General features: G+C 54.6%; 1 protein-coding gene across 1 annotated transcript; it reads right to left on the reverse strand.

Annotated features, from left to right (window-relative positions):
- Nucleotides 1–25,671: 25,671 nt before the first annotated feature.
- EPPK1 (epiplakin 1) lies at nucleotides 25,672–58,881 on the reverse strand. Its single transcript, XM_038393164.2, has 2 exons — nucleotides 58,830–58,881; nucleotides 25,672–39,559 (listed from the first exon to the last, which is right to left on the reverse strand). The coding sequence occupies exon 2, from the start codon at nucleotides 39,478–39,480 to the stop codon at nucleotides 25,696–25,698; it is 13,785 nt and encodes a 4,594-aa protein (XP_038249092.1). The 5' UTR covers nucleotides 39,481–39,559; nucleotides 58,830–58,881; the 3' UTR covers nucleotides 25,672–25,695.
- Nucleotides 58,882–70,183: the final 11,302 nt, after the last annotated feature.

The following is a 70,183-nucleotide window of genomic DNA, read 5'->3' on the forward strand; positions in this document are numbered from 1 at the left end:
CTGCTCCCAGAGAGGAGACTCCCCCAGAGTCCTGACTGGCTTCATGGGGAGCAGTTCCAGAGCATCGCCCGCGGACTCTGTGACAACTGGTGGCAGAGGTGGGATGTACTGCACCCCGTGGATGGCGCTTCCTGCAGTAAGTGACTGGGGAGCAGTAAAATGAAGGGGGATGACGAGGACCAGGCGTGCTGAAGGCTCAGAGAGGAGCGGTTTCAGGGGGCGGTTAACCCCTGGGAGTGTGTGACCACCGAGAAGCACTGTGCAGTAATGGGGTCCCCGGGGTACTACGGGGAGCAGTCTCAGGGGCAGAGGAGCCTGCGGCTTGGCCCTGGGAGAGAGACTTTTGCAGTAACAGGGTTCCCCTGGGGATTGCAGCGAGCGGTCCAAGGGGCGGAAGAGTCTGCAGCTCGACCCTAGCAAAGAGATGGGGACCTCGAGAAGGGCTGGCACACTAGGGGTTCTGCTTGAAAACCGTGGGGAGCTGAGAGCACACCGGCCTGTGAGTCCACAACAACTTGGGAACAGCAGAGTGAGGGCCTGTCACCATCTCCTTAAGAAGGACATTGTAACCCTGTGCAAAAAGAGAGGGTTGCGCATTGGGAAGTTCACCAGAGCACAGTTAATCCTGCAGCTGGAGGAGGATGATCATTCTAAGGAGCAGATTCCCGACCCCAAATGGGGCTACAGCAGGATCTGGGAGCAGCTGGAGCGGTAGGCAGGCATCCCCAAGACTCCTGTCCCCGACCAGACAAGGGTCTTCATCATCGGGTTCCCCATCCGGAGATCGGAGATGGACGGGATTGGAGTGAGTCCGAGAGAGCAAGAGGACTGGGAGAGACAGCGAGAGCCTGAGAAAGAGCTGCAGGAGAAGCAGCAGCATGAACTGGTGATGGTGGAGCGGAGAGGCAGAGGGGACCTCCCAGGGGTGAGCCGGGATAGACCCCAGGGTGCCAGTTCCGCAGGGAACCTCAATACTATATTGCTGCCCCAGTTAAGGAAGGGGGGGGATGTGGATGCCCCCTCACTGCCTTTAAGCAGGCTGGCGATTTGAACCAGGGGGACCCGGCGGAACAGCCCCGGTGTCTAGCTCCCTTCCTGGGTCCCAAGGCCATAGACTCCGTCAGCCAGATGGGTGGGGAGGTGGACAGGCTCCCACTCCTGGTCCCAACCTATATGTCTGTGTGGAGTCTCCTGGGGTCAGACCCCTTGGACCTCCAGTGGGAGCGGAAGGTGATGGTCAATGGGGAGACATTCCTGGGGTGGTGAGATCCTGGGACAGAGAGAACTGTTGTCAGGCCCTGGGTAGTGCAGCCTCAGATGATGAGGGGCGGTATGAAAGTCCCAGGGATGAAGCCCCTCGCCCTGCCTATGGCCCAGATCCCTGTGCAGACACAGGAGGGGTGGGGGTGGCTGGTCATTGGGGTTCTCCAGGATACCAGCTGTGAGACCTTGTTGGGGTGACTGTGTCTCTTTGGGACAGGATCCAGGCCCGGCTCCTGTAACGGCCGAGGGTTTGAATTTGAATCCAGGGAATCAATCGGTGGAGAGGGAAATGGTCATTGAAAATGCAGCTGACCTGGCTGGCAGCAGGGAGGAGCTGCTAGGCTCAGGATACCTGCCTGCCTGTAACCAGAGCCCTGGGGCTGGGTGGGACAGAGAGATGCTCCCTGCCCCCTTGCACACCGGAGAGGGGGCTCACACTGGCTCTGATGCAGTGAGGAAAGCAGCGAGCTCACTGCCTACCCCCACTGGGACAGCAAGGGCAGCGCTGAGCACAGTGGGAGCTGAGACCCCAGCTGAGGAGGTTGGGAGGGGGAGACACAGGCAGGGCCAGGGATCTGTGGGGAGTGGCAAGGTGCTTGATAAGGAAAGTTTGGATGAGCCTAGGCAGCCTTGTGAGCTGATGGCTTTGTCTAGTCAGCAGGGTGGGAAGGCCAGGAGAGTGGAAGACGAGTGTCCCGGTACCTTACCTGTTAGCTGGGTGGAAAATTGGGACAGGGAAGGAAACGTGCCTGTGTCTGTCGGGGTATTGACTTGCCTGTGGAGGGAGCTACCTCGGTCTCCAAGCAGTTGTCTGTGAACAGCCCTTGTGCTGGGACCAGGGGAATGATCCCGAGCTGTGTGTCTGGGAAAGGAGAAAGTGTCTCCGGCTCTTCTTTGTCTGTGGAGCAGACAGAAGGGGCCTTTCAGCCTGTGATGGTTGAGGGTAGCGAAGTTATCTCAGAGTTGGTTCTGGATTCAGCTAAAGCCCAGGAAGGGAATGGCCCTAAGTTTGTGTCTGCTCGGGAGAATGGCCCTGTCACTAGCTCGCATCCAGTTAGTGTCTATGTAAAATCCCAGAGACCAGACAATTCTGGTGCTTGTATTTTGCCTATTGCTAGTGTGTGGCTAGGAAAGGGTGAAGCAACTCTGTCTAATCAGGGTGAGATCCTAGCCAGGGCACAAGGAGAGCAGAAAGGTGATTTGATCGTGTTACCTACTGAGGGTGTGGAAACCTGTAGCAAGAAGGAAAAGATTCCTGAACTTGTGTGTGGCAAAGGGAAGGAGAAGGCTTCTAACCTTTTATCTAAAAAAGAAAAGGAGTGCTTGTGGCACCTTAGAGACTAACAAATTTATTAGAGCATAAGCTTTCGTGAGCTACAGCTCACTTCAAAGCTTATGCTCTAATAAATTTGTTAGTCTCTAAGGTGCCACAAGCACTCCTTTTCTTTTTGCGAATACAGACTAACACGGCTGCTACTCTGAAACCTTTTATCTAGGGAGTCTGTGAGTTTGCCAGAAAGGGAATTGTGTAGGAATCTGCCTGATGGGCCAGAGGTGATTCTGGATGTAAGTGAGACCCAGAAAGAGTCTGTTGTTGCTCAGGAAAGTGTTTCTCTAGAGCAAGCCCTAGGTGAAGAGGGTAAGGGCAGAATTTCTGTGAAGGGTGAATTGTTGCATAGAAAAGCTCCTAGGGAAAGGAATCCTCATGGAGTCTTTGCAAGCAGTTTACCGCAACTGAAGGGTGTGAAAGTGATTTAATCAAGAGAGTTTCAGTTCCTAAAAGCCAGAAATTTTCGGTTGTGAATGAAGCCACTGACTTTCCTGTTGAAGGATCCAGTGTGGATGGCTTTGAGAAGATCTCAGATGGAGTGAAAGCTGTTAAGAAAGTTAAACAGTCCTATAACCAAGTGGCTTTGTTTGGGCAGCTAGTTGCGGAGACAAGGTTGTTGAGAAAGGGATGTCTCCATGCTAGTTCTGTAAGTGAACAATATGTGGCCCAGGTCAAGATGGGGGCTCTTAACCAAGAGAGCCCAAATTGCAGCCCTCCAGACTGGAGCGCTGGGAGAAGACCCGATCCCAGTTTGACCCTCGGGGGTTTTGGGATCTCAAAAGGGCACCGGCCACATAAACCTTCCCACCTGTGGCATGCGAGTGCTATCGACCACCCCTCGACCTAAGGGAGGGCGTGAAACTCGAAGGGCCTGGTGTAACTCCTACCAAGGAATGGGAGAGATGCTGGGGCATTCATGGGAACGTTGGTGGCTTCAAACTTCCCCAGGTCACCGGTTAAACTGACCTCACTCAGTTCGGTCTTGAAGGGGGGACAGATGTGACGAAGTGGGACTGTTCTTAATGTTTCCTCTGAATACTGTAGGGGTGCCTCAGTTTCCCCTAGGCAGTTCTTAAGTATCTAGGGGGTGGAATAAGGTTGTATGATCCTTGCAGAGCCCTAGAAGGCAGGTGTGTGCAGGGGTCTGGACACAGAGAATGGCCGACACCCTGTTTCCTGGCCACTGATGGCCTGGGCCCTTCCCCGCTGCAAGGTGAGAGCTAAAGGGTTGGAGAACAAAGGAATTCGGTGCCCTCCTGTCCCAGGAAAGGGACAAAGCCCAGAGGAGGGGGGGGCTGGAGAGAGTTTCAGTTTGGGGCTGGCTGGGGACGAGGAGTGAAGTGCAGATGTGGTTGTCTGGCTCACTGACCCCCAAAATGGACCCAGCTGAGGGGTCCTGTTCTCTGCACCTACAAGCTCAGTTTTAGACCATGTTCCTGTCGTCTAATAAACCTTCTGTTTTACTGGCTGGCTGAGAATCCCGTCTGACTGCGGAGTTGGGGGGCAGGACCCTCTGGCTTCCCCAGGACCCCACCTGGGTGGACTCGCTGTGGGAAGCGCACGGAGGGGCAGAGGATGCTGGATGCTCCGAGGTCAGACCAGGAAGGGGGAAGCCGGGTGAGCTGTGGGTCCTGCAGACAGGCTGCTCCCAGACAGGAGACTTCTCCAGAGTCCTGATTGGCTTCGTAGGGAGCAGGTCCAGAGCATCGCCCGGGGACTCCGTGACACCCCCCTGCTCTCCTGCTGGTAATAGCTCACCTTAAGTGATCACTCTGGTTACAGTGTGTATGGTAACACCCATTGTTTCATGTTCTCTATGTATATAAATCTCCCCATTGAATTTTCCACTGAATGCAGCCGATGAAGTGAGCTGTAGCTCACGAAAGCTTATGCTCAAATAAATGTGTTAGTCTCTAAGGTGCCACAAGTACTCCTTTTCTTTTTGCGAATACAGACTAACACAGCTGCTACTCTGAAACCTGAAAATCTAAGTACACTATATCCACTGGATGCTCTTGGTCCACATGCTTGTTGACCCCCTCCATCATTGAAGCCTTCTTTTGCTCAGTGCTTGATGGGGGTCTCAATCTAGAACCACATCCCTGATCAACCTCCTGGTTGCTGTTTGCAGTGTTGTAGCCTTGTTGGTCCCAGATATTAGAGAGACCAGGTGGGTGAGAGAATATCTTTTATTGGACCCATTTGTGTTGGTGAGAGAGACAAGCTTTTAAGCTACACAGAGTTCTTCTTGAGGCCAGTGTGTCACCAGTAAATACAAGGGGCAACAGATTGTTTAGCATAAACTGGTAGACCCTGTGTTAACTGTGTATGCTAAACAATCCATCCCCTTGTATTTAGTGGTGACACACTGGGCACCTTTCCCAGCCCTGAAGGAGAATTCTGTGTTGCTCGAAAGCTTGAATACTTGTAACTGACACTGGCTTCTCCAGGGCAGGTGTTGGCACTTGGGTGCTGTGCAGACACTGCCCTATAACACAGAACACAGAGAGACTAGGCAGAGTGTAGCCATGTCAAGTGAACCACGTGAGCACGTGGCAGTTCTCTGCAGAGGCTTGTTGTATGGGAGCAGCTAGTCCAATGGCCTTGTCTGTTGTCAGCTGCAGCCCATGGGGGGTGCTGGGGCTAGTGCTTTGGCTCTCCTGTGTGGTTGCAGGATTGGGGGGCCCTGTGCTCTGTACTTAGCTGTTCTGGAGGCAAGTTTGCTCTCAGAGGTCACGTTCAAGTAGAGAAAGTTAAAGCGGGTTGAAGCTCAAGGATGCGGTAGGTTTAACATTGCAGTGAAAGGAGGATATGAGGAGGTGGGGGAGTGCCTGCGGCTGGTGCACGGGTGCTCCGGGAGCATGGCCGAAGTGCACTTTACATCTCAATATGATGTAGCCGGACTCTGCCTTGTAGGCACGTTCATCCAGACCAGGCCTCTTCACCGTGCTCGGTAAATCTCCCATGTCAGCTGCTGGCTCCCTTTCAAGGCCTCAGCAAGCAGGATAGGGGCAGCCTGTTTGCAGCATGTATGCAGTGGGATGGGTGAGTCACACGGGACAGGAGGTGCTGCTGAGAATGCCCCAGGCTTCAGGAGCCTGGAACAACATGAGAGAGAACTGTGCAGAGACTCTGGTTTCTCAAGCGCTCTGTGGCATGGGGCTGTCTTGGGTGTGCCCTTCTTGGGTATTTGAGTTGGGAAAACCTCCTTCCCTAGAGCTGAGGTCATAGAATCATAGAATATCAGGGTTGGAAGGGACCTCAGGAGGTATCTAGTCCAAACCCCTGCTCAAAGCAGGACTAACACTGACTAAATCATCCCAGCCAAGGTTTTATCAAGCCGGGCCTTGAAAACTTTCTAAGGATGGAGATTCCACCACCTCCCTAGATAACCCATTCCAGTGCTTCACCACCCTCCTAGTGATATATGCCATCATGTGCCAGCAATGCCCCTCTGCCATGTACATTGGTCAAACTGGACAGTCTCTACGTAAAAGAATAAATGGACACAAATCAGATGTCAAGAATTATAACATTCAAAAACCAGTCGGAGAACACTTCAATCTCTCTGGTCACTTGATTACAGACCTGAGAGTGACTATCCTTCAAAAAAAAAATTCAAAAACAGACTCCAAGAAGAGACTGCTGAATTGGAATTAATTTGCAAACTGGATACAATTAACTTAGGCTTGAATAGAGCCTGGGAGTGGATGGGTCATTACACAAAGTAAAATTATTTCCCCATGTTTCAGAGTAGCAGTCGTGTTAGTCTGTATTCGCAAAAAAGAAAAGGAGTACTTGTGGCACCTTAGAGACTAACAAATTTATTTGAGCATAAGCTTTCGTGAGCTACAGCTCACTTCGCACGCATCTTTAAGAACACAGGTCTATTCAGAAAGCTGCAAGCACGGACCTTCTTTCCAGAACACCAGATAACCATTTCTGACATTTCCCTTCATGCAGAAGCTGCAGTACTGTTTTATATTTGTTTTCACTACTGCGACTGAAGCAAGAATATTCAGGTAGCCAGCTCTTCACCTCTGCTAAGCCTTTTCCACAAATGGACCGTTCCACCTGTGCTGCAGAAGAGGTGGATTTTGTTCACCATTATCTTATGCTGCAGTGTCAAGGCAATGTAAGAAGATATAATCTACTAGCTATTTGTAAACTGTCTGGAAATTTAGAGACTAACAAATTTATTTGAGCATAAGCTTTCAAGAGCTGCAGCTCACTTCATCTGATGAAGTGAGCTGTAGCTCATGAAAGCTTATGCTCAAATAAATTTGTTAGTCTCTAAGGTGCCACAAGTGCCTCTCAGGTGCTCTTTTTCTTTTTGCGAATACAGACTAACATGGCTGCTACTCTGAAACCTAGTGAAATAGTGTTTCCTAATATCCAACCTACACTTCCCCCCCTGCAACTTGTGACCATTGCTCCTTGTTTTGTCATCTGCTACCACTGAGAACAGCCAAGCTTCCTCCTCTTTGGAACCCCCCTTTAGGTAGTTGAAGGCTGCTATCAAATCCCCCCTCATTCTTCTCTTCTGTAGACTAAATAACCCCAGTTCCCTCAGCCTCTCCTCATAAGTCATGTGCCCCAGCCCCCCTAATAATTTTAGTTGTCTTTCACTGGACTCTCTCTAATTTGTCCGCATCCCTTCTGTAGCGGGGGGCCCAAAACTGGACACAGTGCTCCAGATGTGGCCTCACCAGTGCCGAACAGAGGGGAATAATCACTTCTCTCGATCTGCTGGCAATGCTCCTACTAATGCAGCCCAAAATGCCGTTGGCCTTCTTGGCAACAAGGACACACTGTTGACTCATATCCAGCTTCTCGTCCACTGTAACCCCTCAGTCCTTTTCTGCAGAACTGCCGCTTAGCCAGTCGGTCCCCAGCCTGTAGCAGTCCATGGGATTCTTCCGTCCTAAGTGCAGGACTCTGCACTTGTCCTTGTTGAACCTCATCAGATTTCTTTTGGCCCAATCCTCCAATTTCTCTAGGTTACTCTGGACCCTATCCCGACCCTCAAGCTTTATCTACCTCTCCCCCCAGCTTAGTGTCATCTGCAAACTTGCTGAGGGTGCAGTCCATCAAGGGGTGAGATGGTGACATACGTCCTTTATCTCTGTGCCTCTCTGGGCACCTGGTGCAGCTTCCTTGCCAGTAGGCAAAGCCCCGTGCATTGGGCAGCTGTATCAGACTGGGCAGGCCAGCCATGTTTGCCGAGTGTGAAACCTTCAATAACTATCTGTCTCACTGCAAGGGTGCTGAGAAAGGAGCGGAAAGTAGAATCCATGCCAGAGCTGCCAGGAAGCCCCCAGGGCAGGCGCAAAACAGGAGGCTGATGAGAGCAATGGAAAGCCTGCCTTCTGAGCAGAGACTGGGCGAGTGCGGTTTGTGTCATGGACTCACAGGACTTGTGCTCTCTCTCGGCTCTGTATGGTCCCTGGGAGGAACCCTCTTCCGTAGGACAGCCCTTCTTGGAGGTCCACGCTCTCTCAGGGTTAAGCCGTAGGCCCCTCCACCTTCTGGAACCGCACCTCTCCGAGCCTCCAGCATGCCCGTCTCTGCCATGGGCCCCCTTGTAGGGGAAAAACATCAGTGCTTAACATCATAGGTGCCCCATATTGGAATGCCCTTCTTCCCCCTCCTCAGCTGTAGTTTCCTGCCCTTTCTGCTGAAAGGCAGGACCATGAGACCTGTGATCTGCCAGTAACAGCCGGGCCTATAAGGGCTAGCACAGCAGAGGGAAGGGGCAGAGTCTGGAGGTGCTGCGGCTCCTGCGGCCATTGGCGAGCACAGCAGACACCTCAGCACCCTAGGTGGCCTCAGAGGAGTATGCTGAGCACTGCGCTCGTTCGCCCGGGTGCGGGAGGGTGAGTCTCACTTGTGCGCAGGGAGTGTCACCAGCTGCCACTCGTTCACCGAGGACAAACACCCCCCACGACGGTGCAGGGGGAGCACAAGCTGAGTCATTGCTGGGGCAGAGCCGTCAGCGCCTGACCCTGAGGTCCCTCCTCACCTGGGGGTTCCACCTTCCTGGCCGAGGCCGGAGCTGTCCTGGCATCACAAGGGGCCTTGGAGCTGCAGGACAGGGGCATGGTCCATTGATCCTCCATCCTCTTACCTGGGTCCTGTCCTAGGGGAGGGAACTTACCCTTAGTCACAGCACACTGCCGGGCCTTTACTTACCGTATAGCACCTGTTGTGCGGGTCCTCGCTTCGCCTGTGTTCCTAGTCGTTTGGTTCACCTCAGCTTCACCTTATTTGGAACTGTTGATGGTCTAATAAATACCTTGGTTTTTTACACCCACACATCCTAGTTGATTTACTTGTTTTTTTAGGGGCTGACAGCAAACCCCTATGATCGATGCGGTCGGAGGACGTTCCTTTAGACTGGTTCTCTGTTGGCCTTACTAGCTAGTCAACACCCTCAGGGAGTCCACTCGCTCTAGGCCCTTGGGGCCTCCACCCCCAGAGGGAGCAACGCAACCTGGTTTCTAGACCGGAGCAACCCTCAGCCAGCGTAAAACAGGAGAGTTTATTGAACGTCTGAACCCAGCATAGGAGGTTATCAGGACCCCTGGGCCTAGAATCCCTCAGCACAGGACATCTAGGTCTCTCCTGCATCCAGATGGGCTTCAGCTGCTATCTCTCCCCATTCCAGATGCCCCCTCCTTCCAGCCAATCACCCTATATCACCTTTCCCCAAGCCCCTCCTCTGTCCTTTGTCTTCTGTCCCATGTAAACAGGCTGCTGGGGCCATCTCTCTTCCGCCCTTTGTTCCCTCACTGGCAGGAACCAGCTGACTTCCAAGCTGGGCTGGGCCTCTTAGTCACCAGGTCTCTGGTCACTAGGGTCCCCTGTCTCCAGGCCGTTGCCTGGGGTCCCAACTGCTAGGCGAGGTCACCGCTGGTCCCCTGCAACAACAGACTCCCTCTCGCACCGCCTCATTACACAAGCAACACACAAGGAGACCAAGCCCACATACTCTGCATGCAAAGCACTGAAAAAAACAAGACACCCCTCCAGCCCCACTTAGTCACAGCTTGTTTAGCCTCAAATGCAGGGGCCTGGGGATTGGATTGCTCCCTATAACTACATTGGGGGTGGGCGTAAACAGTCGGGAGGGGGGGAGCCACTGAAGTGAAAGGATGAGGCTGGCACAAGAACAAAGGGGCCAGGAGGAGGCTGGAAATTAGCATCTCTAACCATTGGAGGAGTGAGGTGCCGGAGCAGCCTCCCCTTCGGAGTCCCAGCAAACAACTCAACTGGCTTTGAGCTGGAGCTTGATGAGTGTACAAAGGGGATGATCTGGTGGGGCTGCCTGGGAGGGCTGCCCCACGAGGTCCCTATCAGCCCTATATTCTTCTGACTCAGAAACTGGATGACAGACACGAACTCTCCATTTATTAATATTTAAAACCTCTTCAATGTTAAGCCAATTTAATGAATTTTGGGGCCAGACTCAGAGTTCTTGAATGCTTGGGGTGACGCTTAACGCATTTCCATTATGTGGTGTTTAAAAACCTGTTAATTCCTGGACCTAGATTTGCCAAGGTGCTCAGAGCCAGGTGGCTGGACAGATGTTCAGCATCCCCTCTCCCCCCCTTGGGACATGCCTGGCCAGATGATCAGCGCCCTCCCCATTGGGACATGTCTGGGCAGATGTTCACTCCCCTCACCCCCACCCCCGCTGTTGGGATGTGCCTGGCCAGATGTTCAGGAGAGTTCAGTGCCGCGCGTGCTGATGCTTTAGGAAGTCAGGTCTCTTGTGCAGCAGGGGGTTGACACAGTTAGGCTTTGTCTACACTATGCAGTTTTTAGCGACACAGCTGCACAGCTTCAGCCGTGCTGCTAAAAGGGGCGCAGTGTAGCTGCTGCTTGTCGGCCAGAGAAAGCTTCTCGCCGACAAAAAACTGCCCCCCATGAGTGGCAGCAGCGACAAAGTGCTATTCACACGGCTGCTGCTCTGAAACCTACTCACACCACTACTCACATCTCCGCTCTTTGTCGGTAAAACATTTGTCGTTTGGGGGTGGGGGTGGGGGTGTTTTCTTAACACCTCTGAACGACAAAAGCGTTGCGATGAAGCTCCTGTGTAGACAAAGCCTTAGAAAGGTGAACTGGTGGCAGGCAGCTTTAGCAGGTAAAGCTGTTAAAGCCTGTGTGTACTTGCTGCTTTCTGGTTTGAACCCCACTTAATTAAGTGCAATCACATGCTTCCCCCCACAAAAACAACCCATCCCCTTTTTCCTCCTCCAGCAGGGTCTAGGGCTCAGTTCAGGGGCTTGGGAGAGGCGTGGGCAGACAGAGAACAAACTCCTGTCACTCCCTGGCTCCAGGAAACAAGATTGCACAACTCTGAACACTCAGGGAAACAGAACACCCTACCCCCTGCATGGGATTCCTGAGAACTGGGGCCCGGCTGCCTCTCTCACGCATCCATCTGGGCAGTGCAGGCCTGGGAGGGGAGGGACCCAACCAACTGTCCTGATCCTGTTCTGCAGGGACTCCAGCACCCTGCCCAGCCAGTAGCTGCTCCATTTAACCCTTTCCAGGCTGTTCAGCAAATGCTCTGAATTTGCTTTCCCAGGTTCCCGGCAGGATACTGTTCCCCTTTGCAGCTCCCCAGACCCGAGCCAACAGCAGCCGCGGCCACGGAACTGCGCAGACAAAGACACTAGGTATTGGTAAAATAGCCTCTGCCTCTCATACAGGTGGGTGGGTTCCCAGCACGGCAGGGCCTGTCCTGACTAGCTGCACACAGGGACTGCAGACAATAAGCAATCATAGGGACACTAGGGTCCCTTCCATTGCTGACGGGGTTGGCCGCCACCCCCGGTCCTTTCTGTGTCCCTGTCACTCCCGCCAGGCCTGCTTCTCACGGCTAGTTACAGAGTCCAGCTGCCCCTCTCGCAAATTCAGATGCAAACATGTCCCCTCATTTCCAGGCAGTGCGGCCTGCGCCTCATGCAGTTAATCATGGGTGGAAAGCTCATGAGTGACCAGGACAAATTCCAGCTCCAAGGGCAATTTTTGCAGCCTCAGAGCTGGCACACCCAGCCCATGGGCATGGCGGGCCCTCCCGTCCCAAGGCTCAGATGCCAGATGTCAGAGCACACCTTTCAGGGGAACGATATGTGGATCAGCACAGTGGGGATCCAGCATGTGATAACCCCAATCCCAGCTTTCCCTGCGCCAGCCCCGCCTCGCGCACCGATCCCAGCGTTCCCTGCGCCAGCCCCGCCCTGCGCACCGATTCCAGCGTTCCCTGAGCCAGCCCTGCCCCGCACCCCAATCCCAGCGTTTCCTGTGCCGGTCCCACCCTGCGCACCTGTGACGAAGCGGGACTGTTCCTAATGTTTCCTCTGAATATTGTGGGGTGCCTCAGTTTCCCCTATGCAGTTCTTAAGTATCTAGGTGGTGGGATAGGGGGTGTATGATCATTGCAGAGCCCTAGAGGGCAGGTGTGTGCAGGGGTCTGGACACACAGAGTGGCCGACACCCTGTTTCTGGGCAACTGATGGCCTGGGTCCTTCCCCCCTGCAAGGTGAGAGCTAAAGGGTTGGAGAACAAAGGAATCTGGTGACCTCCTGGCCCGGGAAAGGGACAAGGGCCAGAGGAGAAGGGGCTGGAGAGAGCTTCAGTTTGGGGTTGGCTGGGAACATGGAGTGAAGTGCAGACGGGGTTGTCTGGCTCACTGCCCCCCAAATGGACCCAGCTGAGGGGTCCTGTTCTCTGCGCCTATAAGCTCGGTTTTAGACCATGTTCCTGTTGTCTAATAAACCTTCTGTTTTACTGGCTGGCTGAGAGTCACGTCTGACTGTGGAGTTGGGGGGCAGGACCCTTTGGCTTCCCCAGGACCCGCCTGGGCGGACTCGCTGTGGGAAGCTCACGAAGGGGCAGAGGATGCTGAATGCTCCGAGGTCAGACCCAGGAAGGGGGGAGCCGGGTGAGCTGTGTGTCCTGCAGACAGGCTGCTCCCAGAGAGGAGACTTCCCCAGAGTCCTGCCTGGCTTCATGGGGAGCAGTTCCAGAGCATCGTCCGGGGACTCCGTGACAACTGGTGGGAGCGGTGGGATGAACTGCACCGCGCGGATGGCGCTTCCTGCAGTAAGTGACTGGAGAGCAGTAAAACGAAGGGGGATTTACCAGGTGTGCTGAAGGCTCAGAGAGGAGCGGTTTCAGGGGGCAGTTAACCCCTGGGAGTGTGTGACCACCGAGAAGGACTGTGCAGTAATGGGGTCCCCCTGGGTACTGCGGGGAGCAGTCTCAGGGGTGGAGGAGCCTGCGGCTTGGCCCTGGGAGAGAGAAGGACTTTTGCAATAACAAGGTTCCCCTGGGGATTGCAGCGAGCGGTCCCAGGGGCAGAGGAGTCTGCAGCTCGACCCTGGCAAAGAGGTGGTGACCTCGAGAAGGGCTGGCACACTAGGGGTTCTCCCTGGAAACAGTGGGGAGCTGAGAGCAAACAGGCCTGTGAGTCCACAACAACTTGGGGACAGCGGAGTAATGGCCTGTCAGCATCTTACTGAGGCCCTGAGGTAAGTGGGAAAGCGGGATACCGGGAGGAAGCACAGGCAGGAATGTCTGAGAGGGGAGGGCTCCTGCCTCATACTGGGAATGAGGGGCGATCAACAGGTTATCTCAAGTGCTTATATACAAATGCACAAAGCCTTGGAAACAAGCAGGGAGAACTGGAGGTCCTGGTGATGTCAAGGAATTATGACGTGATTGGAATAACAGAGACTTGGTGGGATAACTCACATGACTGGAGTACAGTCATGGATGGTTATAAACTGTTCAGGAAGGACAGGCAGGGCAGAAAAGGTGGGGGAGTAGCACTATATGTAAGGGAGCAGTATGACTGCTCAGAGCTCCGGTACGAAACTGTGGAAAAACCTGAGTGTCTCTGGATTAAGTTTAGAAGTGTGTGCAACAAGAGTGATGTCATGGTGGGAGTCTGCTATAGACCACCGGACCAGGGGGATGAGGTGGATGAGGCTTTCTTCCGGCAACTCACGGAAGCTACTAGATCGCATGCCCTGATTCTCATGGGTGACTTTAATTTTCCTGATATCTGCTGGGAGAGCAATACAGCGGTGCATAGACAATCCAGGAAGTTTTTGGAAAGCGTAGGGGACAATTTCCTGGTGCAAGTGCTAGGGGAGCCAACTAGGGGGAGCGCTTTTCTTGACCTGCTGCTCACAAACCGGGTAGAATTAGTGGGGGAAGCAAAAGTGGATGGGAATCTGGGAGGCAGTGACCATGAGTTGGTTGAGTTCAGGATCCTGACGCAGGGAAGAAAGGTAAGCAGCAGGATACGGACCCCGGACTTCAGGAAAGCAGACTTTGACTCCCTCAGGGAACAGATGGCCAGGATCCCCTGGGGGACTAACATGAAAGGGAAGGGAGTCCAGGAGTGCTGGCTGTATTTCAAGGAATCCCTGTTGAGGTTACAGGGACAAACCATCCCGATGAGTCGAAAGAATAGTAAATATGGCAGGCGACCAGCTTGGCTTAATGGTGAAATCCTAGCGGATCTTAAACATAAAAAAGAAGCTTACAAGAAGTGGAAGGTTGGACATATGACCAGGGAAGAGTATAAAAATATTGCTCGGGCATGTAGGAAAGATATCAGGAGGGCCAAATCGCACCTGGAGCTGCAGCTAGCAAGAGATGTCAAGAGTAACAAGAAGGGTTTCTTCAGGTATGTTGGCAACAAGAAGAAAGCCAAGGAAAGTGTGGGCCCCTTACTGAATGAGGGAGGCAAGCTAGTGACAGAGGATGTGGAAAAAGCTAATGTACTCAATGCTTTTTTTGCTTCTGTTTTCACTAACAAGGTCAGCTCCCAGACTGCTGTGCTGGGCAACACAAAATGGGGAAGAGATGGCCAGCCCTCTGTAGAGATAGAGGTGGTTAGGGACTATTTAGAAAAGCTGGACGTGCACAAGTCCATGGGGCCGGACGAATTGCATCCGAGAGTGCTGAAGGAATTGGCGGCTGTGATTGCAGAGCCCTTGGCCATTATCTTTGAAAACTCGTGGCGAACGGGGGAAGTCCCGGATGACTGGAAAAAGGCTAATATAGTGCCCATCTTTAAAAAAGGGAAGAAGGAGGATCCTGGGAACTACAGGCCGGTCAGCCTCACCTCAGTCCCTGGAAAAATCATGGAGCAGGTCCTCAAAGAATCAATCCTGAAGCACTTAGAGGAGAGGAAAGTGATCAGGAACAGTCAGCATGGATTCACCAAGGGAAGGTCATGCCTGACTAATCTAATCGCCTTTTATGATGAGATTACTGGTTCTGTGGATGAAGGGAAAGCAGTGGATGTATTGTTTCTTGACTTTAGCAAAGCTTTTGACACGGTCTCCCACAGCATTCTTGTCAGCAAGTTAAGGAAGTATGGGCTGGATGAATGCACTATAAGGTGGGTAGAAAGCTGGCTAGATTGTCGGGCTCAACGGGTAGTGATCAATGGCTCCATGTCTAGTTGGCAGCCGGTGTCAAGTGGAGTGCCCCAGGGGTCGGTCCTGGGGCCCGTTTTGTTCAATATCTTCATAAATGATCTGGAGGATGGTGTGGATTGCACTCTCAGCAAATTTGCGGATGATACTAAACTGGGAGGAGTGGTAGATACGCTGGAGGGGAGGGATAGGATACAGAAGGACCTAGACAAATTGGAGGATTGGGCCGAAAGAAATCTAATGAGGTTCAATAAGGATAAGTGCAGGGTCCTGCACTTAGGATGGAAGAATCCAATGCACCGCTACAGACTAGGGACCGAATGGCTCGGCAGCAGTTCTGCAGAAAAGGACCTAGGGGTGACAGTGGACGAGAAGCTGGATATGAGTCAGCAGTGTGCCCTTGTTGCCAAGAAGGCCAATGGCATTTTGGGATGTATAAGTAGGGGCATAGCGAGCAGATCGAGGGACGTGATCGTTCCCCTCTATTCGACACTGGTGAGGCCTCATCTGGAGTACTGTGTCCAGTTTTGGGCCCCACACTACAGGAAGGATGTGGATAAATTGGAAAGAGTACAACGAAGGGCAACGAAAATGATTAGGGGTCTAGAGCACATGACTTATGAGGAGAGGCTGAGGGAGCTGGGATTGTTTAGTCTGCAGAAGAGAAGAATGAGGGGGGATTTGATAGCTGCTTTCAACTACCTGAAAGGGGGTTTCAAAGAGGATGGCTCTAGACTGTTCTCAATGGTAGCAGATGACAGAACGAGGAGTAATGGTCTCAAGTTGCAATGGGGGAGGTTTAGATTGGATATTAGGAAAAACTTTTTCACTAAGAGGGTGGTGAAACACTGGAATGCGTTACCTAGGGAGGTGGTAGAATCTCCTTCCTTAGAGGTTTTTAAGGTCAGGCTTGACAAAGCCCTGGCTGGGATGATTTAACTGGGACTTGGTCCTGCTTTGAGCAGGGGGTTGGACTAGATGACCTTCTGGGGTCCCTTCCAACCCTGATATTCTATGATTCTATGATTCTATGATCTCCTTAAGAAGGACATTGTAACCCTGTGAAAAAAAGAGAGGGTTATGCATTGGGAAGTTCACCAAAGCACAGTTAATCCTGCAGCTGGAGGAGGATGATCACACTAAGGAGCAGATTCCTGACCCCAGATGGGGCTACAGCAGGATCTGGGAGCAGCTGGAGTGGTAGCCAGGCATCCCCAAGACTCCTGTCCCCGACCAGACAAGGGTCTTCACCATCGGGTTCCCCATCGGGGGATCGAAGATGGACGGGATTGGACCCGAGTCTGAAAGAGCAAGAGGACCGGGAGAGACAGCGAGAGCCGGAGAAGGAGCTGCAGGAGCAGCAGCAGCATGAACTGGCGACGGTGGAGCGGAGAGGCAGAGGGGACCTCCCAGGGGTGAGCGGGGATAGACCCCGGGGTGCCAGTTCTGCAGGGAACCTCAAGACTAAATTGCTGCCCCTGGTTAAGGGGGGGGAATTTGGATGCCCCCTCACTGCCTTTGAGCAGGCAGGTGATTTGAACCAGGGGAACCCTGCGGAAAAGCCCCAGGGTCTAGCTCCCTTGCTGGGTCCCAAAGCCATAGACTCCGTCAGCCAGATGGGTGGGGAGGTGGACAGGCTCCCACTCCTGACCCCAACCTATATGTCTGTGTGGAGTCTCCTGGGGTCAGGCCCCTTGGACCTCCAGTGGGAGTGGAAGGTGATGGTCAATGGGGAGACATTCCTGGGGTGGCGAGATCCTGGGACAGAGAGAACGGTTGTCAGGCCCCTGGTGGTGCAGCCTCAGAGGCTGAGGGGCTGTGTGAGCTGGGTGAGGATCCCAGGGATGAAGCCCCTCACCCTGCCTATGGCCCAGATCCCTGTGCAGACCCAGGAGGGGTGGGGGTGGCTGGTCGTTGGGGTTCTCCAGGATACCAGCTGCGAGACCCTGTTGGGGGAGTGGCTGTGTCTCTTTGGGACAGGATCCAGGCCCTGCTCCTGTAACGGCCAAGGGTTTGAATTTGAATCCAGGGAACCAATTGGCGGAGAGGGAAATGGTCAGTAAAAATGCAGCTGACCTGGCTGGCAGCAGGGAGGAGCTGCTAGGCTCAGGATACCTGCCTGCCTGTAACCAGAGCCCTGGGGCTGGGTGGGACAGAGAGATGCTCCCTGCCCCCTTGCAGACCTGAGAGTGGGCTCACGCTGGCTCTGATGCAGTGAGGAAAGCAACGAGCTCGCTGCCTACCCCCACGGGGACAGGAAGGGCAGCGCTGAGCAGAGTGGGAGCTGAGACCCCAACTGAGGGGGGGAGACACCGGCAGGGCAGGGGAACTGTTGGGAGTGGCAAGGAGCTTGGTAAGGGAAGTTTGGATGAGCCTAGGCAGCCTTGTGAGCTGATGGCTTTGTCTAGTCAGCAGGCTGAGACCAGGAGAATGAGATCCTGAGCTGGGTGTCTGGGAAAGGAGAAAGTGTCTCCGGCTCTTCTTTGTCTGTGGAGGAGACAGAAGGGGCCTTTCAGCCTGTGATGGTTGAGAATAGTGTGTTGCACCCCCACAATATTCAGAGGAAACATTAAGAACAGTCCTGCTTCATCACAGCTGGCGAAGAGGAGGGAGCCCCAAGCCCCTGTCTCTGAGGCCCCACCCCACTCACTCCATTCTCCCTCGCTTGCTCTCCCCCATCCTTCCTCACTTTCACCCAGCTGGGGCAGAGGGTGGGGGTGAGGGCTCTGGGCTGGGGCCAAGGGGTTCGGAGTGTGGGAGGGGGCTCCAGGCTGAGTCTGGGGCAGAGGGCTGGGTTGCAGGAAGGGATGCAGAGTGCAAGCTCTGGGAGGGAGGTTGTGTGCAGGAGAGGGCTCCAGGCTAGGGCAGGGGGTAGGGGTGCAGGAGGGGCTGTGGGCTCTGGGAGGGAGTTTGGATGCATGAAGGGGCTCCAGGCTGGGGCAGTGCTTACCTCAGGCGGTGGAGTGCAGGAGGGAGTGCAGGCTCTGGCCAGGCAGTGCTTATCTCGGGCGGTGTCCGGGTGGTGGCACAGTGGAGCTAAGGCAGGCTCCCTGCCTGCCCTGGCCCCACACCACTCCTGGAAGCGGCCGCTATGTCCCTGTGGGGGGTGGGGGGCGCGGAGGGGTCTCTGTGTGCTGCCTGAGCCTGCAAGTGCCACCCCCGCAGCCCCATTGGCTGCAGTTCCCAGCCAATGGGAGCTGCGGAGTGGGTGCTCAGGGTGTGGGCAGCGTGCAGAGACACGTGCTCCCCACCCTTCAGGGGTCGCAGGGACATGCTAACCACTTCCGGGAGTGCCGCAGAGCCAGAGCAGGTAAGGAGCCTGCCCAATTCTGGGAGACTCCCAGCGAAATCAGGAGGGTTGGCAACCCAACCAGAGCCCCCTGTTAAAGCCATTTCATGGCATGTTGTGACGGTCCCAAGTCCAGCCCTGTCACTCCCACGGGCCAGTGCTCTGGGGACGCAGCGGTGCGTGGGAGAATTTCACAAGTGTGGCAGTGCCCCTAGGAGCCCCAGGGATGGCTCGAGGTCTCCGCACACAGCCTGTTCCATGGGAACAGGGCAAAGAATAGGCCAGCCTGCCCGTGCTGCTCACCGTGGGCTGTGCTTTCGAGGCCCCCAGAAGCCAGCCAAAAGAGCAGTGTATGTAGCCAGGTGCAGTGTCTTTGCGGATCACCAGTAAGCCACCGACGTGTCCCCAGCCGGGCTCTGGGGTTTCAGAAAGAAAGACACAAGAGTAGTGACAGTGGTAATGAACCCACTGAGCAGGAGCCTATAAGTCCCATCAGCCCCCTCCTCACAGCACAGCCCCTCTCCCCGGCCCAGGGCTTGTCCAGGTGCTTCTGGCCAGGGCCCTACGGTGCCCAGCAGCCTCCTCCCTAGGGCACTTTCCATTGCCCTGGCCCGGCAGGAGGAAAGACCTTGAGCCAGGCAGTGGCAGGGCCTGTGGGAAGCAGCAGCCACACCCCGGCTGGCCAGGAGCTGCAGAGGGGCCCCTGGGACTGCACAGAGTCATGCCTGGGATGGGCTGGGAGCGCCGGCCATTGCGGCTGGGGCAGGTCTGCCTGTCGGGCTCCCACATTTCTGGTCGGGGGGTGGGTGCAGGTGGGGGAGCTGGAGGGTGCCGGTGGCGGGGGGTAGTGTTGCTCTCTCCCACGGCGGCAGGGCAGCTGGTACAAGCCCAGGATGCAATGACAATGCCTCCCCTCGGCAGAGACCCTCGCCAGGGCTGGGAGCTGGGGCTTGGGAGGGCAGATCCAGCAGCTGGGGCTTGCAGAGGAATGGGCCCATCAGCTGCGGATGCAGGCCAATCGGGGCTCTTTCTGAGCTGCAGCTTGTCTGGTCTGCCTGTTGTTTGAAAACTCTGCCCGGACAGAGGGCGGAGGCTCAAACACGAGGCTGGTCCAGGAAAGCCCAGCCGTAACCCTCGGTGCATGGGACCTATGGGGGAGCAGCTGGGCAGGGCAGCAGCTGGGCAGGGAGCAGTACAGAGGCCCCCCATGAGAGACATGAACTGAGCCTGGCCTGGAAACTGCCAGCTCCTGCTAGCCTGGACAGACACAGGCCTGGAAAGGGCAGCCCAGACGCTAGACCTGAGAAGCCCTGACTCTCAGTTGGACCGGCCCCAAACAGGTCCCACCGCCGCTCACCATGAACTGTAGCTGTCTAAGCTTCTGCAGGATTTCCCCTGTCCTGCCAGCCCTAGTACAAACCTTTCCCTGAGCCTTGGCTTTGAGTGGATATTGGCACCCACCAGGGCTAGGATCTACAAGCCCAAGCTGCTGAAGTGCCTGCAGTGCTGGCCTCAGTCATAGATTCATAGATTCATAGATACTAAGGTCAGAAGGGACCACTCTGATCATCTAGTCCGACCTCCTGCACAGCGCAGGCCACAGAATGTCACCCACCCACTCCTATGAAAAACCTCACCCATGTCTGAGCTATTGAAGTCCTCAAATCATGGTTCAAAACTTCAAGGAGCAGAGAAGCCTCCCTCCAGTCAACCATGCCCCATGCTACAGAGGAAGGCAAAAAAACCTCCAGGGCCTCTCCAATCTGCCCTGGAGGAAAACTCCCTCCCGACCCCAAACATGGCAATCAGCCAAACCCTGAGCACATGGGCAAGATTCACCAGCCAGATACCCAGGAAAGAGTTTTCTATAGTAAATCAGATCCCATCCATCTAATATCCCATCTCAGGGGATTTGGCCTATTTACCCTGAATATTTAAAGATCAATTACTTACCAAAATCCCATTATCCCATCATACCATCTCCTCCATAAACTTATCGAGTAGAATCTTAAAACCAGATAGATCTTTTGCCCCCACTGCTTCCCTTGGAAGGTTATTCCAAAACTTCACTCCTCTGATGGTTAAAAACCTTCGTCTGATTTCAAGTCTAAACTTCCTGGTGGCCAGTTTATACCCATTTGTTCTTGTGTCCACATTGGTGCTGAGCTGAAATAATTCCTCTCCCTCTCCTATATTTATCCCTCTGATATATTTATAGAGAGCAATCATATCTCCCCTCAACCTTCTTTTAGTTAGGCTAAACAAGCCCAGCTCCTTAAGTCTCCTTTCATAAGACAAGTTTTCCATTCCTCGGATCATCCTAGTAGCCCTTCTCTGTACCTGCTCCAGCTTGAATTCATCCTTTTTAAACATGGGAGACCAGAACTGCACACAGTATTCTAGGTGAGGTCTCACCAGTGCCTTGTATAACGGTACTAAAACCTCCTTATCCCTACTGGAAATGCCTCTCCTGATGCATCCCAAAACCGCATTAGCTTTTTTCACAGCCATATCACATTGGCAGCTCATAGTCATCCTATGATCAACCAATACTCCAAGGTCCTTCTCCTCTTCCGTTACTTCTAATTGATGCGTCCCCAACTTATAGCTAAAATTCTTGTTATTAATCCCTAAATGCATAACCTTACACTTCTCACTATTAAATTTCATCCTATTACTATTACTCCAGTTTACAAGGTCATCCAGATCCTCCTGTATAATATCCCGATCCTTCTCCGAATTGGCAATACCTCCCAGCTTTGTATCATCTGCAAACTTTATTAGCACACTCCCACTTTTTGTGCCAAGGTCAGTAACAAAAAGATTAAATAAGATTGGTCCCAAAACCGATCCCTGAGGAACTCCACTGGTAACCTCCCTCCAACCTGACAGTTCGCCTTTCAGTAGGACCCGTTGCAGTCTCCCCTTTAACCAATTCCTTATCCACCTTCTGATGTTCATATTGATCCCCATCTTCTCCAATTTAAGTAATAATTCCCCATGTGGCACGGTATCAAATGCCTTACTGAAATCTAGGTAAATTAGATCCACTGCATTTCCTTTATCTAAAAAATCTGTTACTTTTTCAAAAAAGGAGATTAGATTGGTTTGGCACGATCTACCTTTTGTAAAACCATGTTGTATTTTGTCCCATTTACCATTGACTTCAATGTCCTTAACTAATTTCTCCTTCAAAATTTTTTCCAGGACCTTGCATACTACAGATGTCAAACTAACTGGCCTGTAGTTACCCGGATCACTTTTTTTTCCTTTCTTAAAAATAGGAACTATATTAGCAATTCTCCAATCATTCGGTACTACTCCTGAGTTTACAGATTCATTAAAAATTCTTGCTAATGGGCTTGCAATTTCAGGTGCCAATTCCTTTAATATTCTTGGATGAAGATTATCTGGGCCCCCCGATTTAGTCCCATTAAGCTGTTTCAGTTTCGCTTCTACCTCTGATATGGTAATATCTACCTCTATATCCTCCTTCCCATTTGTCATGCTACCATTATCCCCAAGATCCTCTTTAGCCTTATTAAAGACTGAGGCAAAGTATTTGTTTAGATATTGGGCCATGCCTAGATTATCTTTAACCTCCACTCCATCCTCAGTGTTAAGCGGCCCCACTTCTTCCTTCTTAGTTTTCTTCTTATTTATATGGCTATAGAACCTTTTACTATTGGTTTTAATTCCCTTTGCAAGGTCCAACTCTACTCGACTTTTAGCCTCTCTCACTTTATCCCTACATCTTCTGACCTCAATTAGGTAGCTTTCCTTGCTGATCCCTCCCATCTTCCACTCCCTGTATGCTTTCTGCTTCTTCATAATCACCTCTCTAAGATGCTTGCTCATCCAGCTTGGTCTACAACTCCTTCCTATGAATTTTTTCCCCTTTCTTGGGATACAGGCTTCCGATAGCTTCTGCAGTTTTGATTTAAAGTAATCCCAGGCCTCCTCTACCTTTAGATCCATAAGTTCTTCAGTCCAATCCACTTCCCTAACTAATTTCCTTAATTTTTGAAAGTCAGCCCTTTTGAAATCAAAAACCCTAGTTGCAGATTTATTTTTGTTAATCCTTCCATTTAGTTTGAACTGAATTAGCTCATGATCACTTGAGCCAAGATTGTCCCCTATAACCATTTCTTCTATGAGGTCCTCGCTACTCACCAAAATTAAATCTAAAATGGCATCCCCTCTAGTCGGTTCAGTAACTACTTGATGAAGGAATCTATCAGCTATCGCATCTAGGAAAATCTGAGCCCCATTATTATTACTAGCACTGGTCCTCCAGTCTATATCTGGGAAGTTAAAGTCTCCCATGATCACGCAGTTTCCATTAGTATTTACTTGATTAAAGACATTAAAAAGGGCTCTATCCATATCCAAATTAGATCCCGGAGGTCTATAGCACACCCCGAGCACTATCGTAGGAGAGGCTTTACTAGTTTTCTTCCCCAATGTAATTTTTGCCCAGACAGACTCTGTCTTATCCATTGCATCGCTTCTTATTTCTTTACATTCTAACTCATCATTGATATACAATGCTACTCCACCCCCTTTACCTTTGTTTCTGTCTTTCCTAAACAGCACATACCCTTCAATACCTGTAGTCCAGTCATGACTACTATTCCACCATGTTTCTGTTATCCCTATAATATCTGGTTTCACTTCCTGCACCAGTAGCTCTAGTTCCTCCATTTTGTTACCTAGACTCCTCGCATTGGTGTACAAACATCTTAATTTTTGCTGTTTGGCCTCGCTCACATTTTGTACCCTATTAGGCACAGTCATTCTACAGCCAGTATAACCTATTAGACTAGTATCCACACCGCCCTCGCTCCTTATATACATTCTCCTACCCATGGCTGTATCCTTTCTTACTTCATCTTCTTCCCTCTCAATGCTAAAATCTGGCGTGGAGATTTTCTGGACATCTCCCATCCATCTCCCCCCAATTCCTAGTTTAAAGCTCTCTTTATCAGTTGTGCCAGCCTCGATCCTAGAAGTATATTTCCTTCCCTACTCAGATGAAGTCCATCCCGAGAGAACTGACCTCTGTCTGTGAATGCCTCCCAGTGGCCATACATCCCAAAGCCCTCCTTATAGCACCACTGCCTAAGCCATCTGTTGACAGTCATAATCTTGTCAGACCTTTGTTGCCCTTCTCTAGGAACAGGAAGGATCCCGCTAAAGATCACCTGAGCCTCAATTTCCTTAAGTGTCTTCCCCAGCCTAGCATAGTCTCCCTTGATACTTTCCAGCGAGAATCTGGCTGTATCATTTGTTCCCACAAATGTCCGGGTGCACCTGGCATGCTGCTGGCACCTTGGGGTTTGGTGTGCTCCAGCCCTGAGCAGCTGCAATAATTTCACGTGTGGGCTCACTCCCGAGGAAAGCTCGGTAACCTCTTGCAGCTTAGAGGCTCTCAGGCTCTCAGCACAGGCTGTAAGGGCATCTTCCAGGTTATCTCCATCCCCAGGGACGGGAGGAGCGCAGAGTTCACAGCAATCTGGAGGGATGGTTTCAAAGCTGTCAGTTTGCACGAGCTCAGGAATTACAGCTTCCTGCAGATGGCACTGCACGGCCACAGACTAGAGCTGCGAAGACTGGCCAGCCCTAATCCCAGCACAGACAGGTGTGGTTTAGCCTCGTGGGCGCTAGGGACCCCCAGGTACCAGTCGATTTTTACACTGAAGCTGTGGGCAAGTCACCTCCCCTCTGCCTCCATGTCCTTTTCCCCAGAATGGGGATGGAGGGACAGGGATTGACCAGCCTCCTGTGGAGGGAGGACCCAGGGACTAATCAGGTAGTTAACCCGTAAAGTGCCTTCCATACCGATAGTGCTGCATCCTGCTGCTGTCACTGTAATAGGGCAACTCTGGGCCTGTTTCCTGCTCCCCAAATCTCTCTGGGTTTGTCCATGGCCAATGCACAGCATTGGCTTCTGAGGGTCCCAGGGTCTGTAATAGGGAGACACAGTTTTCCCACTGGAAAAAAGCTGCTTTCCCTTCAGCTAAGATCTCTGCTCTCTTCCTGGCTCTGGGCTTGATCTGGATCTGAGCACTGAAGCGCTGCCCTTTATCCGGTGGCAGCTTTAGAAGTCCTGGGGTTCAATCCATTTTCCATCATACAGCTGCAGTGGCCGCTTTGGCTGAGTTAATTAAGACAAAGATCCATTCTGCTCATGTCATCCTCTGCAGGTTTTAGAGATTCCCTTTATTGAGTCAGGAGAGCTAGTCAGCGCCTGGGCAGCCCCTAGGCTTCAAGCAGGCACAGAACATTGGCAAAGCGAGCTCAGGAGTTGGAAGGAGAAGAGGAGCCGAGCCTGGGATAGACCCGTCTGGAAATGCCCTGTCAGAGGGGAAAGGCCCCTTTATTTCTGGCTGTTCCACTGAAAAGTCCATGTTGCAAACCCAATTTTGAATACACAAACCCTTATGAAAATATGCCTCATGATTCCTCAGCTTCTCGCTAGATTTCACAGACCTCAGCTCGAGGGCAGCTGTCAGGCAGGAAGGGGGACTTTGAAAACAACATACCACTGTGTTTGTGAGTGAGTCTAGTGCTCGAAAGGGGAGGGACACAGTATCCCCAGCTACAGACTCACATGGTATTGGATCGCTCAGGGAGGGTTGCACTTGGAGAAACTAAATCAAATCGACGAGAATAGTGCAGGCCAATGCTGTGCAACCCTCTGCCGCTCAGCTCTGCCAATGCACCACACTCCCCCACCAAGTTGCCATGGTCTTCCAGTTCTGGCCTCCACCCAGCTCTGCTGATACTCCTCGATCCAGACCTGCAGCCTCCCCCCGCCACTCAGCCCATGCGCCTCAACTCTGACCTGAAAAACGTTGGAATTCCGATTCTAGAACTATCCTGAGCAGAACCTGTAAAGAGAAGACCCAGCCACTTCCACCCTTACCCTAGCTTACGCTGAACACCTTTCCTTCCCATAGCGGCTGCAATGCATTCTTTGGTCCACGAGAATCACAGGTATTGCATGTTACCCTGAGATTCCCTGAGGTTACTCAGTATGATTCCCGTATGACGCAGAAGGCAGTGCAATATCAGGGACCCAATATCCCTGGCAACCTGGGAGACAAATAACATGGCATTCCACTGCAAGCAGTTAGCAGACTGACCTGAGTAAAAGGGGATGATAACAAAAAGAAGGATCACTGAGACATTTGTCCTGCAAAGCACGCTGGGAATTTTACCAAACAATCAGAGTGACAGAACACCAGTGCTCACAGAGACAGAATGACTGAAGACAAAGGGATGAAAAGTGCAATTTGCAAAATCAAACAAAACTGGGATCAGAGTCATAAAATGAAATGTAATTAGTCCATCCCCACCTTCAGCAAACAAAACCCTGTGTCTGGGTCTGGGATGCATCTGCTGAGGAGCTGCATGTAGGTGAGGTTCTCGTGAGTGTTGGGGTCGAAGAAGCCCTTGGTGTCGTCGCTGGGGTCGGAGAGGATCCGGTTCATCTCTTCGTCGAAGTAGCCCCGCTTGTAAGCCACCTCCACGGGGAGGCGGTGACTGTGCACGGGGTCGATGATGCCGCCGGTGGCGATCTGGGCCTCCAGCAGGCGGATGCTGTGGTCTTTGACTAGCAGGTCTTTCTTCATGGCCTGGAAGAGGGAGATCTTGTTGCCTGTGTAGGGGTCAGTGTATCCGGTCACTGCTCTCTCTGCAGAGAGCAGCTTCTCGTGAATCTCGCTGCCCACCAGGCCGACGGAGACGGCTTCATCGACGGACAGCTTCTCGTTCTTCAGCGGGTCAGTGATAAAGCCGGTGGCAGCCTGCGCCTCCAGCAGCACCAGCGCGGTGCCCGGCCTCAGAATCCCCTTCCACATGGCCTGGTAGATGCTCATCTTCTCTGTCCTGGATGGGTCTGTGTTGGATGGCACAAGGACTCCGGCAATGCAGCTAGTTCCTTGGAGGTATCGCTTTACGGAATCCATTTCCGTGATCTCCTGCACCGTCTTGGTGCCCTGGGTGAGTTCAGTCAGCGTGTTCTGGTCAATAATGTCAGAGCTGAACAGCTCTGAGGCAGTCACCTGCCTCCTGAGGCCGGAGAACTTCAGTTTGCTGCTTCTCTCTTCTTTCTCCTCAACGATAGCGGTGAGGATTCTGACCAGCTCCTCCAGGGTCACGGTCCCTGCTCTGTACTTCTCCAGCACCTCCTGCCTTTTCTCTTCCGAGAGGTATTTGGAGAAGAGAAGTTCCCACGCGGAGACCTTTCGCCCTTGGAACTCGCCGACCGACACGTCGACGGTCGCGAGCCGGAGAGTCTTTTCCGCTTGTTCGTCCTGTGGAGAAGGGGCGCTGGCAGCTCTCCCGGATGTTCTCTTCTCTCGGCAGGGGCCTTCCACACCTCTGGGCTGTTTGCCGCTCTTTTTTTCGGTCTCGGTGATGAGGGTGGTGATGATGGTTGTCATTTCCTGAATGGTTAGCGTCCCCGCTTTGTACTTCTTCAGAAACTCCTGCCTTTTTTGGTCAGGGACGTATCTGGAGAAGAGAAGCTCCCACACGGTCACGTTCTGCCCCTGGAAGAGCCCCACGCTGACGGTGGCAGGGGCAGACTGTAAGGAGATTCGTGTTTGTTCATCTAGCTGGAAGAGCACGGAGCCTTTGTGCATCAGCTGAAGCATAAGGAGCCCCGTGTCTGGGTCTGGGACGCATCTGCTGAGGAGCTGCATGTAGGTGAGGTTCTCGTGAGTGTTGGGGTCGAAGAAGCCCTTGGTGTCGTCGCTGGGGTCGGAGAGGATCCGGTTCATCTCTTCGTCGAAGTAGCCCCGCTTGTAAGCCACCTCCACGGGGAGGCGGTGACTGTGCACGGGGTCGATGATGCCGCCGGTGGCGATCTGGGCCTCCAGCAGGCGGATGCCGTGGTCTTTGACTAGCAGGTCTTTCTTCATGGCCTGGAAGAGGGAGATCTTGTTGCCTGTGTAGGGGTCAGTGTATCCGGTCACTGCTCTCTCTGCAGAGAGCAGCTTCTCGTGAACCTCGCTGCCCACCAGGCCGGCGGAGACGGCTTCATCGACGGACAGCTTCTCGTTCTTCAGCGGGTCAGTGATAAAGCCGGTGGCAGCCTGCGCCTCCAGCAGCACCAGCGCGGTGCCCGGCCTCAGAATCCCCTTCCACATGGCCTGGTAGATGCTCATCTTCTCTGTCCTGGATGGGTCTGTGTTGGATGGCACAAGGACTCCGGCAATGCAGCTAGTTCCTTGGAGGTATCGCTTTACGGAATCCATTTCCGTGATCTCCTGCACCGTCTTGGTGCCCTGGGTGAGTTCAGTCAGCGTGTTCTGGTCAATAATGTCAGAGCTGAACAGCTCTGAGGCAGTCACCTGCCTCCTGAGGCCGGAGAACTTCAGTTTGCTGCTTCTCTCTTCTTTCTCCTCAACGATAGCGGTGAGGATTCTGACCAGCTCCTCCAGGGTCACGGTCCCTGCTCTGTACTTCTCCAGCACCTCCTGCCTTTTCTCTTCCGAGAGGTATTTGGAGAAGAGAAGTTCCCACGCGGAGACCTTTCGCCCTTGGAACTCGCCGACCGACACGTCGACGGTCGCGAGCCAGAGAGTCTTTTCCGCTTGTTCGTCCTGTGGAGAAGGGGCGCTGGCAGCTCTCCCGGATGTTCTCTTCTCTCGGCAGGGGCCTTCCACACCTCGAGGCTGTTTGTCGCTCTCTTTTTCGGTCTCGGTGATGAGGGTGGTGATGATGGTTGTCATTTCCTGAATGGTTAGCGTCCCCGCTTTGTACTTCTTCAGAAGCTCCTGCCTTTTTTGGTCAGGGACGTATCTGGAGAAGAGAAGCTCCCACACGGTCACGTTCTGCCCCTGGAAGAGCCCCACGCTGACGGTGGCAGGGGCAGACTGTAAGGAGATTCGTGTTTGTTCATCTAGCTGGAAGAGCACGGAGCCTTTGTGCATCAGCTGAAGCATAAGGAGCCCCGTGTCTGGGTCTGGGACGCATCTGCTGAGGAGCTGCATGTAGGTGAGGTTCTCGTGAGTGTTGGGGTCGAAGAAGCCCTTGGTGTCGTCGCTGGGGTCGGAGAGGATCCGGTTCATCTCTTCGTCGAAGTAGCCCCGCTTGTAAGCCACCTCCACGGGGAGGCGGTGACTGTGCACGGGGTCGATGATGCCGCCGGTGGCAATCTGGGCCTCCAACAGGCGGATGCCGTGGTCTTTGACTAGCAGGTCTTTCTTCATGGCCTGGAAGAGGGAGATCTTGTTGCCTGTGTAGGGGTCAGTGTATCCGGTCACTGCTCTCTCTGCAGAGAGCAGCTTCTCGTGAACCTCGCTGCCCACCAGACCGGCGGAGACGGCTTCATCGACGGACAGCTTCTCGTTCTTCAGCGGGTCAGTGATAAAGCCGGTGGCAGCCTGCGCCTCCAGCAGCACCAGCGCGGTGCCCGGCCTCAGAATCCCCTTCCACATGGCCTGGTAGATGCTCATCTTCTCTGTCCTGGATGGGTCTGTGTTGGATGGCACAAGGACTCCGGCAATGCAGCTAGTTCCTTGGAGGTATCGCTTTACGGAATCCATTTCCGTGATCTCCTGCACCGTCTTGGTGCCCTGGGTGAGTTCAGTCAGCGTGTTCTGGTCAATAATGTCAGAGCTGAACAGCTCTGAGGCAGTCACCTGCCTCCTGAGGCCGGAGAACTTCAGTTTGCTGCTTCTCTCTTCTTTCTCCTCAACGATAGCGGTGAGGATTCTGACCAGCTCCTCCAGGGTCACGGTCCCTGCTCTGTACTTCTCCAGCACCTCCTGCCTTTTCTCTTCCGAGAAGTATTTGGAGAAGAGAAGTTCCCACGCGGAGACCTTTCGCCCTTGGAACTCGCCGACCGACACATCGACGGTCGCGAGCCAGAGAGTCTTTTCCGCTTGTTCGTCCTGTGGAGAAGGGGCGCTGGCAGCTCTCCCGGATGTTCTCTTCTCTCGGCAGGGGCCTTCCACACCTCGGGGCTGTTTGCCGCTCTCTTTTTCGGTCTCGGTGATGAGGGTGGTGATGATGGTTGTCATTTCCTGAATGGTTAGCGTCCCCGCTTTGTACTTCTTCAGAAGCTCCTGCCTTTTTTGGTCAGGGACGTATCTGGAGAAGAGAAGCTCCCACACAGTCACGTTCTGTCCCTGGAAGAGCCCCACGCTGACGGTGGCAGGGGCAGACTGTAAGGAGATTCGTGTTTGTTCATCTAGCTGGAAGAGCACGGAGCCTTTGTGCATCAGCTGAAGCATAAGGAGCCCCGTGTCTGGGTCTGGGACGCATCTGCTGAGGAGCTGCATGTAGGTGAGGTTCTCGTGAGTGTTGGGGTCGAAGAAGCCCTTGGTGTCGTCGCTGGGGTCGGAGAGGATCCGGTTCATCTCTTCGTCGAAGTAGCCCCGCTTGTAAGCTACCTCCACGGGGAGGCGGTGACTGTGCACGGGGTCGATGATGCCGCCGGTGGCGATCTGGGCCTCCAGCAGGCGGATGCCGTGGTCTTTGACTAGCAGGTCTTTCTTCATGGCCTGGAAGAGGGAGATCTTGTTGTCTGTGTAGGGGTCAGTGTATCCGGTCACTGCTCTCTCTGCAGAGAGCAGCTTCTCGTGAACCTCGCTGCCCACCAGGCCGGCGGAGACGGCTTCATCGACGGACAGCTTCTCGTTCTTCAGCGGGTCAGTGATAAAGCCGGTGGCAGCCTGCGCCTCCAGCAGCACCAGCGCGGTGCCCGGCCTCAGAATCCCCTTCCACATGGCCTGGTAGATGCTCATCTTCTCTGTCCTGGATGGGTCTGTGTTGGATGGCACAAGGACTCCGGCAATGCAGCTAGTTCCTTGGAGGTATCGCTTAACAGAATCCATTTCCGTGATCTCCTGCACCGTCTTGGTGCCCTGGGTGAGTTCAGTCAGCGTGTTCTGGTCAATAATGTCAGAGCTGAACAGCTCTGAGGCAGTCACCTGCCTCCTGAGGCCGGAGAACTTCAGTTTGCTGCTTCTCTCTTCTTTCTCCTCAACGATAGCGGTGAGGATTCTGACCAGCTCCTCCAGGGTCACGGTCCCTGCTCTGTACTTCTCCAGCACCTCCTGCCTTTTCTCTTCCGAGAGGTATTTGGAGAAGAGAAGTTCCCACGCTGAGACCTTTCGCCCTTGGAACTCGCCGACCGACACGTCGACGGTCGCGAGCCGGAGAGTCTTTTCCGCTTGTTCGTCCTGTGGAGAAGGGGCGCTGGCAGCTCTCCTGGATGTTCTCTTCTCTCGGCAGGGGCCTTCCACACCTCGGGGCTGTTTGCCGCTCTCTTTTTCGGTCTCGGTGATGAGGGTGGTGATGATGGTTGTCATTTCCTGAATGGTTAGCGTCCCCGCTTTGTACTTCTTCAGAAACTCCTGCCTTTTTTGGTCAGGGACGTATCTGGAGAAGAGAAGCTCCCACACGGTCACGTTCTGCCCCTGGAAGAGCCCCACGCTGACGGTGGCAGGGGCAGACTGTAAGGAGATTCGTGTTTGTTCATCTAGCTGGAAGAGCACGGAGCCTTTGTGCATCAGCTGAAGCATAAGGAGCCCCGTGTCTGGGTCTGGGACGCATCTGCTGAGGAGCTGCATGTAGGTGAGGTTCTCGTGAGTGTTGGGGTCGAAGAAGCCCTTGGTGTCGTCAGAGGGGTCGGAGAGGATCCGGTTCATCTCTTCGTCGAAGTAGCCCCGCTTGTAAGCCACCTCCACGGGGAGGCGGTGACTGTGCACGGGGTCGATGATGCCGCCGGTGGCGATCTGGGCCTCCAGCAGGCGGATGCCGTGGTCTTTGACTAGCAGGTCTTTCTTCAAGGCCTGGAAGAGGGAGATCTTGTTGCCTGTGTAGGGGTCAGTGTATCCGGTCACTGCTCTCTCTGCAGAGAGCAGCTTCTCGTGAACCTCGCTGCCCACCAGACCGGCGGAGACGGCTTCATCGACGGACAGCTTCTCGTTCTTCAGCGGGTCAGTGATAAAGCCGGTGGCAGCCTGCGCCTCCAGCAGCACCAGCGCAGTGCCCGGTCTCAGAATCCCCTTCCACATGGCCTGGTAGATGCTCATCTTCTCTGTCCTGGATGGGTCTGTGTTGGATGGCACAAGGACTCCGGCAATGCAGCTAGTTCCTTGGAGGTATCGCTTTACGGAATCCATTTCCGTGATCTCCTGCACCGTCTTGGTGCCCTGGGTGAGTTCAGTCAGCGTGTTCTGGTCAATAATGTCAGAGCTGAACAGCTCTGAGGCAGTCACCTGCCTCCTGAGGCCGGAGAACTTCAGTTTGCTGCTTCTCTCTTCTTTCTCCTCAACGATAGCGGTGAGGATTCTGACCAGCTCCTCCAGGGTCACGGTCCCTGCTCTGTACTTCTCCAGCACCTCCTGCCTTTTCTCTTCCGAGAAGTATTTGGAGAAGAGAAGTTCCCACGCGGAGACCTTTCGCCCTTGGAACTCGCCGACCGACACGTCGACGGTCGCAAGCCGGAGAGTCTTTTCCGCTTGTTCGTCCTGTGGAGAAGGGGCGCTGGCAGCTCTCCCGGATGTTCTCTTCTCTCGGCAGGGGCCTTCCACACCTCGGGGCTGTTTGCCGCTCTCTTTTTCGGTCTCGGTGATGAGGGTGGTGATGATGGTTGTCATTTCCTGAATGGTTAGCGTCCCCGCTTTGTACTTCTTCAGAAGCTCCTGCCTTTTTTGGTCAGGGACGTATCTGGAGAAGAGAAGCTCCCACACGGTCACGTTCTGCCCCTGGAAGAGCCCCACGCTGACGGTGGCAGGGGCAGACTGTAAGGAGATTCGTGTTTGTTCATCTAGCTGGAAGAGCACGGAGCCTTTGTGCATCAGCTGAAGCATAAGGAGCCCCGTGTCTGGGTCTGGGACGCATCTGCTGAGGAGCTGCATGTAGGTGAGGTTCTCGTGAGTGTTGGGGTCGAAGAAGCCCTTGGTGTCGTCGCTGGGGTCGGAGAGGATCCGGTTCATCTCTTCGTCGAAGTAGCCCCGCTTGTAAGCCACCTCCACGGGGAGGCGGTGACTGTGCACGGGGTCGATGATGCCGCCGGTGGCGATCTGGGCCTCCAGCAGGCGGATGCCGTGGTCTTTGACCAGCAGGTCTTTCTTCAAGGCCTGGAAGAGGGAGATCTTGTTGCCTGTGTAGGGGTCAGTGTATCCGGTCACTGCTCTCTCTGCAGAGAGCAGCTTCTCGTGAACCTCGCTGCCCACCAGGCCGGCGGAGACGGCTTCATCGACGGACAGCTTCTCGTTCTTCAGCGGGTCAGTGATAAAGCCGGTGGCAGCCTGCGCCTCCAGCAGCACCAGCGCGGTGCCCGGCCTCAGAATCCCCTTCCACATGGCCTGGTAGATGCTCATCTTCTCTGTCCTGGATGGGTCTGTGTTGGATGGCACAAGGACTCCGGCAATGCAGCTAGTTCCTTCGAGGTATCTCTTTATGGCATCTATCTTTTCTATATCTTTTGCTGTCTCTTTTCCTTCCTCTAGCTTTTCCATTGTGTCCTTGGTAATTATCTCTGCCTTGAGTAGTTCTGATGCAGTGATTTGTTGTCTGATTCCCTGGAACCATATATCTTTTCTGCTCCTCTCTTTTTCATGTATAATGGTTAAGATGGTATCAATGATCTTTTGTAGAATCGCTGTGGATTCCTTTTTGTATCCTTTTACCAATTCTTTTCTCTTTTCCTCAGTGATATATTCGGAACAGAGGAGTTTCCATAGAGATAGATTATGTCCTTTGTATTTCCCTACCGGTACTTGAACCATGGTGGATAACATTGTATTTTTTGTTTGCTCATCAATGTAGAAATAGTCTTCCTTCTTTTCTATTATCTGGAGCAGGCATAGTCCTGTGTCTGGGTCTTTGCTACATCTGTGCAGAAGCTGTGCATAACTGAGTTTTTCCTTGGTGTTAGGATCCATAAATCGTTTGTTGCCATATTCTGGATCAGAAAGAAGGAGAAATGTGTCATCGTCGAAATATCCCCGGTTGTAAGCCACCTCCATGGGGAGGCGGAGACTGTGCACGGGGTCGATGATGCCGCCGGTGGCTATCTGGGCCTCCAGCAGGTGGATGCCGTGGTCTTTGACTAGCAGGTCTTTCTTCATGGCCTGGAAGAGGGAGATCTTGTTGCCTGTGCATGGGTCTGTGTATCCGGTTACTGCTCTCTCTGCAGAGAGCAGCTTCTCGTGAATCTCACTGCCCACCAGGCCAGCGGAGACAGCTTCATCGACAGACAGCTTCTCGTTCTTTAGTGGGTCAATGATAAAGCCAGTTGCAGCCTGCGCTTCCAGCAGCACCAGCGCTGATTCTGGTGTTAGGAGACCTCTCTCTCGGGCCTGGTAGATGCTCATCCTCTCTTTCTTGGCTGGCAGCAGAACTCCAGCAATGCAGCCAGTTCCGTCCAGATACCTCTTGACAGAATTCATTTGGGTGAGTTTATGGACTGTGAGAGTTCCTTTTTGCAGATTGTCCAGTGTCGTTTTGTCAATTATCTCAGCATTGAATAACTCTGACATTGATACATCTCTTCTGAGACCTTTTACCTTAAGGGCTTGGGTTATGAGTTCCATTTCCTCAATGATGGTGATGATGACTGTAGTGAGCTGTTCTATTGTCAGGGTTTCACATTTATATTGCTTCACTAATTCTTTTCTTTTCTGTTCTGAGATGTACTGAGAGCAGAGCAGGTCCCAGAGGGACACTGTTTGGCCTTTGAACTTCCCAACGTGCATTTTAATGGGTTTTGAGCATAAAAATTGTTTCATTGACTCATCTATATAGAAGTATCTCCCCCCATGCTTTACTATTTGGAGCATGTACAGCCCAGTCTCAGGGTCTTGGACACATCTCTCCAAGAGTTGTATGTAGGTGAGGTTCTCATGAGTGTTGGGGTCGAAGAAGCCCTTGGTGTCGTCGCTGGGGTCAGAGAGGATCCGGTTCATCTCTTCATCGAAGTAGCCCCGCTTGTAAGCCACCTCCATGGGGAGGCGGTGACTGTGCACGGGATCGATGATGCCGCCAGTGACAACCTGGGCCTCGAGCAGGCGGATGCCATGGCTCTTGAGGATCAGTCCCTGGTTCATGGCTTCGAAGAGGGAGATTTGGCCTTTTGTGTAGGGGTCAGTGTATCCGGTAACTGCTCTCTCTGCAGACCGCAGCTTTTCATAGATCTCTTGTCCAATGAGCCCAGCAGCAAGTGCCTCCTCCACTGACAGCCTCTTGTTCTTCACCGGGTCAATAACAAACCCGGTGGCAGCCTGCGCCTCCAGCAACACCAGTGCGGTGCCCGGCCTCAGCATGCTTCTCATCATAGCCTGGTAGATGCTCATCTTCTCATTGGCTGGCTGTACTAGCACTCCAGCTATGAAGTTAACCCCCTCCAGGTATCTCCGGACGGAGTCCATCTCTGTGACTTCTTTAACAGTTTTCTGTCCCTGCTTGAGTTCATCCAGGGTTTTCTTGTCTATCAGCTGAGACTGGAAGAGGTCACTGGCAGACACCTGCTTCCGCAGGCCCTTGAATGTGAACCTCTTGCCTTGCTTCTCAGTTTCTTCAATGATTGTGGTAACGGTGGTGATGATTTCTTGCAGAGCCACAGCGTTCTCCCCTTTGTATAGTTCCACCAGCTCTCTCTGCTTGCACTCTGTCATATACTCGGAATTGAGAAGGTCCCAGAGGGAAACTGTTTGCCCTTTGAACCGTCCTACGGCAACACAGACTGTCACAGATTTCAGCACCTCCATGGTTTGTTTGTCCACATAGAATGCTGCAGTTTCAGACAGAGGTAGTAGCCAGAGGCCTGTCTCAGCATCAGGGACACACTTGTCTTTCAGCTGCTGGTAGGTCAAGTTTTCCTTTGTGTTTGGATCAAAGAAGACTTTGTTGTTGTCAGTGGGCTGGGATAGGGCCTGGTTCATTTCTTCATCATAAAAGCCGTGCATGTAGGCAGCAGGAAGAGGAAGATGATGATGGTGGATAGGATCGATGACCCCTCCTGTAGCCAGCTGGGCCTCTATTAAGGGAACACCATCACTCATGGGAATGAGGCCTTTCCTGATTGCTTGACAGACTGATATTGAGTTCCCCGTGTATGGGTCTGTGTAACCAGTCACTGCTCTCTCTGCTAGAAGCAGCTTCTCCATGAGTTCCTCACCGACAATGGCTGCTTTGACGGCATCCTCCACATCAAGTTTCTGGTTTGTTACTGGGTCTATAACAGCTCCTGTAGCTGCTTGAGCCTCTAGCAACAACACCCCTGTCCCGGGCAGGAGGAGATTGTTTTTCATTGCTTGGTAAATGCTCATCCTCTTCTTGGAGGCCTGTATGAAAATTCCAGCAATGCTCCCCGTGCCCTGTAAGTATCTCTTCACGCTCTCCATCTCGGCTACTTCTCCAGCCGTTTGTTTTCCCTTAGCCAGCTCCACAAACATCTTCTCAGTAACGATGCCAGCATCGAGCAGCCAGACAGCAGGCACGCTGCCTCGCAGGCCTTCAAAGGTGATGTGAGTATGGGCTTTCATCTCTATTTCCTCAACAAGCTTCAGGACAAGAGTGACCAGCTGCCAGACAGACACGTCCTCAGACCGGTACTTCTCCACAAAGTCATTTCTCTGCTCCTCAGTGAAGTAGCCAGAGTGGATCAGCTCCCAGAGGGAGACCCCTTTCGCCTTTACCATGGTGTCCTTGAATACCTGCTGGATTTGCTCATCTGTGCGGACAGGCACAGCTGTCTGTGGCAAAGGCAGCAAGTGGAGGCCAGAGTTTTCATCCTTCTGGCAGTGAGTGATGAGCTGAGCGTAAGTCACAGGCTCCTTGCTGTTGGGGATGCAGTAGACCCTGGTATTATCAGAGGCACTAGAAAGGGTTTTGCTCATGTCCTCGTCCAAGTAGCCTTGTTTCTGGGCAAATTCCACAGAGACATAGTGGCTGTGGTGGGGGTCGATGATGCCTCCTGTGGCAATTTGGGCTTCCATGAGCTGAATAGCCTGTTTGTCAGCGATAAGGCCCTTCTTCATGGCTTGGAAGAGGGAGATCTTTTCCCCAGTGAAAGGGTCTTTATAGCCCATTACGGCTCCTTCTGTATGCTGCAGTTTCTCATGGAGTTCTGGCCCAATAACCCCTTCCCTTACAGCTTCATCAACGCACAGCTTCTGGTTTTTCACTGGGTCGATGATGAAGCCAGTAGCAGCCTGGGCCTCAAGCAGTGGGAGAGCCACCCCTGGCATCACAATCTTCTGCTTCATGGCTTCATAGATGCTCATTCTCTGGTTTGATGGCTGGAGCACGATCCCCCCGATGCTGCCGGAGCCGTAGAGGTATTTCCGGACAGAGTCCATGCGCAGGACGTCCTCTGGGCTCACGGCTCCTTCCAGCACCCTCTCGAACAGGGCCTTGTCTATGATGCCAGTTTCTAGCAGGTGGTAGGCCGTGACGCTGCCTCTCATGGCTGGGAATTTGATGTGGGCCCATTTTTTCATCTCTTCCTCCAACATGAGTCTGATCTGCTCCAGGGTGAGCTTCCGCAGCTGGTAGTGATTAAATATCTCCCGCCGCTTTCCCTCGCTGAAATACTCAGAGTTCAACAGGTCCCACACGGAGACCCTTTCTCCTTGGAACCTCCCGTACTTCACGAGGAGCCAGGTGCTCCTGAAGGCTTGTTTGGTGGTGTCGTTGATGAACTGACGCTTCTTGCTGTTCAGAGGCAGGAGGCAGAGTCCAGTGGAGGGCTCTGTGATGCACTTCTCCTTCAGCTGCAAGTACGTGAGGTTCTCGTGCGTGTTGGGGTCGAAGAAGCCCTTGGTGTCAACGCTGGAGTCAGAGAGGATCCGGTTCATCTTCTTGTCAAAGTAGCCCCGCTTGTAAGCCACCTCCACGGGGATTCGGTGACTGTGCAGGGGGTCGATGATGCCACCAGTGGCGATCTGGGCCTCCAGCAGGCGGATGCCGTGGTCTCTGATGATGTGGCCTTTGCTCATGGCCTGGAAGAGGGAGATCTTGTTGCCGGTGTAGGGGTCTTTGTAGCCAGTGACTGCTTTCTCTGCTGCCAGAAGCTTGTTGTAAATATCTGGGCCGATGACATTGGCTCGCAGAGCCTCCTCCACGGAATATTTCTTGTTTGCAGCTGGGTCGATGATGAATCCAGTGGCAGCCTGTGCCTCGAGGAGGATGAGGGATGTCCCTGGCATTAGAAGGCCTTTCCTCTTTGCCTGGTAGATGCTAATTTTCTCCTGGGAATCGGGCAGCAGCAGCCCACTTATACTGCCTGTCCCTTCCAGGTACTTCCTGACTGTGTCCATGCAGACAACTTCTCTGGCTGATGTCTCCCCTTGGCTCAGCTTCTCAAACAAATCCCTGTTGATGATGTCAGCGCTCAGGAGCTGGCTAGGGGTCACTTTGTGCCTCAGGCCTTCAAAGGTAATATTGGCGGTGGAAGCCATTTGCTGAACTGTGGTGCTGATGGTCTTAGCCAGTTCCTTCATGGAGAGAGTTGTGGTGCGGCACTGCTGGGTAAGCGTGGCCCTTTGCACGTTTGTGAAGTAGTCTGAGAAGAGGAGTTTCCAGAGCGACACTGACTTCCCCTTGAATTTGCCACAGGCTACAGGTATGGTTGTGTCTTCCAAAGCCATTCGGGTCCTGTGGTCAATGAAGGAATGCATGCCCTGAGACCCTTCCCCATCTTCTCCGAAGAGTGGCAGCAGGCGGAGACCGGTGTCTGGGTCAGTGACACACCTCTCCAATAACTCTGCGTACATGAGTGTCTCCTTCGTGTTGGGGTCGAAGAACCCTTTCATGTCATGGGTGGGATAGAAGAGGAGCCGCTTCATCTCTTCATCGAGGTAGCCCCGTTGGCAGGCCATCTCCACTGGGACACGGTGATTGTGGACTGGATCAATGAGGCCACCGGTGGCCAGCTGGGCCTCCAGTAGGTAAGTCCCCTGGTCCCTGGCAATGAGCCCCTTATTCATGGCTTGAAACAGAGAGAGCAGCTCCCCAGTGCAGGGGTCTCGGTACCCGGTGGCAGCTCTCTCAGCGGACGACAGCTTCTCATAGAGCTCCGGCCCAACCACACCAGCCTTGACACCATCATCAACTGAGAGTCTCTGGTTCTTGGTGGGCTTTGTCAGGCAGGCTGTGGCAGCCTGGGCCTGCAGGAGGGCCAGTGCTGTGCCTGGCATGAGGAGGTGCTCTGTCAGCGCCTGGTACAGACTCTTCCTCTCACCAGTCGGCAGTATGGCAACACCTGCAATGCTTCCCGTGCCCTCCAGGTACTGCTGAACATGGTCCATCTCTGCAACCTCTTGGACGGAGACCCGGCCTTCCTCGAGGGCCCTGAACGTGTCCATGTCAATGATGCTGGAGCTGAGCAGCTCACTGCTGCTCACTCTCCCTCTCAGCCCTGGGAAAGTGATTTTCAGGGGCAAGAGGAGGAGCCCTGTGGAGGGATCGATCATGCACCGTTTCTTAAGCTCCAGATAGGTGACGGTCTCGCTGGTGTTTGGGTCAAGAAACCCTCTGGCAGCAGCAGAGCTGGAGTCAGAGAGGAGCTGGCTCATCTCGTCACCAAAGTGTCCCTGCTCGTAGGTAATGTCCATGGGAATGCGGTGGCTGGTGGCTGGATCCACGAGGCCCCCTGTGGCGATCTGGACCTCCAGCAGGCGGGCGCCCTGATCCCGCCCGAGCAGCTCTTTTTGGATGGCTTGATAGAGTGAAATCTTCTCATCTGTGTAGGGGTCCATAAAGCCAATTGCTGCTCTCTCTGCAGACAGCAGCTTTTCTTTCAGCTCCAGGCCTACCAGCCCCAGTCTCACGGCCTCTGCCACGGAGAGCTGCTTGTTCCCCACCGGGTCAATGAGGGAGCCTGTGGCTGCCTGAGCCTCCAGAAGAGCAAGTGCTGGCTCAGACATCAGGAGATGCTCTCTGGTGGCATCATAAAAGCTCATTGTCTTCTTGGAAGCCTCCACGTACACCCCAGCAATGATCCCAGTCCCCACCAGGGGCTCTCCCACACCGTGTGACTCCACACCCATCTGTCGCCGCTTGCCAGGCTGCATGCCCTGATGTAAGTGACTTCCTCCCGGGATGTCTTTTGGGTGAGCTGTGGGGGTGGCATGTCCATTCACTGCCGGCTGGTGCTCCATGCCGTCTGCCTTCTTGCGCTGCACTCCCCTCCGGTGACGGGTGGGGCCCCGCTCACTTCCCGGGGCAGCACCCACGTCTCTGCAGAGAGAGAAGAGGCTCCATGAGACACAGGCACATGCAGTTTTCATGGGACATGCGGACAAGAGAAGTATCTCTGCAGACACAATGCCAGGAACTGGACAAGAGGCAGGGATAGGAGCCAGTGCAGCCCCCTGGCTGGAGGCATCCAGACAACAGTGAGAGCAAGATGAGAAATGCCAGAGGCAAGACTCTCCCTCCCCCCGTTGGCTGGATTAGCAGCAGGAGTGGCAGAAGGCCCGTAAACATGGCGGGGCCACCGGGGCCCAAACTGTGGCCGTGCCACCCCATCCCCCTGAAGCCCCGCTCCTTGAAGCCCTGCCCCTTCCCCCTGAGGCCCCACTCCTTCCCTGAGGCCCTTCCCTTGTGCCGCCCCTTCCCCTGAAACCCTGCCCCTTCCCCTGAGGCCCTTCCCTTGTGCCGCCCCTTCCCCCTGAGGCCCCGCCCCTTCCCCGAGGCCCTTCCCTAGTGCCGCCCCTTCCCCTAAAACCCCACCCCTTCCCCTGAGGCCCTTCCCATGTGCCGCCACTTCCCCCTGAGGCCCCGCCCCTTCCCCTTGAAGCCCTTCCCTTGTGCCGCCCCTTCCCCCTGAGGCCCCGCCCCTTCCCCTGAGGCCCTTCCCATGTGCCGCCACTTCCCCCTGAGGCCCCGCCCCTTCCCCTTGAAGCCCTTCCCTTGTGCCACCCCTTCCCCTGAAGCCCTGCCCCCACCCTGCCCCTTCTCTCCAAGGATCTGCCTTTGCACCGCCCCTTGTCCCTGAGCCCCTGCCCTTGCACTGTCCTCGCACGGCAAATGCTGGGCCAGCGCAATGACATGTGCCTGCTGCCCCATCGGCTGCCAATTGAGGAGCCTGTTGGGGGTGTCCGTGCAGCTGCAAGGCCATTGCCCTGTGTGGAGGTACCCATTCCCCACAAGCCCTGCTCCTGTGTATCCACCAGTGTGGCCAGAGAAGTGACACATAGAGGCCTAGAGGTGTCAGAGATGAGCGGGAAGGGGCTTGCTGACCCCCTTTGCCCCGTACAAGCAGCAGACTCCAACTGTCTCTTCCTGATGGGAGGGTGGGGATGGAGAGCTCAGCACAGCCGGAGGTGGAGGCGGGGGAAGCAAAGCCAGCCGGTGTCCCGGAGTCCCCGGCGACGCTCTGGAGCTGCTCCCTACAAAGCCAGGCAGGACTCTAGTGAAGTCTCCTCTCTGGGAGCAGCCTGTCTGCAGGACACACAGCTCACTCGGCTCCCCCCTTCCTGGTCTGACCTCAGAGCATCCAGCATCCTCTGCCCCTCCGTGCGCTTCCCACAGCGAGTCCGCCTAGGCGGGGTCCTGGGGAAGCCAGAGGGTCCTGCCCCCCAACTCTGCAGTCAAACGTGACTCTCAGCCAGCCAGTAACACAGAAGGTTTATTAGACGACAGGAACATGGTCTAAACCAGAGCTTCTAGGTACAGAGAACAGGACCCCTCATTCAGGTCCATCTTGGGGGGCAGTGAGCCAGACAACCATGTCTGCACTTCACTCCATGTCCCCAGCCAGCCCCAAACTGCAACTCTCCCCAGCCCCCCCTCCTCCGGGCTTTGTCCCTTTCCCAGGCAGGAGGGCACCGGATTCCTTTGTTCTCCAACCCTTTAGCTCTCACCTTGCAGGGGGGAAGGGCCCAGGCCACCAGTTGCCAGAAAACGGGGTGTCGGCCATTCTCTGTGTCCAGACCCCTGCACACACCTGCCCTCTAGGGCTCTGCAACGATCATACACCCTTATCCCACCCCCTAGATACTTAAGAACTGCCTAGGGGAAACTGAGGCACCCCCACAATATTCAGAGGAAACATTAAGAACAGTCCCACTTCATAACAGCTGGAAATCCCATGGAGCGGGAAGTGCTGGAGGCTGCGTTATTTGAAGTGGGTGGGGGAGGGTTCCCGGTGAGTGAGCCAAGGGAGAGAGGTGGTGGGGGAGGGTTCCTGGCTGAGCCATCTGGGGGCTGGGAATGGGCTGGGGCAGGCTGGGACAGGTTCCCCGTGAGCGTGCGGAATCAGGGCAGGGCCGGATGCTGGCGGCTCAGTGACATTCCAGCCAGGGCTGTACCTGAGGGCCCAGGTCGCTGCACTGGGGATTTCCGCTCTCCCTGGCGGCCCTGGTGCAATGGCTGCCTTGTTTGCAGGAACCAGTGCAGAGGCTGGAGGATTTGCAGCTGAGTATCCAGCAGCCGGCCCAGGGTTAGCGTGGGGCTGCCTGGTACAGAGAGCTGGGCTTTGAAAGGGGGCATCCCTGGGAGGCTGGTGTCCTGGCCAGTGTCCCAGGGACAGCGCTGGGGCAGCAGCAGCCCCTGCTGCCTCTCCTTTGTGCCCAGGACAGCCAGCTCCGGCTCTGTCTCCTGGCAACTGCTGCTCAGCAGATGGGGGGCAAGCTGCAGGAGCTGGCTCTGCTCGGGGATGGGCAGCCTGTGAGAAGGGGGTGACAAAGTGGGACTGTTCTTAATGTTTCCTCTGAATAGTGTGGGGGTGCCTCAGTTTCCTCTATGCAGTTCTTAAGTCCCAAGGCCATAGACTCCGTCAGCCAGATGGGTGGGGAAGTGGACAGGCTCCCACTCCTGGTCCCAACCTATATGTCTGTGTGGAGTCTCCTGGGGTCAGGCCCCTTGAAATCCTAGTGGGAGTGGAAGGTGATGGTCAATGGGGAGACATTCCTGCGGTGGTGAGATCCTGGGACAGAGAGAACTGTTGTCAGGCCCCTGGTGGTGCAACCTCAGAGGCTGAGGGGCTGGGTGAGCTGGGTGAGGGTCCCAGGGATGAAGCCCCTTGCCCTGCCTATGGCCCAGATCCCTGTGCAGACCCAGGAGGGGTGGGGGTGGCTGGTCATTGGGGTTCTCCAGGATACCAGCTGTGAGACCCTGTTGTGGGGTGACTGTGTCTCTTTGGGACAGGATCCAGGCCCGGCTCCTGTAACGGCCGAGGGTTTGAATTTGAATCCAGGGAATCAATCGGTGGAGAGGGAAATGGTCATTGAAAGTGCAGCTGACCTGGCTGGCAGCAGGGAGGAGCTGCTAGGCTCAGGATACCTGCCTGCCTGTAACCAGAGCCCTGGGGCTGGGTGGGACAGAGAGATGCTCCCTGCCCCCTTGCACACCGGAGCGGGGGCTCACGCTGGCTCTGATGCAGTGAGGAAAGCAGCGAGCTCGCTGCCTACCCCCACGGGGACAGCAAGGGCAGCGCTGAGCACAGTGGGAGCTGAGACCCCAGCTGAGGAGGGTGTGGGGGGGGGACACACAGGCAGGGAGGGGATCTGTTGGGAGTGGCAAGGTGCTTGGTAAGGAAAGTTTGGATGAGCCTAGGCAGCCTTGTGAGCTGATGGCTTTGTCTAGTCAGCAGCGTGGGAAGGCGAGGAGAGTGGAAGACGAGTGTCCCTGGACCTTACCTGTTAGCTGGGTGGAGAATTGGGACAGGGAAGGAAAGGTGCCTGTGTCTGTCAGGGGTATTGACTTGCCTGTGGAGGGAGCTACCCCGGTCTCCAAGCAGTTGTCTGTGAACAGCCCTGTGTGCTGGGACCAGGGGAATGATCCCAAGCTGTGTGTCTGGGAAAGGAGAAAGTGTCTCCGGCTCTTCTTTGTCTGTGGAGCAGACAGAAGGGGCCTTTCAGCCTGTGATGGCTGAGAATAGTGCAGTTGTCTCAGAGCTGGTTCTGGATTCAGCTAAAGCCCAGGAAGGGAATGGCCCTAAGTTTGTGTCTGCTCGGGAGAATGGCCCTGTCACTAGCTCGCATCCAGTTAGTGTCTATGTAAAATCCCAGAGACCAGACAATTCTGGTGCTTGTATTTTGCCCATTGCTAGTGTGTGGCTAGGAAAGGGTGAAGCAACTCTGTCTAATCAGGGTGAGATCCTAGCCAGGGCACAAGGAGAGCAGAAAGGTGATTTTATCGTGTTACCTACTGAGGGTGTGGAAACCTGTAGCAAGAAGGAAAAGATTCCTGAACTTGTGTGTGGCAAAGGGAAGGAGAAGGCTTCTAACCTTTTATCTAGGAAGTCTGTGAGTTTGCCTGAAAGGGGATTGTGTAGGAATCCGCCTGATGGGCCAGAGGTGATTCTGGATGTAAGTGAGACCCAGAAAGAGTCTGTTGTTGCTCAGGAAAGTGTTTCTCTAGAGCAAGCCCTAGGTGAAGAGGGTAAGGGCAGAATTTCTGTGAAGGGTGAATTGTTGCATAGTAAAGCTCCTAGGGAAAGGAATCCTCATGGAGTCTTTGCAAGCAGTTTACCGCAACTGAAGGGTGTGAAAGTGATTTAATCATGAAAGTTTCAATTCCTAACAGCCAGAAATTTTCTGTTGTGAATGGATCCACTCACTTTCCTGTTGAAGGATCCAGTGTGGATAGCTTTGAGAAGATCTCAGATGGAGTGAAAGCTGTTAAGAAAGTTAAACAGCCCTATAACCAAGTGGCCAGCTTGTTGGGGGGACAAGGTTGTTGAGAGAGGGATGTCTCCATGCTAGTTCTGTAAGTGAACAGTGTGTGGCTCAAGATGGGGGCTCTTAACCAAGAGAGCCCGAATTGCAGCCCTCCAGACTGGAGCGCTGGGAGAAGACTCGATCCCAGTTTGACCCCCGAGGGTTTTGGGGTGGCAAAAGGGCACGGGCCACATAAACCTTCCCACCTGCGGCATGCGAGTGCTATTGACCACCCCCGACCTAAGAGAGGGCATGAAACTGGAAGGCCCTGGTGTAACTCCCACCAAGGAATGGGAGAGATGCTGGGGCATCCATGGGAACGTTGGTGGCTTCGAACTTCCCCAGATCACCGACTGAAGTGACCCCGCTCAGTTCGGTCTCAAAGGGGGGAGAGATGTGACAAAGTGAGACTGTTCTTGATGTTTCCTCTGAATAGTGTGGGGGTGCCTCAATTTCCCCTATGCAATTCTTAAGTATCTAGGAGGTGGGATAAGGGTGCGTGATCATCGCAAAGTTCTAGAGGGCAGGTGTGTGCAGGGGTCTGGACACAGAGAATGGCCGACACCCTGTTTCCTGGCAACTGATGGCCTGGCCCTTCCCCCCTGCAAGGTGAGAGCTAAAGGGTTGGAGAACAAAGGAATCTGGTGACCTCCTGGCCTGGGAAACGGACAAAGCCCAGAGGAGGGGGGGCTGGGGAGAGTTTCAGTTTGGGGCTGGCTGGGGACGAGGAGTGAAGTGCAGATGGGGTTGTCTGGTTCACTGTCCCCCAAAATGGACCCAGCTGAGGGGTCCTGTTCTCTGCACCTACAAGCTCTGTGTTAGACCATGTTCCTGTCATCTAATAAACCTTCTGTTTTACTGGCTGGCTGAGAGTCACGTCTGACTGCGGAGTTGGGGGGCAGGACCCTCTGGCTTCCCCAGGACCCCGCCTGGGCGCACTTGCTGTGGGAAGTGCACGGAGGGCAGAGGACGCTGGATGCTCCGAGGTCAGACCCAGGAAGGGGGGAGCCGGGTGAGCTGTGTGTCCTGCAGACAGGCTGCTCCCAGAGAGGAGACTCCCCAGAGTCCTGCCTGGCTTCATAGGGAGCAGCTCCAGAGCATTGCCCGGGGACTCCATGACAACAGGGTCCAGTCACTAAACTGGGGGTCTGAATGACCTGTCCTCTGCCATCTAGTGATGAATTGCGGGAAGAGACCTCAGGAGCCCCTATATTTTCATGGGTGCCCTACTGTGGCTAGGTGACCAGCAGCCCAAAGTCACCAGTTTGGGTTTAAGCTTCCCTTTAGCCCAGGAGCAATGCACTGTTATTCTCCTGGGTGGGTGAGTTCGGGCAGCAGAACTGTACTGAATGGGCCCCAGTTGGGGGTCACGCTGATTAACCGCACACACTAAGTGGGAAGCGATGCTGAAGCAAGGGACAGACAGAGCGGTTGGGTCGGTTCCTGGCTGGTGCCATGCCCATGGTAGACACCCCGTTTAAAGGTAGCGCTGACCAGCGCCACCTGAGACTCCTGGTGCTTTCTTGGCTGGCCAGAGCTGTAACTACCCACCAGATGGCCAGGGCGTGGGGGGAGGGCTGACCCGAGACCTGCGCGGGGGCAGACAAGGTAGAAGAGGCGATGGAAAGACAGCCCGTGGCATCGCAGTTAGACGCAGCGGTGATGGCCCAGCGGCAGTGATGGGGTCAGAGCCCAGAGCCAGAGCGGAGGCACCACTCAACCACCAGTGACCTCGGGGGCAAGAGGTGACCCCCAGGACCACCCCCCTTGGATTCTGGGATGCTGCAGAGGGAAAGGGGAGCAGTGCATTGAAGGGACATTTGGCTGTTGGACTGTCACCCAGCAGGGTGGGAAACTGAGGCAAAAGACACTGCCTGTGATACTATGGGGCAGTCGTTTACTTAGGGTTTCCATGCTTTGGAATTGGTGTTTTCCATAACAGTTATTCTGTTACACACAGACTCAGCGCTGCCTCTGAGAGATGCCCGGGGCTTGGTCCCTAGGTCTCTGGCTCGGGGCTCGAGCCGGTTCTGTTCTGTAATCTTAGAGAAACCCCCAAATTTTGAACCCAGCGCTTGATGCTGCCCACACGGGGAGATGGGTTACAAATGCGACCGAGGGGGGCGGGGAGAGAAAGGCAGAAGCCCGGTGGGGGGGTCGAGGGGGAAGGAAGCTCTGAAAGAGAAGGGCAAGGCCAGCATACAGATCCATAGGGACGGAGTCGGAGCAGCCCCTTGCCCAGCCCAGCCCAGGCAGGGTTTTATCTGAGCACTTCATGGGGTCAGTGTGTCTCAGCTCTCCCGAAATTCACCCACCTGCAGCCAGGAGTCTCCAGCTGCCCCTGGCCATCCTGCCCCCCACCCCCAGCCACTTGGCCCAGCTCCCAGTCCCCTGCCTTCTGGGGAGAATTGTTTCTCTCTGGGCCCTCACACAGGCCCCCTCACCTCTGAGAGCTACCCCTGTGGGGGCAGGAGCAGGATGCTGCCTGGGCCAGGTCTCTGGGGCAGCAGCGAGGGTCCCTGCTCAGGGCCCCGGGGGCCAGGTGCTGCACTCACAGGTGACGACAGCCCCTGCCCAGAGAGCCGCAGGCTCAGCACAGGCTGAGAGGTGGGTCCAGCTGGCTGCTCCCCTCCCCTCTGCTGCTTCCACCCCATTTGTGGGCTGCTGTCTGTCAAAGGTTCACGGGAGGTGGGGGGAATCCAGGCTTCTCCCAGCCCCACGCTGTCTTCCCCACAAGGAGAGGAACCGTGTGCACAGAGGCCTGGAATTCAGGAGTGGTGGGGAGAGGCTCAGCCGCCCACTGTGAGGATCTACCCCTCTCCTGGCAGACACGGAGGAAACCTGAACGATTCCCCCCCACACAGGGAACCCAGTGATCCCCCCTGCCCCCCGTGCAGGGAACCCGGCAATCTCCTCCCTCACCGTGCAGGAAACCCGGCAATCCCCCCCGCTCTCCGCACAGGGAACCCAGTGATCTCCCCCCCTCACCACACGGGGAACCCGGCAATCCCCCCCACGCAGGCAGTGCCGGGTTTACAGTGGTGCCACGGAGCCAGGCCCATGCTCAGAAGGGGTCCCGGCCTGCTCCACTTGCCCTGCGCCCTGAGATCCCGCTGGCTCCCCCCGCCCACCACTTGCTCCTCTCAGCCTGCCCGCCGGCCGGCCGAGGGCTCCTCTCCATCCCCGTCCCCACCCCCCTGCTCCTCTCTGCCCCCTGGCCAGACCCCAGGGCACCTCCGGCTCCGGGCAGTCTCTGCTTCCCATCACCTGTGGGGCCTCACTGGTCTCCCCAGAGCTGAGCCACCTGGGACTGGGGAAGAAGCCTGGCCAATCTCAGGTCTCAGCCACTGGGGGGGGCTTGGCTGGGCCCCTCCAGACAAGTGGGTCCTCCGGGAGCCCTGGTGGGGCAGGCCCTGGCCTGGCTGCTTGCGCCACTCCCGCAGGGATGGACCAATTCACGGTCCGGGACCAGCCCGGCAGACGCAGTCGCCTCCCAGCAGGAGGTGGTCTCTTGGGGGGTGCTGGGCTCTGAGGGGGCAGGGATGATGTGTGTGTTGGGGCACTAGGGAGTGGGGCTCTGTCGGGGGTGCTGGGCAGTTGTGGTGGGGTTGTGGGCATGGGGCTGCTGGGCAGGGTGGTGTTGTGCAGGGTGCTGTGCGTTTGTGGAGGGGTGTGGGCGGGGTGCTAGGCATCGTGGGTCCTGGGAGGCTCTGGCCATAGGGAATTGGTGGGGTGTTGTGGTGTTGGGAGGGGGGGCTGTGTGGTGCAGCATGGGCCTGCCCCCCAAGGGGAAGGGGCCCGCTGGCAGCACAGGACTGGGCAGGCCAGTGTGCGTCTGGCAACTGCCAGTTTGTAAATAGTGCCCTCACACTGGGCTGGACAGAGTGGGGCTGCCCGTGCCATGCCATGGCCCATTGCCCCCCACACTCCAACCCTCTGCCCCAGCCCAGAGCCCCCTCCTGCATTTCTGAACTCCCCATTTCTGGCCCCACCCTGGAACCCTCACCCCCAGTCCAGAGCCCGTACCTCCACCCACACCCCAACCCCCTGCCTCAGCCTGGAGTCCCCTCCCATATTCTGAACCCCTCGGCTCCACCACCCAGCTTGGAGCCCATCCTGCACCCCAAACCCCACACCCCCAGCCAGAGCTCTCACCCCCACCTGCACCCCAGCCCCCTGAGCCAGCCCGGTGAAAATGAGCAAGTGAGTGAGGATGGGGAGAGCGAGCGATGGAGGGAGAGGGGTGGAGGGAGTGGGGGTGGGGCCTCAGAGCAGGGGTGGGGCATGGGTGGGGCCTCAGAGCAGGGGTGGGGCATGGGCGGGGCCTCAGAGCAGGGGTGGGGCAAGGGTGTTCGGTTTTGTGCGAGTAGAAAGTTGGCAACCTTCCCCTGCCCCTGCCCAGGAGCCCTGTTACTCTCTTGCTCTCGCTCCTTTCCCCTCTCTTCCCCCCGCCACAGTAAATGGGAAGCCCTGGCTCTCTCTGGGGAAGCTCCCCCGGGGGGATGACTCCGGCAGCCCCCAGGGATATAAGCCTGTGATGCAGCAGGGAGGGGGAGTGTTGACCTGGGGATGTGGCAGGGGAGTTTCACTGGGGGTGGGAGACCTGAGAGCCTGTCACCTGAGCCGGGAGGGGGAGGGGGAAGGTAACATCTCTGCCCGGGAAACTGGACAAAGGCTGCAGGAGGGAGCCTGCTGGGGGGGTTTTGGTTTCAGTTTTGTGCTGGGTGTGGAATGCAGGGAACCCCAGGGCTGGGGTCTAAGCTCCCTGCCCCCCAGAAGGACTTGACTGAGGGGTCCTGGTTGTACCCACAAGCTCTGTATTAGACTGTGTTCCTATTGTCCAATAAACCTTCCATTTTACTGACTGGCTGAGAGTCACAGTGAATCCCAGGGAGAGGGGTGCAGGCCCCAGACTCCCCCACACTCCGTGACAACTGGTGGGAGCTGTGGGATGTACTGCACCCCATGAACGGTGCTTCCTGCAGTAAGTGACTGGGGAACAGTAAAACAAAGGGGGATTGATGGGGACCAGGCATGCTGAAGATTCAGAGAGAGACGGTTTCCAGGGGCGGGTAACCCCTGGGAGTGTGTGACCAGACAGAAGGACTTTTGCAGTAATGGGGTCCCCCGGGGGATTGCAGCGAGCGGTCCCGGGGCGGAGGAGTCTGTAGCTCGACCCTGGCAAAGAGATGGTGACCTCAAGAAGGGCTGGCACCCTCGGGGTTCTCCCTGGAAATCGTGGAAAGCTGCCCAGGCCTGTGAGTGGCCAGCAGGGAGATGTTTGCTAAACGCCTAAAGAGTGACCTGGGGGAGCTGTGCAGGCAGAGGGGGCTGCGCATTGGGAGGTCCACCAAGGAACAGCTGATTGCCCAGTTGGAGGAGAGGGATCACTTGGATGACCCGATCCGTCCCTGAGGGAAGCCGCCCGGTGGACGCAGTGTGGGCCCTGGGACCCGACTGGGCTGGGAGGGGTCAGACTGCTGCCAAGGACATCCTGAGACCCTGCCTACCTATGCCTGGGGGAGGGGTTGGGGGAAGCCCAGCGAATACCGAGGGCACCCTGACCCCGGCAGCCAGCAGGGGATCCTCCTGGCGGAGCTCCCCATCCCTGGAGCGGAGGCGGCTGGAATGGAAGAGGGAGATGAAAATGAGGGAGCTGGAGGATCATGAAAAGCAGCGTCAGCATGAGCGGGAAGAGAAGGAGAGGCAACGCCAGCATGAGCAGAAGAAGAAGGAGAAACAGAGGCAACATGAAGAGAAGCAGAGACAGCATGAACTGGAGCGGGCCAGGCTGAGGAGCAGTGGGGCCCCGGCTGCGGTGAGTAAGGGGGGACCCAAGACTGCAAGGAGCTTTGATAAGTGCTTCTTGGCCCAGAGTAAGGAGGGGGAGGACATAGATAGCTTCCTGACAGCTTTGAGAATGCCTGCGAGATGCACAGGGTTGACACTGCAGACAGGCTCCAGTTTCTCACCCCCTTACTGGACCCCAAAGCCATGGAGGTGTACAGCCGAATGACAGGGGCAGAGGCAGGGGACTACGAACTGTTCAAAAAGGCCCTGCTCCGCGAGTTTGCGCTGACTCCCAAGATGTACCGGAAAAGGTTCCGGAGTCAGCGTAAAACGCCTGAGGTCACATACCTACAACTGGTCAACCGAATGCAGGGATATGCCCGCAAGTGGACAGCTGGGGCCCAAGCTAAAGACGACCTGCTTGACCTAATTGTACTGGAGCAACTGTATGAACAGTGCCCTTCCGACCGGAGGCTATGGTTGGTGGACAAAAAGCTGGAGAACCCACAGCATGCAGGGCAGCTGGCTGACCAGTTTGTGAACAGTCGGTTAGGGGGTAGCAGGGAGGAGTCCCAAAAGAACAGGCCCCCCACAATGCAGAGAGAGAGGCACCATGGGACCTCCCCACGAGGAAATATGGAGACCCCCCACCCAAGGCGAACGCCTGGCATTGGGACCCTCCGACCTGCTAGAGGGAACCAATGTGACCTGAGCTCCTATCACTGTGGCCAGAGAGGCCACGTACGGACCCAGTACCCCAGGCTCAGGGACAGACTGAGCAGACCCAACCTACCCAGGGTTAACTGGGTAGGGACCCAGCTGGACGAGGGGCAGACGGCCCAAGCAAGGGGGGCTGCCAGCTTACCACCTGCTCAGGAGGAAAGAATATCCCCAGTCAGCTCCGCCAGAGGGAAGGAGGCTCTGGTCAGTGGCCCAGTTCTGGCAAACCCAGACTTTGACAAGCCCTTTATGGTGTTCACCGACGCCTCAGATACGGGACTGGGGGCGGTGTTAATGCAGGAGGGTGAAAAGGGGGAGAGACACCCCATCGTGTACCTGAGCAAGATATTGCTACCCTGGGAGCAACACTACATGGCCATCGAGAAGAAATGCCTGGCCATGTGGGCCCTCAAGAAACTAGAGCCGGATCTCTTCGGGCGACACTTCACCATGTAACCGACCACTCTCCCCTGACCTGACTGCACCAGATGAAAGGAGCCAATGCCAAACTCCTGAGGTGGAGCCTGCTCCTGCAGGATTAGGACATGGACGTGGTCCATGTGAAGGGAAGTGCCAACATGATAGCGGATGCGTTGTGCCGGAGAAGGGGCCCTGAACTTCCCCAGGTCATGGGTCAGAGTGACCCCGCTCAGTTCAGCCTCGAAGGGGGGAGAGATGTGATGCAGCAGGGTGGGGGGAGTGGCAGGGGAGTTTCACTGGGGATGGGAGACCTGAGAGCCTGTCACCTGAGCTGGGAGGGGGAGGGGGAGGTAACACCTCTGCCCGGGAATGTGGACCAAGGCTGCAGGAGGGAGCCTGCTGGGGGGGTTTAGTTTCAGTTTGGTGGTGGGTGGTGGAATGCAGGGAACCCCAGGGCCAGGTCTAAGCTCCCTGCCCCCCAGAAGGACTTGACTGAGGGGTCCTGGTTGTACCCACAAGCTCTGTTTTAGACCGTTTTACTGGCTGGTTGAGAGTCACAGTGAATCCCAGGAAGAGGGGTGCAGGCCCCAGACTCCCCCACACTCCGTGACAGAGCCCTACAAAATCATTCGTGGCAGGAAGTTGCCTGGCCTGAACGTGCCTGGGTTTGCCCCATGCAGATCACAGAGAATATCTACAAGTGTCTCCCTGCGCGCGCCTGGCCTGGAGACTGCAAGGGTGCAGCCAGCAGGCCCTGTAGGGGGCTGGGAGCTAGGACTCCTGGGTTCTATCCCGAGCTCTGGAAGGGGAGTGGGTTCTTATAGGTAGTGCAGTGGGGCTGGGAGCCAGGACTCCTGGGTTCTATCCCGAGCTCTGGGGGAGAGTGGGGTCTAGTAGGTAGTGCAGTGGGGCTGAGAGCCAGGAATCATGGGTTCTATCCTGAGCTCTGGAAGGGGAGTGGGGTCTAGTAGGTAGTGCAGTGGGGCTGGGAGCCAGGGCTGTTTCCGTCTGTGGTGCTGTGTGGTGCTGGGAAAGTCCCTTGTCTCTGTGCGGCAGAATCCGGGCTATGCTACGGGGGTCCCTGGGGTGGGAATGGCCGCGCTCGTATGGGGCTGTGGCGGGGTTCTGGGTCTGATGGGCAGTGCTGTCAGTTGCTGTGTAAACGGCCCTGTGCAGACACGGCTGCTCTGGCACACGTGGCGAGTTGCACAAGGCCATGAGCGAGTCCCGGAAGCTCTAGGCCTGTCGGCAGCCCCGGTGCCATCTCAGTGTGAGTCCAGCACCCCTGTGTGGCTCGGCCTCTGCCCAACACCATGCAGGGATGGGAGGGGGGCAGGCTTGGACTTGGTCAGGGGCCTCCCTCTGCCCCATGGACTGTGGCTTAAAAGACTTGAAGCTTCCTCTGCCGGACCCAGGACCAGGCTCGATGCACACCTGGCCTGCCAGCTTCTGGGCTGGGGACCACACTGCCTGTGCACGGCGCCCGCCTCGGTCACCATGGCTGGATGCCACGAGGGCTGTGCTGGGCCGGGGGGGCTTTGCCAGCTGCTGCTCAGGGGGCAGGACCAGCGACGGGCTCTTCCTGCAGCTGCACTAGGACTGTGGGGGGCGGGGGGCTTCTGTGAGCTAACCCAGCCCCCTGCTCCTAGCCAAAGTTCTGACCACACAGAGAGGTGGGGTCAGGCGGTGACAATGTGAGACCTCAGAACCCAGCAGGGGGTGCTGTGGGGGGCAGGGCAACAGTATGGGTGGAGGGGGGGCTCCCAGCAGGGGGCGCAGTGGGGAGCGGGGCAGAGGGGCAGCTCTTGGTTACTCCAGCCCCGGCCTCTCCCTGCAGAGGGACCTGGCTGCAGGGATTCCCCAGCTAGTCCCGGCAGGGCACCAGGGCCCAGCAGCAAGGGCTGGCAACGGTGCGTGGGTTCAGGTCTGCTCTCCCATTGCCGCACTGCAGAGCAGGCTGCGTGCCAAGTCCCAGGTGATGGGGTGGGGGAATAGGGAGGAGCTGGATGGGGGCAGATGCTTCTCAGGGCACTCAAAGGGTGTTGGCCCTGTGGAAACTTTTGATAGTTGACTTTTCCTAGGAAATGAGGGAATTTCCTGGCTGGGCTTCAAAGGCTGCCAGCACCTGCCACTCCCTCAGGTGCATGGCTCGGGGCAGGGGTGCAGGTGGGCCCGGATTCTTCCCAGGTCCAGGCCAGACAGGCCCATTGGGGGATCTACTTTGGCGGCCAGTGCAGCACCCGCCACAGCCCTGCCCCTGTAACGCCTAGAGCACCTGGGGTCCTGCCATAAAGAATCGTAGAACCATAGGACTGGCAGGGACTCGAGAGGTCGTCTAGTCCAGGCCGTGCACTCATGACAGGACTAAGTATTATCTAGCCCGTCCCCGACAGGGGTCTGTCCAACCTGCTCTTAAAAATCCCCAAGGATGGAGATGCCACAACTTCCCTGGGCAATTTATTCCAGTGCTTCACCACCCTGACAGGAAGTTTTTCCTAATGTCCAACCTAAACCGCCCTTGCTGCAATGTAAGCCCATGAATGAGAAAGGATGGGGGGCAGGGAGCTTAGCAGAGGGGGCTGATGCTGGATCGGGGAAGGGCAGGGAGATGTGACCTGGGGGGAGCTCAGAGAAGAGGGTGATGCTGGGTGGGGTGTGTTTCTCGTGGGCCCTGACCCCTGGCTGGCTGTGCCTGTTGATCTGCTAGTCTCTGGCTCATGCCCTGATCTGCGGCCCCATGGTCTGCGCAGGGTCACACATGGACGGGGGTGTGGCAGAGTCTGGAGCAGACGGGACACCCCAGTAGGGAACAACAGACTGGGCTGGCTGCTGTCACATGGGAAAGGGCTCCTCAGCCTGGGACAGCCCCCCCCCACCCCCGCCTCCCAGCTTCACACAGTCTGTGCAACTGTGGGGGGGTGGGGGGGCTCACAGCCAGGCTGGTCCTTGCTGGGGGAGCGGGGGGACCTCGCAGCCAGGCTGGTCCTTGCTGGGGGGGCAGGGGGACCTCGCAGACAGGACTGGTCCCTCCCGGGGAGGAATGGGGGGGCTCACCACCAGGCTGGTCCTTGCTGGGGGCGTGGGGGGAGCTCACAGCCAGGCTGATCCTTGCTGGGGGCGCGGGGGGAGCTCACAGCCAGGCTGGTCCTTGCTGGGGGGGTGGCAGGAGCTTGCAGCCAGGGCTGGTTGCTGGGAAGGCGTGGGGGGGCTCACAGCCAGACTGGTCCTTGCTGGGGGGCGCGGGGCACTCACAGCCAGGGCTGGTCTCTGCTGGGGGTGTGGGGGGGGGCTCACAGCCAGGCTGGTCCTTGCTGGGGGGGCGGGGGGAGCTCGCAGCCAGGGCTGATCCCTGCCAGGGTGGAGCTCGCACCCTGAGACATCCATGGAGGTGTAGTCGGGAGAGAGAGCCTGGAGCCCTGGGCCTGGTGCAAGACCTGAGGCTGAACCAGAGGCTGTGACCCAAAGTCAGGCCATGGATTAAAGCCGGCGCTCACAGGTTCACTGCCCAGTACATGAAGTTGGCCAATATCTAGGCACCAGATCTTTCCATAAAGCTACTCCCGTGAGTACAGACATATCCCAGTCAAGTACAAGAGACAATGGTTTGACAGAGCAGTGAACAGGAATGCAGAAATTCCCGCTGCTGACTGAGCCACTCCTTGCTGCTAAGCACTGAGTGTCAGTGCGCCTGTAACCACAGAGACAGGCCGCTGGGACTGCCAAGGGAGCAACAAACCTGGCCGGGTGCCTTCATCACTAAACCATGCCTGGGGTCTATCGCTGGGAGTAGCAGTGTGGGCTGCTGACGGAGCCGGCTGCCGTATCCGCTGGTAATAGTGACAACATCAGAGCTCCAAGCACAAACTCGGGGCGGCTGTTACTTAGACACCATTCCTGCCTTCAGCACTTAACCAACGGGGTAGTACTGTTGAGGTCTGCGGCACCCGCTACCTGCACAGCGCCCGGCGACACCATGCATGCACCCGCCAGCCAGCGGGCAGTGGGCAGGACTCACGCACATGCCAGCCAATGGGCTGCAGACTGCACGCATGCACACGCCAGCCAACGAGCAGCGGGCAGCACGCACACGCATGCCAGCCAGCGGGCAGCGGGCAGCATGCATGCACATGCCGGGCAGTGGGCAGCAGGCAGCACGCACGCACAGGCCAGCCTGCAGACAGCGGGCAGCACGCCCGCACATGTCAGCCAGTGGGCAGCGGACAGCACGCATGCATACGCCAGCCAGCGGGCAGCACGCACGCACATGCCAGCCAGCGGGCAGTGGGCAGCGGGCAGCACGCACACACATGCCAGACAAACAGAGACTAGGGACACCATTCCTTACCCATCCTGCCTAATAGCCATTAATGGACTTAACCTCCATGAATTTATCCAGTTCTCTTTTAAACCCTGTTATAGTCCTAGCCGTCACAACCTCCTCAGGCAAGGAGTTCCACAGGTTGACTGTGTGCTGAGTGAAGAAGAGCTTCCTTTTATTTGTTTTAAACCTGCTGCCTATTGTTAGGATATAGATATTCAGGTCTGTCTGTGAAGGCCCATACTCTAAGAATTTAGGTGTATTCTTATCACTTGGCTAGTTACAGAGGTATAAAAGAAAGAATCAAAATCACTGTCTGCCGGTGTAAGGGCCTTCTCTTACTGTGACAGTCTGAGCCCCTGTTCTTAGGTTAAGATCTTTGGCTAAGCAGCAGAGGTGAAAGTAAGCAGTACGCCCCGGTATGGCGTACCGGTAAGAGCCGGTGCACCGTACCAGGACCGGCTTTCCGAAAGGGCAATTTAAAGCCTTGGAGTAGCGGCGGCAGGGCTGCAGCAGGGATTTAAAGGGCCCCGGAGCTCCAGCTGCCGCTACCCCCTCCCCCGGGGCCCTTTAAATCCCCACCGGAGCCCTGCTGCCGAAGCCCTGGGGTAGCAGCGGTGGGGCTCCGGTGGGCATTTAAAGGGCCAGGGCAGTAGCAGCGGCTGGAGCCCCGGGGCCCTTTAAATCCCCGCCAGAGCCCTACCCCAGGGCTCCGGCAGCAGGGCTCAGGCAGGGATTTAAAGGGCTCGGGGCTCCAGCAGCTGCTATCACAGCAGAGCCCCAGACTGCGGTAGCGGTAGCTGGAGCCCTGGGCCCTTCAAATCGCCCCCAAGCCCCAGGGCTCCCAGCCGCCTCTGCAGCTGGTAGCTTGGGGGTGACTTAAAGGGCCCCGGGCTCCAGCTGCCACTACCACAGCTGGAGCCCTGGCCCTTTAAATCAAGATTTAAATCTTGATTTAAAGGGCCCTGGAATTTAAGGCCCTGCCTCTTCCAGTTGAGGTCACGCCCCCTGCTCAGGACTCCTGCATACGGGTAAGTCCTCTAACGTACTTTCACCCCTGCTAAGCAGCAGAGGCAGCCATAAGCTGGGAAGCGAAGGGTCCCCTCCTCACATTGAAAGCAGGTGCTATGGGGCCGTTAGGATACAATCCTGTCCTGATAATGCCAATCGCCTCCAGAGAAAGGAAACTTAGTCTGAGAAAAAAAGAAAAGGAGTACTTGTGGCACCTTAGAGACTAACACATTTATTTGAGCATAAACTTTCGTGAGCTACAGCTCACTTCATCAGATGCATTTGGTGGATGAAGTGAGCTGTAGCTCACGAAAGCTTATGCTCTAATAAATTTGTTAGTCTCTAAGGTGCCACAAGTCCTCCTTTTCTTTTTGCGGAAACAGACTAACACGGCTGCTACTCTCAAACCTCATTTCTATGTTGTTCTATCATTGTAGTCCCCATTTCTCTATTGTTTGTCTGCATAATCTCTGTCTGGTTCTGTGATTGTTTCTGTCTGCTGTATAATTGATTTTGCTGGGTGTAAACTAATTAAGGTGGTGGGATATAATTGGTTAAATAATCATGTTACAATATGTTAGGATTGGTTAGTTAAATTTCGGGAAAATGATTGGTTAAGGTATAGCTAAGCAGAACTCAAGTTTTACTATATAGTCTGCAGTCAAACAGGAAGTGTGGGGGGAAATGGGAACAGGGAATGGGGGTAGGGGAATTGGAATCATGTTTCGCTAAGGGGAGGGGAATGGGAACAGGGACCCAGGTAAGGCTCTGTGGTGTCAGAGCTGGGAAGGGGGACACTAAGGAAGGAAACTGGAATCATGCTTGCTGGAAGTTCACCCCTATAAACATCAAATTGTTTGCACCTTTGGACTTCGGGTATTGTCACTCTCTGTTCATGCGAGAAGGACCAGGGAAGTAAGTGGGTGAAGGAATAAGCCCCCAACACCTATTAATTTTATTTGGTGGCCCCTAGTTTTTATATTATGGGAACAAGTAAATAACTTTTCCTTATTCACTTTTTCCGCACCACTCATGATTTTATAGATCTCTATCATATCCCCCCTTCGTCTCCTCTTTTCCAAGCTGAAAAGTCCTCGCCTCTTTAATCTCTCCTCATATGGGACCCGTTCCAAACCCCTCATCATTTTAGTTGCCCTTCTCTGAACCTTTTCTAATGCCAGTATATCTTTTTTGAGATGAGGGGACCACATCTGTACACAGTATTCAAGATGTGGGCATAGCATGGATTTATATAAGGGCAATAAGATATTCTCCGTCTTATTCTCTATCCCTTTTTTTTTTACTGATTCCTAACATCCCGTTTGCTTTTTTGACAGCCGCTGCACACTGCGTGGACGTCTTCAGAGAACTATCCACGATGACTCCAAGATCTTTCTCCTGATTAGTTGTAGCTACATTAGCCCCCATCATATTGTATGTATAGATGGGGTTATTTTTTCCAATGTGCATTACTTTACATTTATCCACATGAAATTTCATTTGCCATTTTGTTGCCCAATCACTTAGTTTTGTGAGATCTTTTTGAAGTTCTTCACAGTCTGCTTTGGTCTTAACTATCTTGAGCAGTTTAATAGCATCTGCAAATTTTGTCACCTCGTGGGGGAGCGAGCAGCAGGGGCTCAGGGAAGGGGGGAGCAGGGGCACCAGGGAGCAAGCAGCAGGGGCATGGGGGAGTGAGCAGCAAGGGCACGGGGCACAGGGGAGCAAGCAGCAGGCGCACGGGGCAGTCAGTAGGAGCAGTATGTGGCCCCAGGTCTGTTTGGCGGGAGCAACTGGTGGCAAAGTTCGCTGCTAAGGGAACAGCGGCAGGCCCCGTAACCCCGTCAGCGGGAGAGGAGCACCCTGGGCACAGGAGTTACACGTTCAGCCAGCCATGCTAAGCAGATGGGCCTGTTCCCTACGGGGAAATGCAAAGCACCCGCCTGACCTCCCAAGAGCATGGGGGAGTCTGGGACCTCATGGGCACGCACGTCTCTAGCCTCTCCACTGTCCCCCGGAGCCTGCCCTCTGGCTCTGAGCCCCGACTCCCTGGATTGGACCCTGCCTGTGGGTCTGAGCCTCAGCTTCCCCGGTCTGGACCCTGCCTATGGGTCTGAGCCCTAGCTGCCCCGGTCAGTCCTGCCTGTGGGTCTGAGCCCCGCTCCCCAGATGTCTGTTGTTTTACAGGGTTTTGTTGAGTGTTTCGTACAGCCATGGCTAGACCGCCTCCCTCTGCCCCAGGCCTGAGGCCTCCCCTGGGTTGCGGGGCAGATGAGAGGTTTTGGAGCAGGGTGAAATGATGGGGCTGCCAGCGATAGCAGGGCGGGACGTGATGACCCCCCAGGGCCCTTCCAGACCCATAGGAGTCTCCATCTCAGGCCCCTTTGGGGTCAGACCCCAGCACTGCCCCTGCTGATTCCTCCTGAACATTTGGCCCAGCAGGAGCCAGCCCCAGGTGTCTGTGGCTGCCCGGTGCAGCCCTGCCAGAGGCAGCAGCAAGGCTCTGATTGCTACACAAACGCCCCAGGGATGCAGCTGCCCAGGGAACTTGGTGCCCTCCTCCCCCGGCCCGACTTTGTCCTACCTGCGGGGCTGGGCTGGGCCTCTGAGACACTGGCAGCTGCTCTCCGTCCTGCTGCTGCACTGGGCTGAGCCCTGGGCTGGGAGCCAGAGTTAAACCCTTCCCTTCCCCGCCCCTGGGGATGACACACCAGCCCGCCCCGTTGCTAGCAAGTCAGGCAGCTTCCCCTGCCCTCCCGGCCCTCAGCCAGCCCAGCCCAGGGGCCTGCTGCTGCCAGCACTAAACCCACCTCTGCACCTGGCACACCTGGGCTGCTTCCCCCTGCCCCAAGCCCGGCACCTCTGCAGCCTCGGCAATTTCCCCACCTCCCCTGGGGGCAGTCCCCAGCTCTGCCCCAGATGTCCCGCGGGGCTGGGCATCTCCAGGGAAGTGTGAGGGGTGCACATCGATGGGGTCTGCTGGCCCACCCAGCCCTGGGGAGCGCACCATCGGGGATAGGAGGGCTGTGCTCAGTGCAGCTTAAACACTTCCCTGGTGACCCCAGCCAAACCCAAGGGCCCCTCTCGCAGGCCAGGGACCAGCAGCAGCTGACCCAGGTGGCCTCCCGCTCCTCCCCGGGCTGGACTGAGAGCGCTTCCCTGTCGCGAGCAGGCCTCAGTGCCCCATGCTAACACAGCGAGGGATGCAGCCTTGCTCCGTCCGGTCACGTCACCACTCTTCCTCTGCCTTGGTGGGGTACCACAGCCGGACAGCTGCTGGACCACCCAGCTTCCCAGCTAAGCATAACGCCAAGGGGGTGTGCGGCGGGCACAGGGGGGAGGGCAGGGGGCGTGGAGGGGGAGATGCACAGGGGTGTAGGGGAGGTAAGTGTGTAGAGGGTGTGGGGGAGGGAGGAGGGCAGGAGGTGGGGGAGGGTGGAGGGCAGGACATGTGGGGGAGGGAGGAGGGCAGAGGGTGTTGTCAGTAGCTACCGGTGTGGTGCTCTGCTCTTGTTCGATGATGATAACAGTCGGCTGCGTGCGTGTTCCCTCTGTGAGCTGCCTCGGCTCTGCGCAGATAGCTGGCACAGCAGACCCCGATAGAACCCCCAATGACCACAGACTCTGGTAAGGTACGAAGGCACCCGGCCAGGTTTATTGTCCAATGAAGCACGGTGATAGTTCCCTATAGACTCTACAGGACGTACTACGAATGTGTGCCCCCTGCAATGGACACAGCTCAGTCAGGGGCGGGACACTCCACTGCCCCCTCGGCTGGACATCGATGGGCTCTTCCAGACCTAGTCTTCTACAGGTGCAGAACAGGTTACTCATCCCTCCTGATGTATTGGGGTGCAGCCCCTTGACTCACTAGGGTGCTGCTTCTCCCCTGTTACATGTTGGTTCAAACGAATCTATCCATCGTGCTGTCCTTTTGACCCTGTCTTTACAATGCACCTGCCTTTTCCTTGTTAACTCTGTGGAGTGGTCTGATGCCATCTTGGCCCAAGTTCCTCTTATTAGCATTTATGTGTGGATGCACCTGCTTCTAGCAGCCCTCTTCTTGCCAACTTCTGTGAGTGGGACCTTCCTCTGGCTCACAGCCCAGCCTTTGCTTAGCAATGCCTGGAAGTACTTTGGTTCAGGCTTCAGGCCTCAGACTGGGCCTCTGATACAAGAGTTTATGTTTCAGGGCCTCCTCTTACTACAGTCCCCCACTTTTTGTCTTTTTAAGGGGAGGATGTTTACCCATCGTCCCGGAAAAGCATAATGTATAGACTGAGAACAACCTAGTGGGCTAAACACTGTCATGTGGTTAACCCATTTTACCATCCATACACTCATGCCCCATCCATCGTTCAGTCTGCACCTTCCCTCGTACGACTGATAGACAGATTTTATTATCCAATTAATTTTAGTCCCTTATCTTGGACCTGGGAATATTAGGCCCGGGACCTGATATAGATGTGCGGGGTTTGTGGGTGTGTCAGCGTTGTTAAAAGACATGTGATGACCTGTTGGTCACCTGAAGGCTTTGTAAGGATAGGATAAATATCCAAAGCATACAGATAGCTAAGTCTATGGATATGATTACATGGCTATATCAGTATATATGATATCCCCGAGCCATCCAAATCACGAAGGTTGACACCCTGAGGATGTTTTCCTTTTGGTGCTTTCCTTCAGTTTCACACACTAATTTTAAAACAGTTCCGGTAGGGTGCTCCTGCCTTACTGCATCCCATCCTGTGGCATTGTTAACTGTTTTTGTCCAAAAGGTTCTGGTCACCAAATGTGTTTGGTTGAGATTTGTAACATCGACCAATCCCTTTGCGCTGTGGGTCACCACCAGGACACCCAACAAGATCCTTGTCCAGATTGGCATCATAACCTACGAAAATAAAAAGCCACACTCGCCTCTCTCTCCCATGGGTAAATGTGTAGTTAATTACATTTTTTTTTAATAGCAGCAATATCGGACTGGCATGGTTGTAAGACTGGGGGATATCTCTATTCCTCCCATTTTGGTTTCTTATTGGGCTGCTCCCCGATAATGTAATCCTGCTTCAATAATTCCAGAATCATTTGGTCACTTTGGGGATTCAGGAACAGAAATCTCGTTCCCAAAGGAATGGTGGATGTGTTATTGGCCCAAGAGATTCCTGGCCCCAACATTCATAAAGGCTGTTTTCCAACTTGTCCCAGTCTCCACATCAAAGTATCTTTGTCACTCCACCAAATGGTGATCACATTTCCAGTACCCCATGTTTTGCCCTCAGTTGTCTGACGGGGTAAGGCCTGGACACTTCAAATTGCTTTAACGGACCCCAAGCAAAGTACAGCAATAAGTGAGGTGCAGAAGGGGCTCGAAGATTAAAGCTTGTAAAACTTCCATTGTTCATCTGGAAGGTTTCCATTGTGCTTTCCTTAATTGCTTATTCTGCATGGTTTTCTGTAAAAGAAGCACAAACATGTAATATGCAGCTTAGCCTTTAGATTCCCTCAACTGCATGGCATGCTTCCGCTGAGATTGTTCCTTGGTTTGGCCCAAGTACAGGGAAGGCCCTAATTTATCTATGATTGGCCAGGGGCCTGACCATTCTCCTTTAGGGAATTTTTTCTTGGGAGCAGTTTCACCTTTAACCATAACGTGGCTTCCAGTTTGCCACTGTTTGACACCACCGTTTCCGTCAAACGCCTGATTCATTTTTTGCTCTTCTGCAGCTTGTTATGCTGCCAGTGCTCCCTGGGTGGTGCCCAGCCAGCGTTTAAAGCTGTTCATCCAGGTGGTGGTTGCCAGTGCTGTCAGCGTCCCCCCATCTGGGGGGTACAGCAAGGCTTCCCAACCGGGCATGGGCCTGCCAAAAAGGGTTTCCTAAGGGCTAAATCCTGTCCTGAGGTTTGGTCGGCTTCGGATCCGCATCAGAGCCCATGGGAGCACCATGTCCCCATTTGCTTCTAGTTCATTACACACTTCAGACAGTTCAATTTTTAGAGATTTATTCATCCTTCCCACCTGTCTCCCAGCTTGAGGTGGTAGGGAATGTGTAACAGGAGGGGAATACCAGCCCAGGTACCCATACTTCGGTGCACCTGTCCAATAAAAGCGGGGCCATTATCAGAATCAATACTATGTGGCAGCCCCCATCTTGGAAAAATTTCAGTTACTAACATTTTTGCTGCAGCCCAGCTGGTCTCTTTTCCAGTTGGAAATGTTTCCACCCACTTACTGAAGCTATCCGCAATCACAAACAAGAATCTGTGTTTCCTAGGGAGGAGAGGTAAGGTCCCTACAAAGTCCACCTGTAAGCATTGGAGGGGTCCCTTGAACGCTTGGTGCATTAACTCTCCACGTCTTTTCTTTCTAGCAGGGTCTTGCTTAGCACATGTCAAACAGCTATGGATATGCAGGTTTAAATCTTCTTTCATTCCTGGCCACCATCCTAGTTTTTAAAGTTTTTCCAATGCCTCCTCCTGTTTCGGTTGACCTCCCACAGTTGAACCATGGACCCATCCTAAAAGGAGGTTCTGCATTTGCTGAGGGATTACTGAAACCCATTCATTTGCTGGTTTTGCCAGAATCAGATCTCCCTCCTTTCTCAATGGGACACCCTGCCACTGTGAGGGACATTCCCCTATCCATTGCTGTATAATGTCATCTTTTGCCTGCAGGCCCTGTAAAAGCTGAAGCTCTTTCTGGTTGTTTCCCTCAATTTCTTGTTTTGGCTTTTCCTGAGCCCAGGTGGTTACTGCCGCAGGAGTCGGGTCCCACAATGTTCCAGTAAGGGCTGCTTCTTTAACCAATTTATCTGCTTGTTCATTTCCCCACTGTAAGGGACCCTTTCCTCTATGGGCTTTTATTTTAACCATCCAGATCCTCTGATACTGCCCTGCCAATTTTTCCATTTGCTGCCACAAAGGTTTGTGTTTAATTTCGGATCCATTGGTTCCTGTAAAACCTACACTACTCCACCATGGCAGGTAGATAGTGGTTCCCTTGTACACATAATCTGAATCAGTTCCTATTATTATTTGTCTGTTTTCATTCTAGCTATGACTTCTAAAACTGCTGACTCTTCTGCAGACTGTGTTCCTCCTTTAGTCAATGTGTAGGGGTGCGACGTAGTAGGGAGCGAGGTGGATTGACCGGGATGCCATCTAGTTTTAATGGGACTGTCTGCATTGGGGATGGGAGAGCAGGGGATGAGCCTGTAACCTGAGCCAGAAAGGGGGTTGGGGCCAGATGACACCTTGGCCCGGGAAACTGGACAAAGGCTGGGGGAGGAGCTGGCGGGAGGGGGAGAGAGCTTGCTGGAGGGGTTTTGGTTTCAGTTTTGGTCTGGCTGGGAGGACGCAGGGAATCCCAAGCCTGGGGTCTAAGTTCCTTGCCTCCCCAGAGGGACCTGGCTGAGGGGTCCTGGTTGTACTTACAAGCCCTGCTTGGAACTGTGTTCCTGTCATCTAATAAACCTTCTGTGTTAGGTTTCAGAGTAGCAGCCGTGTTAGTCTGTATTCGCAAAAAGAAAAGGAGTACTTGTGGCACCTTAGAGACTAACAAATTTATTTGAGCATAAGCTTTCGTGAGCTACAGCTCACTTCATCCAATGCATCCGATGAAGTGAGCTGTAGCTCACAAAAGCTTATGCTCAAATAAATTTGTTAGTCTCTAAGGTGCCACAAGTACTCCTTTCCTTCTGTGTTACTGGCTGGCTGAGAGTCACGGTGAATCGCAGGAAGAGAGGGTGCAGGGCCCTGACTCCCCCACATTCTGTGACAACTGGAAAGAGTTAACTACCTGCAGGTCTCCAGTTAAACAAATCCCTGCAAAGCCAGTGACTCGCTTTCCTTCGGTCCAAAAACCAAATTGTTTTCCCAATCACTGGTTCCATTGGGGTTGCTTTAAAGATGGGGTGTGTTTTGGATTCCTGCTGGGGTTCACAGACATATTCTCGACTGTTTACAGTCAGTCCCCATACAGATATTTCAGGTTCTTTTAGCGGGACTAATTGCACATTCTTGGACATGAGAGCAAAGATCCATTGAATGGCTTTATCTACTCTCACATGTCCTTTAGACAGATTTTCCTGACTGAGTAATTTTCCCAGTGCATGGTGTCTCTTTACAATCACCTTGCTTGCTCCAATGATGGCCTAAGCTTTTTGCAGTGTCCAGTATGCAGCTAGGGCAGTTTGCTCACAGATTCCCAGTTTGTTTTCTGGAGCTATTAATGCTCTGCTATAATAAGCCACAGGTCTTTCCCCTGTACCAGTATCCTGTGTAAGCATGCTAACAAAACAGAAATTCTTAACACTAGGGTACAAAACAAAGGGAAATTTGTTATTAGGGGTGGTTAAGGTAGGTACTTCCATTAACCCTTTTTTTCAGTCTTTCCCAGGTGTTAGTTGCCTCCTCTGTCCAAGTCCACTGTGGTCTTTTAAGTACTTCATGCAGAGGACCTGCTTTGTCTGCATAACCAACCATAAATTCTCTGCAAAAGTTAGTGAGTCCCAAGAAAGACTGCAAAGATTTAGTATCCACCAGCATAGGGAGGTTAACGATACACTTCACCCTTTCCTTATCCACAGATTTTCCCCCTGTACTGAGCCTAATTCCAAGGTATTGCACTTCTCTCTGTTTGATCTGGGATTTAGCGGGGTTAAGTTTCAAGCCGTACTCTTGGCAGCTAGTCAGCAGCTGCTGCATTAATGCTTCGTGTTCTTGTTCTGTTTCACTGACTATTAAAATGTCATCTACATACTGGACTATTCTTCCTATTTGCAATAATCCCTCCTTTTCTAGCATATTTCTCAATACAGTATGAAATATTGTGGGTGCGTCACAGTACCTCATAGGCAAAACATTCCAACAGTATTGTGCACCCTGGAACACAAGAGCTGTTCTGTATTGGGACTCTGGGTTTAGAGGTAAACTCCAAAAGCCATTTGCCACGTCGAGAACTGAGAACCACTTCGTATCAGGGGTTACTACCTCCAATAGTTCTGGGTAGGCCGCCACCACTGGTGCTCCCCGTTTGGCAGTTCTGTTTAACCCCCGATCGTCAAGAGTTAATCTCCATGTTCCATCAGGTTTTTTAACTGGCCAGATTGGTGCCGCATTAGGTGCCGAACACCTTCTAATTAATTTTGATTTTTCCAATTCTTCTATTACTTGTCTTAAAGATTCTTGTGCTTCCTGAGGAACTGGGTATTGTTTTATTTATGGGGGTGTATCCCCTTCTAAAGTGATGGAGGTCTGCATTTTTCCAGTATCTAGGGAGTCCGCTGCCCAGACGGCTTGAATCTCAGCCCACCAACCTTCCCAGCCTTTCGGTAAAGGAGGTGGCTGTTTAGATTTTATTGCTTTTACCGTCTGCGTAGCAAGCCCCATAGGGATCAGATTAGTGTCATTTGTACCTTCCATTACAGTGAGACTTTGCCTGATACACATATTTGGGAAATCTAGGATTAATCCCAGCCGGTTGATAGTTTCTGCCCCAATTAAGTTTTCTCTCCCTGCAATAGCACCCTTCTCCTGAATGGTATGTACACCAAACTGGAGAGGGAGGGTTTTAACATTATATCTTTGCTTAGTTCCTGATATGCTCCGGATCCGAATGGAATCCCCAATTGGATATACATTAAATTCATCTTTTGCTATCAGAATTCCAGCCCCCGTGTCCAATAGAAAATCTACACGCCCATCCCCAACTCGGATGCTTAAGTGGGGGCGTCCCCAGACATCTGTTGTGATGGGTTGCTGGAAATGCATTCCGAGTTACAGGGAGGTCTGTCCTATTCTGTTGAATTAGTGACATTTGGGTCATTCAGTCCAGACGCCAAGACAGTTGCTTGAGCTACCTTCATCCCTGTCTTATCTTCCTCCTTTTGAGACTCCTTGCCAATCATACATGCCTGCAACTGTGCCCGCAGCTTCTCAATCTCTCCCTTAAGATCTAAATTCTCCTGTTTCAAAACTCCAGGTGTTACCCATTCACTCTCTCTATTTCCTCCCCTGCCTTTATTCGTTCCACGACCTCTCCAACCCCAGCCAAGGCTGCGGGGAGAATATCCAGGACCCTCTGTTTTCCACTGTCCTAACTGTGTTCGCAACTCATTGACAGGAGTTTCTTCCTCCTGTTTAACTGCAGTTTCCACTGCATTTCAATCCATTCATTCCAGGGTATATCTCTACCTCTGTTCTCGCACCAAGCATTCATCCAGTCCCAGAAGGCATTGCCTCCAAAACACGTTGCTTCAAATCCTCAAGATTAGTAACCCCCCGTGCTAACCTAGTATATGTTTGTGGTCCGTCAGACAGCTTAGCCGGAGCTTCCCCTGGCATTGTAATTCTTTTGAACCACAAGTTTAACCATTTGCATAACATCATCATCAAAACAAAGGGTATGGCAGTTCAGTGGTCCCAAAAGTGTTTGTACCAGTATTGGTTCCTGTAACATGTCAATTCCCACAGCTTTTAAAAACTGCAAACATTTATGGAGCCACGCCATAAATTCATTAAATTTCTTAAAAAGAAAAGGAGTACTTGTGGCACCTTAGAGACTAACAAATTTATTTGAGCATAAGCTTTCGTGAGCTACAGCTCACTTCATCCAATGCATCCGATGAAGTGAGCTGTAGCTCACAAAAGCTTATGCTCAAATAAATTTGTTAGTCTCTAAGGTGCCACAAGTACTCCTTTTCTTTTTGCGAATACAGACTAACACAGCTGCTACTCTGAAACCTGTCATTAAATTTCTTGGAAGGCGGGGGGCCGACAGCTCCCACTAGCACAGTTAGCTCATTAATTTTTAAAGCATTGCATCTGGCAGTTAAGCTGCTTACTCGAGGTGGGTGAGATGTGTATGTACTTTTAGGTGCCTGATATCTCTCCCTCTCTATATATTTAGGTGCCTGATTTATTTCTCTTTCTTCATAATTGCCATGGGACCATGGTTCTCTTAAATTGTCAGTTAGTCTTTTTGTTGCAGTTTCCACTGCATTCTGTAGCCTCAATGGCGGTGGACCCTCAGTGTGTGGGGTAAATTGGGATGTATGCGGAGTGTTGGGGTCAGGTTCTTCGGTAGGGGTCTCTCTCCCAATTTCTCCCATTTCTCCTATTTTAACTGGAATTGATCTAGGTTTTGGGGAGGGTTTGCCCATAACATGGTTCTCATCATAAGATGGCGGGTGCAGTGCTGTAGCCCCCGCCCATAGGTCAATAGAGGATGATTCAACTGGGTCATTCCACATGTCCCCACTGCAGCATCCATTCCAATTGTCCCATGTCCCATCTTTTAGTTTAGCTAGGGCTACCTGTTTCCATTTCTGTCCCCACACTTCAGGTACAGTAAAAGCTCGTGAAGCCTGCTGAGCGATGGGGGACAGTACCTTTTGCTTTTGCTGGTTTTCTACGGCTGTCTCTAATTTCTTATTTTCCTGCTTTATTTGCTCGAGCATATCATGATTTTGAACTGCCTGTTGCCCTGTTAAAAGGGCTTGGGCTTTGCACTGCTCGACTGCCTGAGTTGCTTCCTCCAGAGCTTTAGTTTCCTCTTCTGCTTCTCGGGTCTTTTCCATCACCTGTCTGGCCAGCGTGTTCTGCATGCACATTGCAAATGTGATTGAGTCTTGATCACTTGTACCTAAGCTACCATTGCTTTTCAGTTCTGCGATTAGTTCCTCTCCGTCCGTTAGGACAAGGTCTCGTTCAGCATTCCTCCATGTTGGCTGCAACACTTCCCCCACCGCCTGCTCCAATCGCTGAGCACCCATCCCCCCATCCCCTGCCCTGCCCCCTTCCCCCGCACTGTCACAGCTCCTGCACCCATCCGTATCCCAATCACCGAGCACCCATCCCTGCCTCTCCACTCCCACCCCCGTCCCGTCCCTACCGCCTGCTCCAGTCGCTGAGCACCCTCCCCCATCCTGCCCCCATCCCCCAATGCCCGTCACACCCCCTGCACCCTTCCCTGTCCCTATTCCAATCACCGTCTCCACTCCCACCCCCCATGTTCCATCCCCACCGCCTGCTCCAGTCACTGAGCATCCATCCCCCCATCCCCCACCCTGCCCCGCATCCCCCCGTGCCCATCACAGCCCCTGCGCCCATCCCTATTCCAATCAGCGTCCCCACTCCCACCCCCCCGTCACAGCCCCACTGCCTGCTCCAGTCACTGAGCGCCTGTCCCCCCATCCCCTGCCCTGCCCCCATCCCCGTCCCTATTCCAATCACCATCCCCACTGCCATTCCCCACGTCCTGTCCCCACCACGAGCTCCACTCACTGAGCACCCGTCCCCACCCAGCTCCACCACCTAGTGCCCCTCCAGTCGTCTCCCTCGCTGGTCTAGGGGCTCCGCACTGTTCAGCCCTCGGCCCCTCCTCTGCTGTGTGTTTAGGCCCCAAGCCACCGGCCGCGTGCCCCCTCGCAGCACTGGCCAGAGTTCAGTGACCGCCTGGTCTGAGTGCTCGCGCGGGGACGGGTACAGCCAGCGTCATTGGCCAGCAGCTGTATGGGTGCCAGAGCCTGGAGAGGGCATGGAAACAGGAACCAGATCCTCTGGGTGCAACACCCTGACATGGGCACCCGGGTGTCCCAGCAGCCCCTCTGCAGGGCTCTGACCCCTGGCATCCAGACAGCCATCCTGTGCTTGGGGGCTGGAGTGTAGCTTCGCTCGGGCAGGTTGTGTTCTCTGGCGTGCTGCCGGTAGCCAGGTGGGGGCCTGCAGCGGGGGACTTTGCAGGCCCCCTGCCAGCGCTGCTGTCTCTACCCTCGGCCCCGCATGCAGGGAGCAGAGCTGTGAGCTCATCCCCTGCTACGGTGCAGGTGGAACGCACGCCACGTGGGCTGCAAGCGATGGCGGGGGAGAGGCAGAGATGGACGGTCACTGACAGACAGGGGAATAAACCCACTGTCACCCCCTGGCTCCAAGAGACGATTCCCCCATAGCCACTCCGCTCCCCGCCCTGTATTCTCAGGCAGTGGCAGCCTAGGCCAGCTGACTGATGGTCCAGGCTGCACCAGTCTGAGCACAACACCCCCAAGGTGGGGTTCCCCTCCTGCAGGGCCAGCACCTGCCCTTCGGAGGCTCTCTGGGGACAGCTGGGGACTGAGCTAGGGCAGTGAGTTCTTCGGTTCACTATGGAGAGGCGCATGGTGCCTCCCAGTGAGCAGTGCCCATCCACAGCCAAGGTGTGTCCCGCCAGGCACCCAGCCTGAGCACACCACTGGGACGAGAATAATCAGGTGACGGAAAATGTGGAGGCTGGCAGCCTCACACCCACCCTCCAGGCAGACTCTGCCGTGTTCATGCCATGCTCCCCAGCCAAGGAGCTGCCCAGCCAGCTTGGCCTGGATGTAGGGGTCCTGCAGGGAAAGACAGAAAGACCCACTGTGGGCTGGGCAGTGACTTGGGCATGGAGGGTGTTACTCGGGCGGGGAGCTGTGGTTGTGACAGGCTCAGTAGGGAGAACAGGGTGTGACCAGCAAGGCAATGGCTCTGGCTGGGGGATCATCCCCGCGGAAAGGTGTGGGAGCCGCATTGCTGGGGATGTTTAATGCTAACCTGTCAGCACCCTGGACCAGAGTCTGTAGGGAAGGATCCAGCCCAGGCCTGCGGGGTGGGTGCAGTGTAGGTTCTCTGATGACTCTAGACACCCCACCCTGCCCTGGGGGTCACAGTGGCTGCTCCACTTCACCCTTTCCAGGGCACTTTGGAAAATATTGCGAACTTGCTCCCATCAGCAGAGATTCCCTGGCAGCTCCTGTCTTTTCACCAAGGACACAAAGCCGCCTCCCTGGGGAAAAACCACTCAGTGCCAGCGTTTAACCAGGATAAATGGGATGAAACGGACAACTACAGGCCAGTTAGCTGGGCATCAATCCTGGACACTGTGAGGCTGAGACGGGTGCAATCAGGGAATATAATTAGAGCAGGTTC

This window comes from Dermochelys coriacea, chromosome 2, assembly GCF_009764565.3.
Source record: "Dermochelys coriacea isolate rDerCor1 chromosome 2, rDerCor1.pri.v4, whole genome shotgun sequence".
In the NCBI taxonomy this organism is placed as follows: Eukaryota; Metazoa; Chordata; order Testudines; family Dermochelyidae; genus Dermochelys; species Dermochelys coriacea.

Coding starts and splice junctions, on each gene's coding strand:
- EPPK1 (XM_038393164.2), bottom strand. CDS start 39,480: ATGGAGCACCAGCCGGCAGTGAATGGACATGCCACCCCCACAGCTCAC.